The 72089-nt window shown below is 41.8% G+C and overlaps 1 protein-coding gene and 1 non-coding gene across 2 annotated transcripts; both read right to left on the bottom strand.

Moving 5' to 3' along the window:
* Positions 1 to 1763: 1763 nt before the first annotated feature.
* On the bottom strand, positions 1764 to 1867 carry LOC119860850. Its single transcript, XR_005294666.1, has one exon. It is a non-coding gene; the product is annotated as a U6 spliceosomal RNA (small nuclear RNA).
* A 32442-nt stretch (positions 1868 to 34309) lies between these two features.
* Positions 34310 to 56761, bottom strand: LOC122455510. The gene is made up of 5 exons (XM_043490768.1): positions 56686 to 56761; positions 55586 to 55909; positions 54823 to 54874; positions 35491 to 35613; positions 34310 to 34397 (listed from the first exon to the last, which is right to left on the bottom strand). The coding sequence occupies exons 1-5, from the start codon at positions 56759 to 56761 to the stop codon at positions 34310 to 34312; spliced, it is 663 nt and encodes a 220-aa protein (XP_043346703.1).
* Positions 56762 to 72089: the final 15328 nt, after the last annotated feature.

The following is a 72089-nucleotide window of genomic DNA, read 5'->3' as shown; positions in this document are numbered from 1 at the left end:
ACAAGCATAGACAAGATCTAAGTCTAACTTTGTTATCCTGGATTTGTTATTTGAATTACTGTAGCACCTAGGAGCCCAAATCCTGAACAAAGACCCCATTGTGCTAGGTGCTGTATAAACTCAGAACAAAAAAGACAGTCTCTACCTCAGAGAGCTTACAATTTAAGTACTGACAGAACAGAAATGGTCTAAAGCAGGGATCAGCAACCTTTGGCATGCGGCCCACCAGGATAAGCCCCCTGGTGGGCTGGGCCAGTGTGTTTACTTGCCGCGTCCACAGGTTCAACTGATTGCAGCTCCCACTGGCCGCGGTTCGCCGCTCCAGGCCAATGGGGGCTGCGGGAAGCGGTGGCCAGCACATCCAAACCTGCAGACGCAGCAAGTAAACAAACTGGCCCGCCAAAGGTTGTCGATCCCTCATCTAAAGCCTCTGAATTCAACTCCTCTGAAATGATCTGCACACACATCCACGAGAACGATGATAATAAAGCTAGTTTTACTTCATTCTTACATCATCATCATTTTTAGATCACAGTTTAACTCTCACCAAGCTTCTTTGTTATGACAGTTACCTTAGGATCTAAACACACCAGGGATGTCCATACATTAAATAACTGATAGTTTTCCTGCTCTAACGTTTTCCATTAGTAGACACAGATTTTAATGGATTTAAGATATAGAATAGGTCATTCTTTTTCCCTTTTAACTGCTACTGTACTTCACTGCAGATCATTTAAACAGATGCCTATATGGAAAACTATTACATTTTGCATGTGTTAGCCCTTTTCTTCTTCATAAGATTTATTGCAAATATATGACAACTTATTTGAGGAATTCCAGACGTGGATAAGCTACAAAAGGTCTCAAATCTTCAGAGTGAGGTAAATAGTAAGTCATAATATGTTTAGCAAATGACAATATAAAACGCAGGAAAACAGAGAAAGGAAAAATGTTCCCTGGCTGCAAAGTTATTAATATTGAAAATCAGGGAACAGTTCTGAAAGTATACTTTTTTAGCTTTCCCAGTTACAAATAAATCAGAACTACACATATATAGTGTATGACACTCCTGGGGGAATTCTGCACCAAAAGAATCCAAAATTCTGCAATTTTTTTTTGTCTTTTTTTTGTCAAGTAGTGCAATACAATCGCACCAGTTTCATTTATTTTGATAATTAATTTAAACTACCATACTGGGGAGGAAAATCACAATAACTTTCATATGTTTAGGAAATGCTGAAGTTAAATTACAAATACTTGGTAACAAATAACTCTGCATTCCAGTTATAATCCTGGATTTTTGTTTAAATTACATTACTTTTGTGTTTGTGTTTGGTGTTCTGTAAAGTAGAATGTCGCTTTAAATTGCTCAGAGTTTCACACATGAAAGTCGTACAGTTTTGCTAATCATTGTCCTGCATTTTTTTTTTTAAATGGATAAGTAAAATAGATCCTGGGCTGTAATCTTACCCCATTGTGCCTCTCTGGCACAAGAAAAAAAGTGAGAAAAGCCCATATAGACCTTCCTAGCTGAGGATTCTGTTACTGTCATTTACAATAAGGCTCCTTTACACCACTCTTGCAAAGTAAAGGATCCATAATTGACTAAGAATGGGAACAATTAACTAACAATGGAAACATTAGCAGCCTGCCTGCTTAGTTGTTACATTTCTGCCCTGCCTCAGGGACACAGCCTGCTTCACAAGGCCCTACAACTTCAAGCCCTGGACACAGCCACAAGGTGAGTCTTTCTCACTTTTTTTTTTTCCCCGGAACACTTCATGAATTTGCGTGTCATCCTTGCACAGGGACCATTCTAATCTTCTCTGTATCATTCCAATTTTAGTATATTGTTAGCAGGCAGGCACCCAGCCCCACCCCCTTAACATCTTTCCATGGACACAGGCACGCATGCCCCCTCCCCCCCACCCCCCCGATCTGCTTTCTGAAGCCGGCTGCTAGGGAAGGGGTGTATGCCCCACAGATTTCTTGGCTCTCCCATTTTTCTGCAGGGTAGCCAAGAAATCTGTGGAAGGTATGAACTGAGGCACAGAATTCTCCAGTAGTAGGATTCTATCTAGCAAGTTTCTTTCCTAAAGGCATTCCCCTTGGCATCCATCCCATCCCCTCAGCCTACATTTTAAGACAATTTGTTTTTGGACATGGAGACTCCTACATGCCTGTTAGGAATTACAGCCTGTTTGGGGGCTCTCAGCCTCCAAACAGTTACAACCACAAATATCCTTATTACACTCAGTAGGACTACTTTGTGCATGAAGTTACTCACACAGAAGAGTGTTTTCAGGATCAGGACCTTAGCAATGAAATGGAACAAAGAAATTCCACAGAAGGAAAAAATCCAGTTATTACACTGAGGACTGAGAAAACCTACCCTTGTTTTTGGGGTAGAACCAGGGACTTGCATAGCCCTATCCTTAAAAATATCTGTTCCTTCCCTTCCCATTTATATATAGGAGTGAGAGGTAGACTCAGAGAGGCACTTTGCCCAGAACACACCTGAGCCTGCTTGTGCTTGTAGAGTTGTTATAAAAGATCAGTTAGCAAAAAAACATTATTGTTCTTTGTGTGTTATGTTTATTTCAGTGCAGTTGATGTAATGGAGTTGAAAATGATGCTTTGCAAAGAAAGATTGGGCTTAATTGAGACCTCCTGAGAAAACAGAATGTGGCAGGATAGGCTGACTGAATAAATACCGAGCGCCACATTTTAAAATCTGAGAGTCATAAGTATACCTGCAAAAATACATATGTCCCTGTTAAAAAGAAAAGGAGTAATTGTGGCACGTTAGAGACTAACAAATTTATTTGAGCATAAGCTTTTGCGAGCTACAGCTCACTTCATTGGATGCATGCATCCGATGAAGTGAGCTGTAGCTCACAAAAGCTTATGCTCAAATAAATTTGTTAGTCTCTAAGGTGCCACAATTACTCCTTTTCTTTATTCCAAGTAATGAATGTTGTACATTTTTGCAAAACAAAGAAGGGTGTTGTATATGTCTGAGTGTGACAGAAAGCTACTGAGTCAATCATTATTAAAAAAATAAAAGCAATAAAAATGTTCATAAACCTAATTTTTGCAACTGTCAGGTCATTAAACCAGGTATTCATCTTTTATTCATAATCAAATAGATATTACAACAATTTACTATTCACCATGAATAATACATAAATGAGATACGTAACTATTCAAACTGTATTAAAAATTGCCCAATGTTTATGCTATAATATATTTTGAATACTGTGTCGTGCTTTTTAAAGGTCATAAGATTGACTACTTTTGTCATTAAATATAAATCCCATTCATTCTGTACATTATGTGCAATACACTGTCAGAAATATCATTGTCAATATGCAAAATTATTATTTGTTCCACAGTTGCAATCCTGCTCTTACTGTGTGTTCTTCTAATCACAGGCACCCAGTCTTGCACAGACTTATGTACTTGAGTTACTTTACCAACATGCAGATGCCCATTGATTTCAGTTGGCCTACGCTAATGAGGGAAACTAAGCATGCATTTGGTGGCTTGGAAACTTGATTGGTTTTAAAACCCTGGCAATTTAAAATAATGCTTTTTTTTAAAGTCACCTGGTCAGTCTCCCTGGTAATGCAGGATTGTTCTTTACTGTGCTTTGTCCGGTTTACTTTTCAATATGCTAAATCATGAATTTCTACCACTTCCAGGGGAGCAGAAAGGTAATACATCACTATTGATGCATCTTTTGTAGGTATTCAGAAGTTCCCCATCACCATAGTATCTGAAAGTTTTATATATATATGTATATATAAAGAGAGATTATTATTTTTCATTCTCTTTTTTCTGTACCCTGTAGGAGAAATAGAGTTATTGATTTATAATGTTTTGTTTGTTGGGGGGGTTGTTCATTTGTTTATATGCGAGTGTGTGTGTTGTGTGTGTGTGTGTGTGTGTGTGTGTGTGTGTGTGAAGAATTCACTGAGGGAACACTAATTCTTTTGTGCCTTAAATGGCTCTGAAATATTCTTATTTGGTTCTTTCCCCTTTTCATTGTTTTTATTTTTATTTTTATTTCCAGGAAATATGTTTGAGGGTGGTTTTTTGTTTTCTTTTTAAACTTGGATCTCTAAGCAGGAATAATCACATTTGGCCATTTCTTGTTCCTTACATTCTTAATTTCAAAGGAATCATTGCAGAATTTCAGAACCTGGGGAGAAATACAGACCGGATAGAATCTTGAAGTCAGGAGGCTTTGGATAATAACTTGAGTATTGGGACAGAATTTGTACCTTTCCTATCCTTAATACCCCCATGCTAAAGCTCTAAACCCTATCCCTTTTAGTTTTCATAGTAATTCAACAGGAAGTTGGTTTCATGAAGATATCTTCCCTGAAAAACCTGCAGTGTGATCTTGCAGAGAACTTGTTTCATTCTAATATACACAGGGCTGATGTCTGGATGCCATTCAGCTATGTTAGTCTGGTTGCTATGGCCATGTTTCCTATAATCTTATATTGAAGTACTAACAGTCAAGAAGTGTTGGGTTATTTTGGTATATGAAAGTGACATACTGAATGTATTGATTAGAGAGAGGTTTAATATATGCAGATGCTATACAAGTTTTCCCCCAAAGGAATATAAGCAGACTAGGCCTGAACACGTGTGCTACTAATTTGGTCACCTCTACAGCTCTGCCAAAAGCAATTCTCTGCTGATTTTCAAACCTTGACCCTCCCCACCATTACTCCACTCCTGTCTCCCCACCCACACAACTCAGCCAATATATCTGAAGTTAATCAGCACCTATAGTACGTCCTGCTACCTCCATTGTCAGCCTCTCTCACACCAGAGATGAACAATGCTGATTAATTGTGAGGTGATTTATGCAACAAGCAAATGGCCATTGCCGGTGCAAATCCAGGTCATCGGAAGTGGAAAATTCGTGTATTTAACCTACCCAGGCCCTTTCAGTATTTTCACATTAAACACCAAAGTTCTTATATTTAAAGCTAATAAAGGTATCAAACAGTGTGAGAAATCATGGCAAACGTTTTGACTTTCAAGCACTATAATAATCAGAAGCACAGCGATTGGATTTGCAAATTTAGAGAGTCAATGAAAAATCATGAACTTCAGTGACATTACGCTTACATGAGATTTCTCCTAATGTTTAAAAAATAAACATCTTAGCTCTTATCTTTGATAAGCCATTGGAGAGTCCTCAAAGTGCACATGCATTATCACCCCCATATCATGCATGGGGAAACAGCCACGAGAAGGTGAGATTTGTCCCAAGGACACCAAACAGGTGCTAGAATTAGAGGCCAGTTCTCACAGTCCACGCTCTTATTCCCTGGTCACACTGCCTCCTCCTCACTTCAGGCTGTGATGCGTCTGTCTTTGGGTAGAAGCAATGAAACAGCTTCAACTGGAGAGACTGAGGGAGGCCCCCACCAGAATATCCCATAGCTCAGTGGTAAGAGCACTCTCTACTAGGCTAAAAGTTATAAGGTGGGCCGAACTGCAACCACCACCTCCTCTGGCAAGATTTTGAACGGGACCTGATCTGGCAGACATGCTCAGAAGCTACCTACCACATTGGGCCCTGCACACATCTTAGGCAGAGGAATGCCTGTCTTTTTTTCTCTCCTGCTGATAATAGCTCACCTTACCTGATCACTATCATTACAGTGTGTATAGTAACACCCATTGTTTCATGTTCTCTGCGTATATAAAATCGCCCTACTGTATTTTCCACTGCATGCATCCGATGAAGTGAGCTGTAGCTCACGAAAGCTTATGCTCAGATAAATTTGTTAGTCTCTAAGGTGCCACAAGTCCTCCTTTTCTTTTTATCTTCCCCCAGTTTGTAAATCACTCTGAGGCTTCAATGGGAGATAGGCGCCTGGATGCTTACCGGGAGACAGCCATGTGCATGCCCAGAGGCAGAAACTTAGGCACTGAAGGAACTTCAATGCTGATAACTTAGGCATGGAGTGAATGTAAGTACCTACAGGGTTCAGTGGGAGTTTTGTGGATGGCAGTGAAGTCTAGACCTGAGACTTGGGTCCAAAGTACCTTTATGGATCCCACTCTATATATTCATTGTTGTTGCAAAGGTTTCCCCATTCTTTTCACTACTCCCAGCCTTTATTTTAACACACCAAGTAACTCTTCCCTGCATATGGACCATCTCTTCAGTGACCAGACTTGTGTTGTGCACCTGTGTGTATTTCCTGGTAGAAATGAGCTTCAAAGCAGGCAATGCAGTGAAGAGCCTGACAAACAGACACAGAGGAGAACAGACACTTTCAGAACTTGGGGAGTATGTGCACAGCTAAGGAAATCCTATAGCCCCACTTAAAACCCTGGACTAGAGCCATCACTGCATTTAAAATAGCTGAAATAAAGAACATGATTACTTACAGGCTCACTACCATGTGCTTTGGTACCATCCCTGCCCCATTGCCAGTCTCAGGTCTTGTGCTTTCTTCATTCAAATTGGCCTGGGGTGTTAGCGTTATCACAGGGAGTCAAAACGAGCTGAAAAAGTATTAGCGGACAGCATGCACAAATATCTAGGTGAATATGGAGACTTTTTTGTCGTCATTGTTTTCCCCCCTTCTTCTAAATCATCCTATATCATCACTGCCGAAGACAATACTGTTAAGAGCTAACACGAAACTATTTATAGTGCATAATAAACCCTTATTGAACCTACAGACACAGGAACCGTACAACAGACATTTTTATATTAGCGAGACAAGGTGGATCTTTCATTGGACCAGCTTCTGAGTGGCACAGAGCTCTTCCTCAGGTCCGGGAAAGCAAAATACAAGGTGGAACAGATAATTTAGCATAAGTAGTTAGCTCATATTCTAAAGGACCATTCAAGGTGAAGTGACCCATTAACACCCCTGTAGGGGAGGTCTACACTAGCAGAGTTACAGTGCCAGCAGTTACAGAGAGCGCTGAAGGGAAACCGCTGTTGTGTGTTCACACTGACAGCTGCCTGTGCAATAGTGTGTTCACACTTGCGGCACTTGCAGCTGTATTCGGAGCAGTGCACTCTGGACAGCAATCCCACAGAGCATCTCTTCCTCTTTGGCACCATCTTTCAACGGTTTGTATACTGCACGCTCTGCTGCTTCGGGCTGAAGGAATGGATCCCGCACTGTTGACCAATATGCTGCTCACTCTCACTAACACTTCATGAGTGGCAATGGAGTTATTCCTTAAACTACAAAGGCAAGAGCAGTTCGACATTGATCTCACCACGCATAGTAGCTATGACAAAGGATTGTTTCTGGCATTCCCGGAGGTGCTGACCACAGCGGAACGCCGCTTTTGGGCTCAGGAAAAAAGCACTGAGTGGTGGGATCACATCATCATGCACATCTGGATGACAAGCAGTGGCTGCAGAACTTTTGGATGAGGAAAGCCACATTTATGGGACTGTGTGATGAGCTCACCCCAGTCCTGTGGTGCAAGGACACGAGAATGAGAGCTGCCCTATCTTTGGAGAAGTGCGTGGTGATTGCACTGTGGAAGCTGGCTACTCTATACTGCTACTGATTGGTCACTAACCAGTTCAGAATGGGAAAGTCAACCATTGGACTCATGTTGACGGAAGTGTGCAGGGCCATTAATCGCATCCTGCTCTGAAAGACCATGACTCTGGGCAACATGCATGACATTGTGGATGGTTTTACATAAGTGGGCTTCCCTAATGGCAGAGGGGCGATAGATGGCACGCATATTCCAATTCTGGCACCAGACCACCTAGCCACTGAGTACATTAATCTGAAGGGGTATTTCTCTATGGTTCTCCAGGTGTGACAGATTTTTGTTACCAATCTGCCTGGGGCCCCAGTTGATCAGGCTGGGGCCACAGGATCTTTTTGGGGAGGAGATGATGAGGCATACCAAGTGTCTAAATTTTAAAGCTTTATTAATAAAATAACAGCAGAAAGTGTTGGGAATGCTCCCATGTCACTCAGGGAAGAAAGAAAGCATTGCTCCAGCTCTCAGAAGGGTTTTAAGTCCTGGGCTCCTTTGGGGGGCAGGTATTCCGCTCAGGGACCTCTGCTTCTGGTGCTCTTTGTGCCAGTCCAAACCGGCTTGTGGCCTCCTCAGTTTTGGCTTCAGAGACTTTGTTTTCTCTTCTATTGGCCTTCGCTGTCACCAGCTCATTTGCTTTCACTGTTCTCGCTGCTATCTTTGCAGCTCTGCTCAACTTAGTTCTCCTCTTCTCATGGCTGGGCAGCTACTGATTTCTCGTCAAGCTCATGACCTTGGGCCGGGGCCAGTGTCTTATCTTCACATGGAGCTAACTGAAGTGTTGAGTTAACCCGTTCTCTGCTCTTCTTCTTCCCCCTCCGCCCCCGACCTCTTGTATTCTGCAAAGGAAACTTCCACTCTCCACTCACACATCTTTGACCCTCCCCTGAATGCTTTGCGATGCTTGCAACAGTGTTAGCTGCACACAGTGCTGATCTGCCTTCCCTGGAGATTCCCTGAGGGGGGAGGCATTGGGGTGCAACATAGGCGCTTGTGGATCACCATGGGCATTTCACAGACATTAACGCAGGCTGGTCCAGAAAGGTGCATGACACACGCATCTTTTGGAACACTGGCCTATTTAGGAAGCTGCAAGTGGGAACTTTCTTCCCGGACCAGAAGATCACTGTAGGGGAATTGGAAATGCCCATTGTGATCCTGGGAAATCCTGCCTACCCCTTAATGCCGTGGCTTATGAAGCTATACACAGGGCACCTTGACTGTAGCAAAGAGTGGTTCAACAACAGGCTGAGCAAGTGCAAAATGACAGTTGAGTGTGCTTTTGGCCATTTAAAGGCCCGCTGGTGCTGCCTATATGGGAGGCTGGACCTAACCGATGACAATATTCCTATGCTTATAGCCCCATGCTGTATGCTCCATGATATTTGTGAAGGGAAGGGTGAAAGCTTCACCCAGGGCTGGACCGCTGAAGATCAGCACCTGGAGGCTGAATTTGAACAACCAGAGACCAGGGCTATTAGAAGGGTGCAGTGCAGGGCCATAAGGATCAGGGATGCCTTGAGGCAGCAAAATGAAGCTGAAAGCCACTAATATTGGTTGCTGTGCTTGGAGTGCAGTGCTTCCAATGCTAGGAGGTGATTGTGATTCCTGCAGACGATGAAATATGAAGGTGTGAGAAAATTGCCTGTTGCTTTGCAGGGCTCTGTTTGCTTTCAATTAATGGAATAAAGATTGCTTTCAAACCAAAACAATTCTTTTATTAAAAACCAACAACTGGAGGAGAGAGACAAACAGAAAAACACATCAGCACTGAGGCGGATGGGGGAAAGGAGGGTCCTAGGAGGAGGTGGGGTCCTGGGACGGTTAATGGATTTATGTATGTCCAGGTATCATATCCAACCTTCTCCTTTGGAGTACAGTGCAGCGCACAAAGTTACAATGCAGAAAGCTGCTTTACTGTGCATAAACTTTCTAGTGTAGACAAGGCCTAGGTGATCTCATATGGGATAATAATTCCTACATTCTCCTACCATTCCTAAAGAGGATTCTGGTCTCTTTAAGTCTGCTTCAATATGAAAATATTTTTCTCCTGGAATGTTCAACATAATGTGTATTAAAGCTGGTTGAGGACATTGTCTGATTTATAGAATGCAGTCAGGTCACTTAAGCCTGAAGCATACAATTCTCCCCTCATGAGGAGCTGCTCCTTTTTTGCTTAATGAATGAAACATTTACATGTACGCTATTGTCATTCAAAGCCTCATCATGAACATTTTAAACAACATAACTCCAAATGAAGCAAGGAAATAGGTTTGGCCCTGCACTCTGCATTCCAGAAGCCTTTGCTAATACTTTTTAATATATATCTGGCAGTATGTCAGTTCTTGGCATGACATCTAAACATAAGGAGTTGAAAGAAAAAATAATTCCCAGATATTGGAAAGTTAGTAGATTATGAAATCTCCACCTGATGCATCTGAATGACTAGGAGATGTACCACTACCCCATCAGATGGATGACCTTAATAATAAATGGTTAATGGTAGGCTTTTGGGTAACAAAGTCTGTATGCACAAAACGCAGCATTTATGCATTAAAGGCTCTGTCAGTCTCTAGTAGAAGAAAAAAGACATGTCACAGACACGCACGCACACACACACAAAAGAGGAGGGGGATAATGATATCTGGCAAAAATTCCTCTCCCCCCCATGTAAGAAATGTTGGACTGATTTTAATAGCTGCTACTTCTGCCTACGCAATAACTGCACTCATTTAACTACTATACTTTGTTATCCTGAGCATGATAAAGGTTCTATATGCTCTCAAACCAAAATCTTTTCTGCTCTATAAAAAGCAGGAATTCAGTGAGGGCACTGCCTGTATATGATAGCTCTGTCTATTTTCAACTGAGTTTCCACACCTTCTTTCTTGAGGAATAACATTTCTGTGCTACTTCTGGCCATAATTAATATGCTATACAAGAACTGACTCGAAGGTAGCAGCTTTAAAAAAAAAATGCAGTGAATCCTTAAAGTTAGCTTTCAGAGAAAACCATCATCAAGATGCTTTTCATAATTTTAAATATTTGTTTTCACTCTTAATAATAGCTCTTCAGTTGCTTGAAACCAAAATCTATTTAAATTCAGTTGAATACTGGTTTGTTAGGAGTACTCAGGAGTCTTAAGCTGGGTACGCTGTTTGCTTTAATTATGAAGTGGTTTTGCGTGCTGATTTGCAACTGCCGGGTTGCCCAGGAGAACTGGGCTACTGCCACTGACTTTATTAATTATTATTATTTTTTAGAATAAAACATTAGAACTTCAGAAGAGATCAGATAGGCCAGAACTAAACAGGCAGTGCATTGGTTTGGAATGTCTGTCTGCAAACCCTACCACCTACAGTTGGTGAGTTTCATTTTAAACCATTCACTCTTTTTGAGCCAAATCCTGCCAGATGCTGAGCACCTTCAACTTCCACTAAAGTTAATAAGACGTCAGGGTTTAACATCTTATGAAAAGCAGATAGCACTTTGCATGATCAGGCACTTATTTTTACATACAGCATTTCAAGGACTCTGAATTGAGACCCTAGTGATGACTAAGGATGCCAATTTTACTTGGATATATTCCTGGAGGTTTCATCACAGGACATAATCTTCAAATTAAATATTAATCTTTAATTCCTGGAGACCCCAGGACAATCCTGGAGGGTTGTCAACCCTACTGATTACATGGCCTCTTTTGGCTTGCAGGTTCTCTAATCTATTCATTCTCAGCATATCCAGCATTCTGTTGGGCTCTGTTACCCCTGTAATGTTGCTAGTCAGGAGACTGTGTGCTTAACCCTGACTTCTGTTTCTTGCATTTCTTTCCATCCCTGACCTCACATTACACTTCCCCTTTGATTCTGGTACCAGGTACATCTAAAGATAAATCAGAATATGCAACACACATCTCCTTCAATGGCTGCATGTCTAGTTGGCAGCTGGTATCAAGCGGAGTGCCCCAAGGGTCAGTCCTGGGGCTAGTTTTGTTCAATATCTTCATTAATGATCTAGAGGATGGTGTGGACTGCACCCTCAGCAAGTTTGCAGATGACACTAAACTGGGAGGAGTGTTAGATACACTGGAGGGTAGGGATAGGATAAAGAGGGCCCTAGACAACTTCAAGGATTGGGCCAAAAGAAATCTGATGAGGTTCAACAAGCACAAGTGCAGAGTCCTGCACTTAGGATGGAAGAATCCCATGCACCATTACAGACTAGGGACCGAATGGCTAGCCAGCAGATTGAGGGACGTGATCATTCCCCTCTATTTGACATTGGTGAGGCCTCATCTGGAGTACTATGTCCAGTTTTGGGCCCCACACTACAGGAAGGATGTGGAAAAATTGGAAAGCATCCAGCAGAGGGCAACTAAAATGATTAGGGGACTGGAACACATGACTTACAAGGAGAGGCTGAGGGAACTAAACTGATTGTTTAGTCTGCAGAAGAGAAGAATGAGGGGGATTTGATAGCTGCTTTCAACTACCTGAAAGGGGGTTCCAAAGAGGATGGATCTAGACTGTTCAGTGGTAGCAGATAACAGACCAAGGAGTAATGTTCTCAAGTTGCAGTAGGGAAGGTTTAGGTTGGATATTAGGGAAAACTTTTTCACTAGGAGGGTGGTGAAGCTAGAATGCATTACCTAGGCAGGTGGTGGAATCTCCTTCCTTTGAGGCTTTTAAAGTCAGGCTTGACACAGCCCTGGCTGGGATGATTTAGTTGGGGATTGGTCCTGCTTTGAGCCGGGAGTTGAACTACATGACCTCCTGAGGTCCCTTCCAACCCTGAGATTCTATGATAGCATTAGGCCTACGATCTCCTACATACTCCAAACACTCAAGAACAAACTCATGAAAATAGGTTTTCTATATGATAAAATGTATTATGTCATTATGGTAACAAGAGTTCTAAATATAGGGCAAAGAATAAGAGACACCACTTAAAGATGTACGTCAAATTATGACAACTGAAATTTTAAAAGTAAATCAATTATGGATTTTTTTTACCTTTCCTTTGAAGAGCACTTTGTAAAATATTATTTGAAACTCATTTTTGTAATTTCCCTGTCACCCTCATATATCCACACTCCATAACAAGTCAGACATTTGACGTCCAATGACTATCAGAATATCTTCAGGCATATCTTCAGAATTTTAATCTCCTGACCAGTTTGAACTGGTACACCGATACCATGGTGATGGTTGTCATATGAGAGAACCTAGATAAATAGAGAAACCGCAACAACACAAATGTTTGATTAGAATTTTCATCTTTTGGATGCACTGTGCACCTCTAAATAAAATCAAGTAAAGAAAATTATAAATGAAGATCAGTGGTCATCAGGAGGAGAGAATTTGCCAGGAGAAGCAGCTGGAGCTCCATAATGGGGATCATTTAAAATCTGGATGGACAAAAGAACTAAAATTATACCGTAGGGTACTGTCAGAGCATGGACTATTGGTAGTAGTTGTTGTATTATGGTAGTAGCTAGTAAACCCAGTCAAGGATCATGACCCTATTGTACTAGCTTCTGTACAGACAAATAGTAAACCCCCTTCCCCTCAAAACTCCCCCCCCCCCATTTTATAATCTAGGTAATGGGCATGAGGACTTAACAGGTCTTTTCCATCAAATTTTTAGAATTGCGTGTGCTGTGGCTAGCCAGAAATGACTGCCTTACCTATTGTGTGCAGAGAGACAGAGAGAGAAACTAGCTATTTTACTTAATTGTATTTTTCTCTCTCTCTTTTGCTAGTTCTCCTCTAGAAAAAGAATGTGCCTGAAATGGTGTTTTTGTTTTGTTTTTTTTTGTTTTGTTTTTTAAAGAAGAAAGTTGTTGTGGAGGTTGAGGACACAGAATTTAGCAACAGTATGCTGCAAATCTTAGAGTTGTGCTGAATCACAAATACTGAATTACAACTAACCAGCTGTACTACTTACCACTAGGTGCTGCTTTTGAACTTAAGTCAGATGCATGAAATACTATCAACTCAAAACTTGAAACGATCAAAAAAAAAAGTCTTGTCAAAATCCCAGTTGCAGCTGCTGTCCTATTATTCTTCATAATTAAACTGCCCTGGATGTGAAGTCTTACACATAAATGTGCTAGCGAGGCAAGACAAATCAATTCCCTTCAGCTGTACTGATCTGACCTAGCAGTAACGATCACTGAAGATGATAGGCTGCAGCAAGGATATCATTCAGTGGACTAATAAATTAGCAAAACCTTGAAAAGATTGTTTGTTTCCACCCTTATCTAACCAGATTATGATGTGAAGTGATCCTGCTGGGAAACTGCATAGCAAACGCTCTCCGCACTCCAATTGGTGAGAATTATAGCAGTGCTTTAGGGCTTGGTCCTACAAGGTGCTCATCATTTTGTCCCTGATCCAGCAAAACACTTAAGTATCTGTTTAACTTTGAGCACTTGGTAGTCCCATTGACTTCAATAGGACTTCACACATGCATGAAGTTAAGCACATACTTAAGTGCATTGCTGGACAGAGCAATCAGCACCTTGCAGAATCAAGCTGCTAATAATCTTGCTAGAGAATGAGGACAAGCAAGTGATGTTCTTGAATGGTCTAATGAGGACTATTTAACAATAACATCCAAGTGGAGACTAACACCATTAATATTTGTAAGAGTATTTGTTTTTGTTAAAAATCAGCTTCCATACAGGAGGCTGTGTCACCAAGGCTGTTGTACAAACTCTATTGTGCTGGGTTATATAAAGATTCTGCCATTCAACAACCCCTATGCTTCTCTGTCTCCTGACACTGCATTAGAACTCAAGGTCACAGCTACCCTTGCTCACCATTGGTTTTCCAAGAAAAGTTCCCTTTTGTGCTACTTCTAAAAGTGCCCTTTATTTCAGTGTTCCTAGTAGCTTGAAAAATGTCAGTATTAATGGATTAAAGTGGGAGGAGGGGCAGTATTCATGAGCAGCACACATATGTCTTTATAAATTGGACTCTCTCTCTCTGTACAGGCAGGTCACAGTAATAAATTGATGAATAGAAAAATGAATCTCACTATTGCCTGCTTCCACATGAAGTTGTTGTTCTTGCATTTTATTTTCTTCAATGTCAAAGTGACCGACGTGGAACACTGTTAAGTTTGAGAAGCTCTCCTTCCTTCTATCCTACATCTATCAGTCTCTCTCACACCTTTCCCCCCACCCCCACCCCCTTTCAGTGGGAATTTACCACTCTCCTCTTTGTCTTGTCCCCAATCCTGAGTCACTAAATTGGACTACCTGGTACCACAGGACTGGGAGAAGAGAGTGTACAACAAGGAGTGGGAGGGGAAAACAGACTCATAGCACTGGTGATATCCAGTACTTTAGTCAAAAGCCAGAAAGTTGTACAGGATAGATATTTAGAATACCCTGACAATTTAGTGGTCCTATTTTTGGTTACCCAGTGAACTTGATTATTATCACTTTAAGAATTTTGTTTCCTCAACTTTTGCACATGATTTTTTGTGTCCAAGGGAGAAAGCTATTAGAAAGTAGTCGGAATTGAAACAGTTTCCAGATTGTGCCCTCCATAAAGAATCCAAATTCTGTTGCATTATCCTACAGGCAATTTGATGTTGAGATTACAGCTGGGTTGGTTCACAGTCTGTATGAATTCCTCTCCCCCCCCCCCCCATTTTCATTCCATTTAGTTTGGTGTCTCAGTGAAACTTCCAGTAGACTCCATTATAATCCTTTTGCTGGAGTTTGTTGGTTTCTAGTGAGGAAAGTTGGTTTAATGTGAGGAACCCTTAGATACAATTTATTGCTCATGTCCAAAACCTAGCTGATCACCTGGAACCAGCAGGAATCGGTTGGAACTTTTCAATTAGAATTTCTACTAAGAACCCTGCTAAGTTTCACTCTGAATTCCTGTCCTGAGTAAAACTTGGATCTCAAAGTAAAACTCACCTAAAACCATTGCATTTTGCCTGGTTTCATACACATGTGAAACAGCATACTTAAGCATGGTTTCCACTCAAACTGGAAAAACAGATAGTATCTCATAATAGGGTGATAACACTCTTTCCATTCCACTAGTATCTCTAGAGGATGTTAAACATAAGCTACTACAGTTAGACATTTTTAAATCAGCAGGTCTTGATAACTTGCATCCAAGTGTTTTAAAAGAGCTGACTAAGGAGCTTGCTGGACCATTAATGTTGATTTTTAATAACTCTTGGAGCACTGGGGAAGTTTCAGGAGACTGGAAGAAAGTGAATGTTGTGCCAGTTTTAAAGGATGACACTGCAGAGGCACTTAATGATCTAAAGGAACAAATTTAGCGATTGTATTGCGAAGATTGTATTTTGATTGTGAATCATCATGCTACATCACCATGATACAACCATCAGAATGACATGTTATTCCTCCCACTTTGTTGGTCTTTTCTAGAAAGACTGTAAGCTCCTTGGGGCAGGGACTATGTGTTTGGCCAGTCCCTAGCACAAAGGCACCTTGTTCCTGGTTAGGATCTATATGCACTGGTGTAATACAATAATAATTATAACTTTACTTCAGGCAGGGATGCTGGAATGTGGCGGGGGAGGACATGGCCCCCCATTTTTTACCAAGTCTAAGGGTGAGTGATGGGGGGAGAAGGTGGAGAGAAGCAAGCAGGCAGTGAGGTCTTGGGGGCAGGGAAGAGGCAGCACGGGAGCAGGGCCTCTGTGGAAGAGGTGACGCAGCGGGTAGGCCACTGTTCGGATGCCTGTGGCCTCCACACTTTTAGGGCACTTCCACTGCTCCTGACTTCAGGCCAAATCCTGCATTCTTTACTCTGGCAAAGCCAACCTTGAATAAAATGGCCATTTTGTTTCAGTAAAGGCTGTAACTTGTCCTCTGTGACTATTTTGAAAACATGGCAAAGGAACCTTAAACTAAACAAACAAAATCTTATGTGGCTGCAATACGTTTCTGTAAATACCTGGATTGGGATACATACTTTAGTGGGTTCTATAGGGGAAAGATATGCATCTTATTTAAAAATGCAATTTTTTTCAGTCTAAAAGGTCAAAATTCCAGGTGTTTGAGGAAGATTCTGTACTTTTACCAGTATTAATCACAATAAGATGAAAATACAACTGGGACTAGAAAAGCATTACATCAGCATTTATAATCAATCATGTCTTATTATCTAGGCTGCCCTAGTATATGTTGTAGCAAACTGTGCATCTATAAAAAATGCAGTGTATTCACTGAAATATATTAAGAACCCTTTGCTAAGTTTTGCTTCATTTCATTTGCATGTCATCCTCAACTTGAGGTCCATTGCTAGATGCTTTTCCCATGAAATGTTACAACAAATAAAATCATTAGAGCATCCCCAAAGCAAAATGAACAGAGATTCAAAGTTCACCCACAAATCTCTCCAAGGAAATAAGAAAAAACAAACTTTGTAATCTATTCTTGGTGCCTAGGAAACTCAGATGTTTCGGAGAAATTGAAGTGTTTAATCTCTCAAGCTTTACCTTCTAGCTAGAGGCCTTCCTAAAAGAGAAAATGGTAAATTAAGGCCCTGGACATCCATAACAGGAAGGTACGTGAACACACAATTTGATTCCACAATGGAGAAAAGGACAGGTGAGTCAAATTATGTGAACATGACTACCTGGTCAAATTATGATGACCTACATTATTGAGCATTTTTTATCCCAAAGGACACACACAAGAATCATTTCATCCAGCCCCAAATTGAAGTCATCTCTAGGGAGAGGCACAGAAATTGTTTAACAGTGCACAGCAATATAAAACACAGAACTTAGGATAGAAAGCTAGGACAAATACCATTGACTAAATGAGACAATCAGAGGAACTTCAGATAGGCAAAGGAAAAAAGGTCATGTCATGGTACCCGAGAAGCTCTACAACCCAGACAGAAGAGGCATCTCTAAGGAAAGGAAGTGGGGAAATGTTATGAACCACATCACTAATCTCCTAGACAGCCAGTAAATAAGGCCTTAAGGCCCAATTTAATTGATTTCATGGCTGGGTCATGTCTGATAGAAAAAAGTTTGATGTAGATAAATCTTGGTTGACAGCAGCCATTATCAACTTTTTCAAGGCAAATGTGAATACAAGCGGAATTAGATAGGACAATAGCAGAGACAAACATCCTGTGAATGTGTTCTCTGACTAAGCAGAATTATCAAAGTTACACATTCAGATAGGAAAGAAATTATCATTGCCCAAGTTTTATGGAAAAAAGTATTTGTGAGCATTAAGATTGATTGTTCCAGCCAAGTTAGAGAAAGCAATACACTCATCCAATGTATGTCCAATAAAAATTTAGAGGACTATGGCCTCTTATATTGATTTTTTTTCCTCACCTTGAAGAACCCCAAAGAATTTAAAATAATCTGTATAAAAGAACTGTTTGCCTACCACACAAATAGGGAGGAATATGAGAGTTTTTAAACACTACATAACAGTTTGGGACAGAAAGTGAAGAACCACGCTGTATAAAATCTAGGGGGAATTTAAAGAGGCAGAATTCAGTTACCTAACTTTGAATTTGACACAGGAAATAACTTTTCTTATGAGAAAAGACATGGGGATTTCAATTACCAAATTTTTTTTTACCATTAATTACCTTTCTAGCTTATCGGTAAGTAAGCAACATCCACAGCACAGTGCTTCTTAGCAGCATGCTTAAAGCACTGCTTACTGAATCCAACCCATTCCCGGCCGCACCTTCAGCCTGATTTGAAGGACTCCCATGCAAATACTAACCACACTGAGCTTGTGAGAGCTGATAAGAGCTCAAGCCAAGGTGAAGCAGTACAGCATTGCTGTAACACTTGGCAATACTGCAGAAGCCATGTTCTTTTTTGAACAGAGAGCTGTGTAACCATCCACTAATCCAGCGGCAGAGAGCCAAATTTACCAAGTCCTCCACTAATATTATATGTCTACAGAATTCATGGATGTGTCCTATCTCAGACTTGGTCAAGCTCCCTCTTGGTGGGCACTCACCAGGTTGCTGTGTTTGGACCCAGATGCTGGATCTGTGTGCTTTCTAGCTCCCAGGGTACATTCTAGGCACTCTCTCTTTGTCCAGGGAGTAAGCCTACAGGCTGAAGAAAGACTTCTGTCTGGTCCCCCTTCTCAAAGGTGACCCCAAGACCAGTGCTGAACCCCCTCTCCTCCCCAGACTCTAACAGCTTAAACATACCCATGTAGGTGGCCAGGTGCCCGGTTTTCGACTGGAAAGTCCAGTCAAAAAGGGGACCTCACAGTGTCTGGTCAGATTTATTGACTGGATACACAAAGTCCAGTTACTGCAGGTTGGGGAGGTGCCAAGTCATTATCTGCACCAGCCCCTATTTAACCATGGCTTCCTCCTACCTGTGTTGGGCAACTGCAGCTCCCTGCCCCGGCTCCACAGGCAAGTCCCCTCAACACGGGCAGAGGTGGGGAAGAGCAGCCAGTGACGGCAGGAGGGGGAAAGAGGAGCAAATCGGGGTGGGTCCTTGGGGAACAGACAGGGCAGAAACGGGGCCTGTGGGGGAAGAGGCAGGACAGATGAGGTTCCAGCACTCCTGCTGGAGTGTCTGGTTTTTAAATATTACAAAATTGGCAACTCTATGCCAATCCCCGAGGTGGAACACTGGGGAGCTTTGGTTTATTATTTAACCTTTCAGGGACACATGATAGCTGAGGGCATAAGACAGACTTTGCAGAGGAATTTCTAAAACCAATCACTCTTAACTTTTGACAGCACAAGATATACAGGTCCTGGCAATATAAGAAACATCTGTAAGCAATACCCCTGCTTCAGTTTCCTCACCAGCCTTGAGCATTCTTTTGGGGTTGGTCAAGATCCTTTCAGAGTTCCAAATTTCCTCTTCTTGAGCTCACTCCTCTAGCTCAGGCTTCTCTTCCAGATCATGGAGTTCCCTCTCACTCTAGCTTGGTCTACACTACATACTTACTTTGGTATAACTACATCCCTCAGGGGTGTGAAAAATCCACATCCCTGAGCTCTCCTGCCAACATAGCTACTGCCACTTGAAGAGGTGGAGTTAAGTCGACGGCGAGCTTTCTCCAGTCAATTTGAAGCGTCTTCACCAGACACGCTACAGTGGTGCAGCTGCGCACTGTAGACCTGCCCTCAGACTCCTGTGCCTCAAACTCCCTTCATGTTTCTAATCATCCGGTCTGTGTTTTTAAAAACTAGGACTAACACCAACTGGTTCTCCTATTCCCCTGCCCTCACTCTCCATTCCTCTGCAGAGAAGCTGGAGAGAATTGGTTTTACCTAAATTGCAGGCACTCCATTGTTCCTCTAGGGCAAGGCTTTCATGTTGTTGGTGGTCCTTAATGACTGTCCCATTCAGGGTACAGCTACACTGTGATAAGAGACCCATGGCACAACCCTGGCTAGCCTGGGTCAGCAGACATGGACTCATGGGGCTCAAGCTGTGGGGCTATAAAATTACAATGTACCTTCGGGCTCAGGTTGGAGCTCAGATTCTGGGACCTTCCCCCTCACAGGGTCTCCAGCCCAAACATGTACACTGTTATTTTATAGCCCCACAGCCTGATCCCCATGAGTCTGAGTCATCGGACCCAAGTCAGCCACAGTCTATTGCCGTGTAGACCCACCCTCAGAGGCAGCCACCCAGGCACGGTTCCCTACTCCTTGCCACGAAAAATATGATGTAAGAATGCCATAGAGACCATTGCAAGGGCACATATATACAGGTAGTTCATAATATCAAACAGTCATAAGTTGTACTTAAACAGGTTCCCCAAACTGTCACATCCATTTGCATGCATATTCTGCATTTGTGCGCACAGACATGCAAATATAGGGTTTTGTAGTTATACTCACTTTTTCTCACAAATTATGTCAGAGGAATAAACGTAACATCAAAAAAAAAGGGGGGGAGTTGAATAAATTATTCTTTACCTTTGCTATCTTTTCCTCTTGTTAAAATATAAAAACAAAGTAAATTGCAACATTTTATGAAAATCACAATGTACTGTAGTTGAGCTTTGCTTGGCTTGGGGAATGAATGCACTTTATTTGAACTCTCCAGTCCTTCTACACAAATGTTAATTAATGTTCCTTTCCCTTTATTTCACTATGGGAAACCCTATATTAGCTGTTTTCCTCAATTTTAAAACAGTGTTTCTTGGTGTATGAGGTTCTCTAGATGCAAATTCCATGGGGATTGTCTTTCCATTAAACAAGGTCTCATGAACATCTGCTCCACTGCTTTTGTGGCATGGATACATTTTGCTTTCACTGCATATTCCCCCCAAAAAAACAAATAAGTGGTATCTGATTGGAAACATTTAATAAATAATAAAAATTAAAGGTCATAAAAGACTTCTACATAAACAGCCATGAGAGAAAAAGCATTAGCCATTCTATTTACCAAGTTAGAGTAAACTTGATTAAGACCAGCCAATATTTATATTAAAAATACACAATTTGAAGCCTGGGGGAAACCATTCCTAATGGTGCCTTGCTTTACTTGCTATTAAAATGACTAAAACTTGACTGACTAATTCCTTATATCAACCATCCATACCTGAAGTCAATGGAAACTGTAGGCAGTCAGCCCGACTCACAGTCTGACCATTCATTTCTTTTGTAGTTTATTAGTGAACATTTTCCTGTGGCTGACCTTGACTTTTTCTAAATTGTTATATTTTGGGGGCATGTCACGTATTTCTGACCAGCCATTTCTTTGTTCTGGAGAACTGAAATTGCCTGTTTAACTGGAGATTTGTAAAAAGCTTGTAACTGTGTCATAACAAATCAGAATGATTTTTAAACATTGTGGAAACATTTTTATAAAAAATAACTGGACTGTACCTTGCTCACTATCACAAAAAACACACTAAAGCTATTTAAGTGGTTAAGTATCACTACATTATCTTTAGTGGTGATGTAACTGTTCCCTTTAGAGCTATCAGAAATCCTTACTTTTGGGTAGAATGGGACTACAGTTCCGTGTGAAGTGTAAGAATCAAGACAGATAAACCTTCTAGAACCTAGATAAACAACAATGCAGACCAAGCCAGTCCTATCACTTTTACTAGCACAAGTGAGGTGCTGGATTGGTTGCCAAAACTTTTTTTTCTTAACCTGGACTGAGCATAACAGTGACCAGCTTCAATTAAATCTATCTCCTTGTAAAAATCAGTATGAATATTTAATTTCTGCTATAGGATTTCCAGAAATGAAGGCTAGCACAGGCATGAAATGGCCAGATATATGGCATTCTTCACTGAAATGCCAGACTGTCAGCAATTCAAAATCCCTCCTTTGTTAAGGTAATACGCAGATGAATGAGCCAAATAAGGTTTCAAGGAACAACAAAACAGGCAGAATGGAGAATTGATTAAACTTGAAACTGGTATCCTGCTAAACTCGATTGAGGTCTAGAACTGGTCTTGTAAATGTGGTAATGCCAAGGTTGTTCAGAGACGGACACCTTAAAGGATTAAATAAAGGAAATGGCTTTAGAGTAGTAGTACAGTTAAACCACACCCAAAAGTAGCACAAGTTTCAGATGGCTAAGCCAATGATACTCAACGTATCATGACAATTCATGTGTTGAATATATTCCAGTACTTTGAGCATTTAGAGGTAGAGGTCAAAAGAGAAGCGGATATCACTGTGACCATGAAAAGGTCAGGCAAGCTGGTTAGATTAAAGATAACTTGCAGAGTGGAAAGACGTGGGCTCATTGGAGAAAGGGTAAAATAAATTAGTAACTGACTGATCGTGAGCTACAAGGGTTTGAATTAATATTAGCTAAGCTATACTGATATCAGCAAGAGGTAGTAAAATGGGATGTAGCTTTTAAAGGTCTCATGGGCCAGTCATTCCAATGAACTGCTGTGGATTGGACTGATGCTTTTCATAGCTATAATGTACAGTCAGGACTGGGAGTTGGGGATGTGTGGTAGAGGCAGGAACTGAATGCACATTTCCAGCAGTTGAAATCCACCAGTATCTCATTCTCTCCCTTAACACCTTCCAAAATTAGGAATTGGCCTGAGTAAGGACCTCAGGATTTGGTCCTAAATCTGTTATTAAACTCTGGGAACCTAGATTATATCACCTGTGCACCATGCTCATGATTGTAAAGGTCAATATTGTGTGCAAAGACATGTCATCTATATGACAGATGTAACACTGCTGCTGCTTTTCTTCATGAGTGCGATGTTGGAGTGCTGCACTGTGCATGACCAGTTCCCCGGTCACACACAGCCTCGAAAGAGAAGGCAGGGTCAGAGGAAACTAGGACACCATGGAATGAATTGAAACGACACCTTTGTAATCCCCCTCACCATGAATACTTAGAAATGGCAGGAAAATGTAAATTAAAGCTGACAGAAACAACTTCAAACAGAGCAATAGAAAAGTAAATCCAGCTAAAATTGTAGTTAATAAAGTAATTATCAAGGGCCTGAACTTGTGTTTTTCAAAATGCAGTTTAACTGAATTGTCAAAGGTCAAAGAGCTGACAGTGTTATTCATTAGAAGCATATATGTCTTTCATTATTCTTCAGCAAAGCAATTTGGAGTGATTAAAGCTTCTCTTTTAATAATCACCTTCTTATCCATAGGAATCCACATTTTTGAGTTAACTAATCCCTGATGCCTACTTGATTACTGTGCTATTAAAGACAAAAAGCTAAGACTGTCTAATAAACACATATACAATTTATTTTTCATTTGGCTGTGCAATGTTTAGCACACCTGGTCTCTGTGTAAAGTTACATCCAGGGCTATGTGTTCTTTTTGGTTCAGTGCTTACCCTAGGTAACAGGTGCTTTGCTTTCCAACTAATCTTCCAGTTCCATTATCCAGTCCAGTCAATTCCCCAGAGAGCTGCTCCACATATACTAGTTCTTGACAAAGATTTAGTTTTAGTTTTCTTTTTATTGGCAACATTTATTTGTTGCCACCTGGGTTTTAATGTCAGTCCATCATAACACCAGCCCACTACAAGCTTTGACATTATAATGCACTGTACCAACCTAAGAAACAAAAATGAAAGCCACATGTTCTAGTTGTTTATGTCCTAGTCCCAAGATGCGACATTCAGTGGGAAATTTCATAGAGTTTAAGGCCACTGGACCCCCCCACTCACCACTGGTGGGCAGGCGGCTGGCAAGCAGGAATCCTGCCAGCAGCAGGACCTGCCAGTACGAATGGGGATGGGGGGAGGGAGACAGAAAATGTGGGACAATTTGCCTATTTTTAAGAAAAAAATACAGGACCGTCCCTTTAAAAATGGGACATCTGGTCACTCTATGGTTAATAACACAGGTAAGAACACCTGTGACCATCTATAGTAGGGCTCCAACTGTTGCTAGCACTATAGCAATTTGTCCTAAAATTGCCAGTGCAGATATAGTTATTTTTGCATCATTCTAGTGCAGTTTTTGTATTTCTTGCTTCCCATTTAATTTTGCTGGCTAGTTGATTACTCTGATGCAGTATTACAATTGAAACATCTCTTCTGGTGACTTGAGTACTTTCTTATATGGTGGTATCTCCCAAATGTTGCTATACAAAGTGATGCCCGAAGACCTGCAGGACATATTCAAATACTAAAACACCAATAAGAAAAGCTGCCTAGGGCTCAATCCTGCAAGGTGTTGAGTCTTTTCATTGGTTTCCATGGGATTTAACCACCCTGGGTAAAATTTTCAAAAGTGACCTGGGCAGTAGACTAGGTGCCAGATTTTTAAGAATATTTAGATGTCTAGGGAGATTTTCAAAAGCATTTGTGTTTAGTCACATTGATTTCAATGTGACAAGTGAGACTTAGGCACCCAGGCATTTTTGAAAAATCCCACTAGCTGCATCTGCATCTTTAGGCTCCTAAATACCTTTTAAAAATCTGGCCTTGTGTATTAAGTTTCATTAGAAGTTGATGGGACTTAGCACTTTTGAAAAACTTACCCCTTAAGCAGGAGCTTAAGTACTCTGCTGTAATCCGCCCACTTGATTCAGGATTCAGAGATATCACTGCTAGAGAAACCATGCTGAGGTAACGTTACAGGCTATGGTCGTTGTTACAGCCCTGTCAGAGTCCTAGTAGCAGACAGTTATCAGTCTTCCATATTGGACCCTATCTTTGGATTCCATGTGCTGCTAATCTTCCTGGGTCTGGGAAGTGACTAATCACTATTTCTAGCTCAGGGAGGAGTCAGAAGGATGGGAGAGTGGCAAGAGTTCTAGCCCTTCCTCCTCTATTCACCTGCCAAAGTAGCTGGCCAGTCATGTGGTGGGAAATAGGATGCTTCATGAAATAACTTACTTACTCCTTCCACAAGTGTTCTGAGACAATTTCATTTCCTTGTTTGCTTCTGGGGTGGTGAGATGAGCGCTGGGCATCATTCAGGGCAGACTTAAAATTACAATGCACTCTACAATTAGTGCTAAATTTTATGACTGTGACCAGAGTTTACACTTAAATAGTGGTTTGAAATAAAATGGTTGACAATTATTCACATCTTTGAACATACAACAGGTTAAATATTTGGCTTTTCACATGTGAAGCAAACTATTTTCAAAAACTGGTAAAGTGCTTACAGGGGATCTTTGTATTGATGAGATTTATTATACGAATAAAGAGTAAGTCACTGGCAAAAGCAGATCCTCCTATTCGCGTGCAAAGCAATTGATTAATTAGATAGAAAAAATGATGGGTCCAATGGAACAAACATACAGAATTGATATGCAAATACTTTCTCAAGTATTGTATCTATTGGATTGATATGGGCATATACAGACTGAGGAAATCATTGGCATCTGTGGTACTTGAAAGTTTGCACATGTAAAACTGTGATGCTGTGCACGTTCATGAAACAAGCTTCATATGCACACATGATTATTCAAAGCTCCCCAGCATGTTCATTTTTCTACTTCTGCCTCTTAAGCTAAAATCCTACAAACATTTGAGTACAGCAGTCCCAAAAGAGGATACTTGCATGCTAAAGTTATTTATGTATACAAATATTTGCAAGGTCAGGGCCTTAAGACCCAGTCCTGAAAACATGCTTAACTTTATTCATGTGCATAAGTCCATTCAGCGTCTCGACAATCATGTGTAAAGTTACTCAGATGTAAGCATCTACAGGATCAAGGGTCTAGACTGTAAGCTTTGGGGCACTGAATGCCTTTTACTTCATGTTTTGTAGAACACTGAGCACATTCTGGGTGCCTGAATAATAATCCATATGAAGTTTTCTTGAAGAGTCTTATTAAACCAAGGGTTTGTAGATACAAAGATTTCAAAACTCGCTCTAGTTAAAAATAAAAAAATACATTTCCAGTGAGGTTTTAGATTCACCATTGACTGTTGAAGCTTTAAGATCAAAGCCCATTAAAAAAAGACAATTAAATATTTCCATTACTGAAGGGAAATGATTAATTTGTGATATGGGAAAAATAGTTATTTCAAAGCCCTTGGAAATAGGTTTACAGCCTTTCTGCTGCACTGTAATGGGACTCTACTTAATTTTTTCTTTTGCTGCTAGGAAACTAGAAATAACCAAAAGCTCTAGAACTTGAAGGCTTTTTTCCTGTTTTCTCCACTGACCTCACGCAATGAGCAGAGTTAATCAATCCTATTATCTTTTATCTTTTGGGGTGTGTGATCAGGGATCTCCCACCTAGTGGCTACAGTCTGCAGGGCAGGAATCCTATCTAGTGGCTATGGTGCAGTGGTAGAAGAACCCAGGGCCTCCCATTCCACTGGGTTCTAACCCAGGGCCTTGGAAGCTGATTTGGCAGCTCACCCATATGCATCTGGTGTCAGCCTCAAGCCAGCTTCCCTGGCTCACTTCCTACCTCTGTCTGCAATCCGAGCCAGTCACTGTCCCTCCCTGGGGAATATCACCTTCTGGGCTTCCAACCCTAGTCTCAGTTGCTGGGTGCTGTGGCTCCTTTGATCAGTGTGGGCTCTGCTCCACTCCTCCTCCCTGGCTTGCCAGTTTATGACTTTATGACTTGCCCGGCAGCTGACAGGCTTTTAAACCCTGCCTCCAACCCAAGCATGCTCTGTAAGGGCAGAAGGGCGGATCCTCCTTAGCCTAGAGCTGCTCCTCAACCCACTCCTGTCCAGCAAGGGGTTTATACACGTTGTCACAGGGTGAATTGCTGGTCATCTGGAGTTAAGGGGCATGACATGTTAATGTATGTTTTTAGCATAATTCAATTCTCTCAACCTCTCTAACCATTAATGATGTAAGTCCTAAAGCATTGCAGGTTGCTAGTGTTGTGCAGCAGTGAACGTTTTAGGAGAAGGTCATGCTTTTATTGTCTGCCTGGTACATATTGGTAGTTGGATTTATAGTTGTATGTTAAGATCTAGCATAAGTAGTTGCAACTAGTTTCCAGATATCACAATGATTACAAAAGACAGATAGAAAAGAAAGCAAGAGTGACTGTTTCTGTAGACCTGCATTTGTTTAAATTAGGCCTGAATTTGGCCCACTCTCTTGAATAATGTTGGACAAGAAAGTTTCATGTTCTCTATAGGATTGGATTTAAAATTGCAACTGAGAATAATTCATACTGGGGGTAGGAAAATAAATGAACCTTTATCTTACTGAAATTGGCTTATGATATTCTTTAATGTATTCATTCAAATGTATTCACTGGCTATAGTCTACAGATTCTTGCTCTGATTCACAATCCAGTCCATCCCATGTATTTTATTAGAAATTTGTGCTGTATTGGTTAGGTTGAACTGAACACATCACATGGTAGTGTTTCTGTTCTATGATTGGATGGGTGTCTTAGACTCAGTAGGTGGTATGAAAGGTGGTGTTCAACAATCACTTTCACAAACAGTCTCTAATATTAGCTTAATGTGCAGTTTTCTTAGGTGTTTCTGCCAACAAATAGTATTCCTCACAATACTAATAGAAAATTAATATGAAAGAGACACAAACAGCTGAAGAAAACTAATCTCTTTTTAAACACTATTTTTGTCACTAACATATCAACAGAAAATATAATCACTTAAATTATAGATCGTCACAGTTCCAGTGATAACGGCACCTCTAGCAAGCTTCAAACCAAAGTGAGGTATCGTCCAGTCATCACCTTTCTCAGGGTAGGATCTGGCAATCCACTCCTTACAGAGAAGGCCATAAGCTGCAGACTCTTCCTACTCATTGTAATGATATTAGCTGGTCTGACTCTAGTTAAGCACCTACTGTCCTGTTCTCTCAGGAGCAATGACAGGATTATTTGATACCGTGCCACATGGGGAATTATTAGTTAAATTGGAGAAGATGGGGATCAATATGAACATCGAAAGGTGGATAAGGAATTGGTTAAAGGGGAGACTGCAACAGGTCCTACCGAAAGGCGAACTGTCAGGTTGGAGGGAGGTTACCAGTGGAGTTCCTCAGGGATCGGTTTTGGGACCAATCTTATTTCATCTTTTTATTACTGACCTTGGCACAAAAAGTGGGAGTGTGCTAATAAAGTTTGCAGATGATACAAAGCTGGGAGGTATTGCCAATTCGGAGAAGGATCGGGATATTATACAGGAGGATCTGGATGACCTTGTAAACTGGAGTAATAGTAATAGGATGAAATTTAATAGTGAGAAGTGTAAGGTTATGCATTTAGGGATTAATAACAAGAATTTTAGTTATAAGTTGGGGACGCATCAATTAGAAGTAACGGAAGAGGAGAAGGACCTTGGAGTATTGGTTGATCATAGGATGACTATGAGCTGCCAATGTGATATGGCTGTGAAAAAAGCTAATGCGGTTTTGGGATGCATCAGGAGAGGCATTTCCAGTAGGGATAAGGAGGTTTTAGTACTGTTATACAAGGCACTGGTGAGACCTCACCTAGAATACTGTGTGCAGTTCTGGTGTCCCATGTTTAAAAAGGATGAATTCAAACTGGAGCAGGTACAGAGAAGGGCTACTAGGATGATGCGAGGAATGGAAAACTTGTCTTATGAAAGGAGACTTAAGGAGCTTGGCTTGTTTAGCCTAACTAAAAGAAGGTTGAGGGGAGATATGATTGCTCTCTATAAATATATCAGAGGGATAAATATAGGAGTGGGAGAGGAATTATTTAAGCTCAGCACCAATGTGGACACAAGAACAAATGGGTATAAACTGGCCACCAGGAAGTTTAGACTTGAAATCAGACGAAGGTTTTTAACCATCAGAGGAGTGAAGTTTTGGAATAACCTTCCCAGGGAAGCAGTGGGGGCAAAAGATCTATCTGGTTTTAAGATTCTACTCGATAAGTTTATGGAGGAGATGGTGTGATGGGATAATGGGATTTTGGTAAGTAATTGATCTTTAAATATTCAGGGTAAATAGGCCAAATCCCCTGAGATGGGATATTAGATGGATGGGATCTGAGTTACTATAGAAAATTCTTTCCTGGGTATCTGGCTGGTGAATCTTGCCCATATGCTCAGGGTTTAGTTGATTGCCATATTTGGGGTCGGGAAGGAATTTTCCTCCAGGGCAGATTGGAGAGGCCCTGGAGGTTTTTCGCCTTCCTCTGTAACACGGGGCATGGTTGACTTGAGGGAGGCTTCTCTGCTCCTTGAAGTCTTTGAACCATGATTTAAGGACTTCAATAGCTCAGACATGGGTGAGGTTTTTCATAGGAGTGGGTGGGTGAGATTCTGTGGCCTGCGCTGTGCAGGAGGTCGGACTAGATGATCAGAATGGTCCCTTCTGACCTTAGTATCTATGAATCTATGAATCTATGATTAACTAGTGATGGGGTTGCCAGGTGTCCAGTCTTCAACCAGAACACCCAGTTGAAAAGAACCCTGGTGACTCTGGCCAGCACCACTGACTGCACTGCTAAAAGTCCAGTTGGCACGGGGCTGGGAGGCTTCCTACCTGTCTCCGGGTGGCTCCCTGCAAGCATGACATGTCCCATGGCTCCTAGGCAGAGGAATGTCTACAGGGGCTCCATGCGCTGCCCCGGCCTCACACCGGCTCCACAGCTTTCATTGGCTGGGAACCATGTCCAATGGGGCTATGGGGGCAGTACTTGCAGGCAGAGGCAGTGCACAGAGCCCCGTGGCCGCACCTCTACCTAGGAGCGGAGGGCCATGTCACCACTTGCAGGGAGCCACCCAAGGTAAGTGCCACCCAGAGCCTGCACCTCAAACTCCCTCCCATGCCGCAACCCCCTGCCCCAGCCCTGAGTCCCCTCCTGCACCCAAACTCCCTCCTGGAGCCTGCACCCCAAACTTCCTCCTCCCAAATCCCTCAGTCCCAGCTCAGAGTCCCCTCCTGTACCCCTAAGTCCTCATCCCCAGCCCCACCGCAGACCCCACACTCCCAGCCAGAGCCCTCACCTCCTGCAATCCAGCCTCCTGCCCCAGCCTGGATCCTCCTTCTGCATGTGAACCCCTCATTTCTTGCCACACACCATAGCCCTCATCCCAGAGCCCCCTCCCACACTCCAAATGGCTTGGCCCCACCCTACAGCCCTCAGGTCCCACCCTGCACACCAAACCCCTCATCCACGGCCCTATCCCCAGCCAAAGCCCTCACCCCTCCAGCACCCCAATCCTCTGCCCCAGCCAGGTGAAAATGACTGAGTGTGGATGAGGGAGAGCGAGAGAGCAACAGAGGGAGGGGTTGTGGTGGGGATGGGCCTCAGAGAAGGGGTGGGGCGAGGGCGGGGCCAGGGTGTTTGGTTTCGTGCAATTAGAAAGTTGGCAACCCTAACTAGTAACCAGCCACGTTTCATAAAGCAAAATGCTACTTATTCAGAACAAAATCATTACAGATGACAACATCATAAAATCAATAAGCAGCTTATTTGCAGGTATAGATTACAAAGCAGTCATCCATCTTCCACATGGGACCCCTGGTAGGATACAAATACCTTTAGGCCCTTCCTGCAGGCCCTGCCTCTCATAGTACTACTTTCATGTCAGCTCTTGAGTGAGGGCAAGTGACCCTTCACCTAAGTCTGGGCTGTAACTTTTACAGTTGGCAGTTTTGTTTGCCAGACCTCTTGAAGCCAGGCGAATCATTCTATGCTATTTTCCCGCAACTTGGGGTGAAACGTCCACACGCTTATCTTCGTTACGGATTTGTATTATTTTTCCCTCTTCTCCTCTTCCCCCCCATGCCATCGCTCATACAGAGGAAACATCTTTTAGCTTTCCCATTGAACTGGGAATAGAATCACTATCCAGCTCATAAAGATACAATTGTTTTTGACTATTCCATGTGTCCAAAGAATTGCGTTTGTCACACAGATGTTTATCCTTAACTTGAATTCACTTTTCCACATAAGTATAATAAATCGTATCCATAACTGTAAAACAATTTCCATATGGTGCTTACTAATACTACCTCATTTGACCTTCAATGAACCAAAAGGATTTCAGGCCTCTTTAAAAAAAAAAATAATAATTAGGAGGTCTAGAATATTAATAGAAAAGCTTAAACATTGGAAAAGGGGGTAGGGAGGGTCAGCTGAATTTTGAGTAGGTAAATGTCTGTTTCTTTCAAGGGCTTTTCTGACCAAGTTAATAATCTTGACAGTTTACCTATATAAAATTGTGCCAACTTAATTTCCTAAATTAACAGAAGAGGACTGGAGGTGGACACTCCTTGAGAACCTGTTTCAGTCTTCAGTTTAGAGGGTGGAATCCATGAAGAGACTTAAGGGGTGCAACACTACCATCACAGCACCTAACTTTTACGTGCCCAGAATATCACAAGAACAACACTACAGTCCACAAAGCTGTGTAAGGCTCCCTATACAGTGAATGGATACAGAACGGCACCTTAGCATGTGATCCACAAAAGCCTGAGCGCCTTACCTAAACTAGTCAATGAGAGATGCTGATGTGCTAAGTCTTGCCCCTTTCTCAGTGATAGGCACCTAGCTCTGCTATGATCCACCACACAGGAACCCCTCTACATAGGTGCTTAAGCTGGAAGATTCATGCGGGAATGAGTTAGACACCTGCCTCACTCCACACAAGAGGAGGAGGAGCAGGCACTCACTTTCACTCTATCACTTTAAGCCCTGTGGTTAGGGCACTCACCTAGGCTGTGAGAGATACAGGTTCAATTCCTCCCTCCCTGGTAGAGGCAGAGAAAGGATTTGAACTGGGGTCTCCCACCTCTCAGGAAAGAGTGCTCTAACATTAAAGCTGTGCCATTACTTTGCCTGCCTCTACAACCATGTGCTTCCTCTCTGTATATTCTTCCTTAAAACATTTCCTTTGACAAGTCTTACTTTACCATAAGAAGCATTCTTTCTCTCTCTCTTTAAACAACACTCTGTACCCCTCTACAATATACCAGCCTGTATCTTTTGTCTGTGTATTAAGCCCACTGAGGGCAAAACCATTGTCTTCTGTGTTCAGTAATATGCCAGGTTTCAGAGTAGCAGCCGTGTTAGTCTGTATTCGCAAAAAGAAAAGGAGTACTTGTGGCACCTTAGAGACTAACAAATTTATTAGAGCATAAGCTTTCGTGAGCTACAGCTCACAATGTTAAGGCTATGCCATGGCAAACTGTCAGAATGCTGGCCGATACCATGGTCTAAGTTTATTAGAAATAGACAGGAGTACATTTTGTACATGTGCAGTCTGTTGATTGAGTAATCTTCCAACTAAACACACTTACCTGAATTTTCATAGTCACTTAGAAGGCAGTCAAATTTCCTGAGCTCAACTAGTCAACTGAGGCAGTGGCTTGGTATATATTCAAAAGAGAAATGGTCAGACAGGAAAGGATTTTAGAAATTGAGAAGTAGTTGGTTGCAAGATCTGAGGAAAAGGAATTGGTATACTTTGGAAGGATAGAAGAATGGGGGATGGCTCTGTATGTATAGTGGGCTCCTAGGAAGCTAAGAGAGAATTTAAAAAATCAGTCTATTGCCTCTCAAATGCTATCTTTGACTAAAACAATGGGCTAAAATCTGCCTTCAGTTAGTTTTCTACAACCAATATTTGTTCCACTTGTCTAAGGTTTATGGATTAGTGAGTGGGAAAACCCACTTACCTTATTTTAATTCCTCACATGTCTAAATCACATGTCTAAAAATCTTGGGAAAAGGCTGCAAATTTTTGGAGCTGACAAACACAGCCACATCAACAGTTGTCTGAATGGGTGAAATGCTTGCCTAAGAATTAAAGTGATAAATTTTGCCTCCCATTACCCTACTAAACTCATACTGTGTAACTAAGGGCAATTTGGCCCAAGGTCAATAGCAAGGACAGTTAGAAATGAGGCTCAGTAACCTATGCTGCCTGGCAGCTGCTGCAAGTGATAATAAAACATCACGGTTGAGACAAAACTAGTTAATGGCCTCCCTCCCCTCCCAACTCCCCGAGGGTTTATCAGGCAACAGATAGTTCTGGGATGCAACAGAATCCCAATGTCACCCCAGATAATCCTCTTAAAGTTTTCAGGCTTTCTCTGAAAGCTGTCTGCCAGTGTTAGCTCTTAAAGCAGAGAGTAAATTCTAATTCAGCAAGAGGTATTTTAAATAAGAAATGCAGGGGTCTCTATGGTGATTTTAAGTTAACAAATGTAAGGCCTAGTCAGGATGAATTTGTTTAAAAAAAGAACTAAAAGTACTTTTAAAAGGAATGGGGGGGGAGGGGAAGAGAATAAAAAAGAGAATTCTGATCATTTCTTAGCAGGGATTTATTATCTTTTAGTTATAAAAGAATAAAACAAACCCATCCAGACAGTCACCAGGGGGAAAATGCTGCTGTTTATAAATGGAGAGATGGAATGTCCAAATGAAGTCAACAGCCAGCCTGACTGAAGGTCACCAACTGGCCAAGCACCTGACATGCTGAGCATCTGCCATGCAATCTGTAATTGGCTTTGAGTCAAATCCTGTAAGATACTGTGCAGCTAACAACTCCAATGTGTGCTTAGCACCTCTCAGGATCTGAACCATGGTCTTTGAGGGCCCAATCCTGTAAAGTGACAAGCATTCCCCGTTGACTGTCTGCAATGAGAGTGGCATGCAGGATTGGGCTCTGAATGGTGCAATAACCGAGGGTGAAGTTTAACAGACCAAACTGTGTAAAACCTGAAAGATGTCTATTTAAGTCCATATAAATCCAGCATAGAATCTCAGGGTTGGAAGGGACCTCAGGAAGTCCAACCCCCTGCTCAAAGCAGGACCAATCCCCAATTTTTTCCCCAGATCCCTAAATGGCCCCCAACCCTGGGTTTAGCAGGCCAATGCTCAAACCACAAAGCTATCCCTCCCCCGCAACCTAAATGGCCCTCCGAAGGATTGAACTCACAACCCTGGGTTTAGCAGGCCAATGCTCAAACCACTGAACTATCCCTCCCCCAATAAAGAATGAGAACATCCAATCTCCATCTACCTATAAGTTGTAACCATAAGCTGATGACTTCCTCCTTAATACAATATGAGAAACAGTTAAATTATCATTTGGTTTTGTTTCTAGCTGAGGAATGACTTCAATGATGCAAGCATTAGCCTGATAAGTCTTACATGCACCATAAATATAATCCAGAAGGAGGTGTCATCCTAAAATAGCTGCAGACAGTTGCTTAATCCCCCAAATCTCAGGAACTCAATCAACTCAGGACTAATGTAGGTATATTATGCAAGGATTTGCATAGGTTATGAAGGGTGCAATGTTCATATGGGCACCATATGTACTCTGGCCAACTAGAGAAGGACAAATTCTCAGTATGGCTGCACTGAATAATACCGCACTGTGCTCATTCTCCTGTCCAGGGTAGTTGTATATCTCCCAGGCAGAAGTTATGGAGGCCTAGCATTTCAATCTGTGAGATCTTTGCAGTAGACCTGCAACAGCAAAAATACTTCAGTTCATACACTCATTATGGGAAGCTAAGCAAGCTTATTGTGTTTTAACAGTTGACCGGTTTTCTCAATAAATCAACTTCAAGAGAAGATATAATTCAAGCACCACAACCTCCTGTTGATTGCACAAGATGTCTATGGAAAGGGTATGAGTTGCTGAATATGATTATGCTATTTGTATGCATGTATCATTTTTGTATTTGAAGTTATGAGTGTTGGCTTTATACCCAGAGGTGAAAGTAAGCCAGTCCAGTCCAGTCCGGCGTACCAGCAAAAGCTGGTACACAGCTGACTATGTTGGCAGGGGGGCAGCTTCCCCAGGCCAGCAATTTAAAAGGGCCCTGGGCTCCTGGCAGCAGCCAAAGGCCCTGACCCTTTAAATCGCCACCAGAGGCCTGCTGCCAGAGCCCTGGGGTAGCGGCAACGGCCAGGAGCCCTGGGGCACCATCGGCGATTTAAAGGGCCCTGGGGATTTAAAGGTCCCGCCCCTTCTGCCTGAGGCCCCACCTCTCTTGCTCAGGACCCTGGCCTTGCGTACCAGTAAGTTACTTTCACTCCTGTCTATACCTGTATTTCAAATGTTTGCTCCTGAGGTAATGCCCACAAGGTATTTAGCCTGCATATCTTGAAGGAACTATTCAAGTAGAATGTCCCATTAAAGGACACTTAACTTACAGTGGAAGACACCTATCTACTCTCAATGGACTTTCCTGCTATGACTAGACAAAATCATGCATGACTTGTCCATGTGACTCCAGACACCATCTTGTTACTGTAATTTTCCACAGTAAGAACAATGGGATTCCCTCCACATGGCAGAAGGGATGATAAAGCCCTGGAAACATCTCCATTTTGCCTCTGTCTTGCTCAAGCCTCTTTCCTGCTCAAACCTCTGGACTATGGACTTATACTAAATGGGAGTATTCTAACCAAGGGACTGAGGTCCTTCCAATGATTTGGAAGCAACCACAGGCTTCTCAAGCCAGCAGTTTATTCCATCACTGCTACAAGCCTGAACCAATAACTTTGCAATTGTTGTATGTATTTGATTCCTTTAACCAATTTTAACTCTCACCTTTCTTTCTTTTCACTTTCCAATGAAATCTCAGTGGTTTGGCAGCCTTCAGCTAGTGGAACCATGATGGCGCTGCTGCTTTTGGGACCTTGTGCATCCAACAAAGGATGGAAGAACTGGCCCCTTGTTGATAAAATTCAAGGGTAAAATCTTGGAGAATACATATCACCTTAGTGCTACAGGAAGCCTCTTCCATTTGTTTGTATGAGACATGTGCATGTTTATGAGAACTGTCTTATTTCAAGTCAGCTAGTTATCTTATTTGTAATTTTCCCTGTCTAATATGTAAGCAAAAATATGGTACAGTATGACCCCCAAATCCACATTTTCTACATTTGGTCTCTGCTTCTCATGGAAATGCAAAGAATAAAAGCTGAGGCAGGGGCAATCAATCGGCAGACAGAGGCCAAATCCGGACTACCAGATACTTTTGAATGACTGCAAAATCTTTTTATTATTGTTGGGTTTGTATTTTCTCTGGAGTCCGGACTTTGACCAAGAAATTTGGACCTTGATAAAAAACTGATCCCCTGACTGAGCATGTGTTTGAAGTCCACATGTTGACCTATTTTCAGCTGCTGTACTGTGCTATATAATACCTACCAAGATGCCTGCATATCCCATATATGCCAAACTCCAGTTGACAATCTTGCATTCATACGGAGGGAAAATACAGATAGCTAAATGTCGGGGGGGAGGGGATTAGTAATGGTCTGTTTATTCAAACTTAGTACACAAGGAAAAAGAAGCATAAAGTACAAATAATCTTCCTAGCCCTAGAGTTGAAAACAGATGGAAAGTATCATAATATTTTTGCATTGGATTATGAATGCACTGAACAATTTACAAGGAGGATAATCGGCATTGACAGAGTTATTTGTGAAGTCACTGTAGTGGATAGGACACTGGAGTAGGAACCTACCAGAAGACTTTGATTTCATTGCCAAGTCTTTCACTTACTTGATGCATGACCCTGGGGTAATTCACTTCCCCACTGTGATTCGTTCCCCTCCAAGCCTTTGTTTTGTTTTTGATAGTCTCTGCTCCAACAAGTTTACAATCTCATGTTTGGCTAGTGTCTACAGCAATAGGCCCCTGAACTCAGAAATTCTGGTTATAAAAAACATAATCCTTCAACTCATATCTGCTTGAGTAATATTTACTCACATGACTAGACCCTCTGACTTCAACAGGGCTATTCATGTGACTGTGGTTTGCTGGGTCAGTGCTCTTGTCTGGATTCTGGGTCTTGGAGCAAACAATGCAGTGTTGATAACTAGATAATTAATCTAATTCCATGTTAAGTGTGATTGTCTGGGCTACTGGAGGAGCAGGAGATTGCTCTTAAAAGTAGGATTAAAGGGAATTTTTTTTTAAATAATCCAGTTCTTGCCAAATAATTTAAAGGGGTATTGAAGAATTAACCATTGAAGGCATGCACTCAGCATTGCCCAGATCCTATTAAAAATAAATAAATAAACCGATGAGCTGCATAAACAGTCACTGGGTACATTGGCCCTAAACACAAAATGATGGGCCAGCACATGCCCCAGTACATGCATGGAGCTCTCGCCCTTCCTGCCTGAAAAGATCTTGGATACCCCAGTGATAGCACACTCTCACCTTTTCTAGTGCCCTGCAAAGGTGTCTCCGGTGTTGGGATCTGTAATGCAGGGGTGAGGATTGGATGTCAGCACACTGAGTAGGGATGGAGTATGGGCACATCTGCATCAAGTGGAGGGTTATTTGAGGAGCCAGGCCTTACAGATTTGAAAAATATTTAGGCACCTAAACTCTTATACTGAATAATCAGCTCTAAAAATCACAGTTAAGATACTTTTGAATACATAAATTTATTGGCAGCAATTTGAATTTCTACTCATTAGTAACTGATTACTCTAGTAAATAATAATAAAACTTTGCACTTATCACTTTGCATCCAAGCACCTCAGAGTACTTGAAAAATATTAAGCATCATAACTTCCTCTGAGGAAGGTAAATATTATTACACTGATTTTCTTTTTCTTTTTCTTTACAGCTGGGTAATTTGGAGCATAAGAAAAGGACTGTATTTTCAAACTATATTTACAATGTTCATCCAAAATTTTGACAAAATTTAGCTTTTAATGGGAGCCAGGCAAGTTCATTGTAAGGACAGATTTTAACCAGAGAGACCTGATTTTCCTGTCTTCACCATGTGTAATCACTTGTACCTGTATAAATGGAATGTAAAATGATACATCATGTCACACCATTGATTTGTACTTTTCACACATTTTGCATAGGAGTAAATGATAGCACAAGGTACAAGGCAAGGAAGAACCATGTCCTAAGTGATTAGAAGAAAAGGCAATTGAGCAATCATCTAAACCCATCATGAAGGAGTTGACTTGCCCTCACTAGAGGTGTTCAAAAATAAAATTTTAGAAGGATGAGTCTGAAGAAGATGCTACTCAGTGCAGTGAAGTGGCTGGGAAGATTCCAGGAAAGTTTTCCAACTATACCCTCTGTGAGAAAGCTAGTATCAAAGGTGCTACCATCTTGTTCGTACGGGAAGTCCAAAGGGAGTGTAGAAAGGAAAGGAAGGCCGGCCCCTTGAATATTTTTTCAGTTTGAAATTCCTGTTTGTTTGTGTGAAGAAAATCTTTGTGTTTGATCACACTTTCTTTGTTTGTTTATTCTCATGGTTTCCTTTATCACTGTGCAGGCATCTATAGCATTTAACAATATGTGTTTTGTTTAGCTGTGGGAGAAAAATATATTCTCACTTAATGGAAACAAGGCTATTAGCAATAATACTTTGATTCCAGTTGTATACCCAAATGATTACTTGGTGTACATAACACAGATTTGCAAAGGGACAAATGGGAGGTAGGCACCCAACTGCCATTTGCCCCTTTGAAAAAATTGTGTTATGTACACCAACTGATTGTTTGGGTGTGTGACTCCCATTTGTTCCTTTGAAAAGCTACCCCCATGTGCCAATAAGCAATATTAAAATTCAGGAAGAATGTGGGCTCCAGGACCCAGACCACCAAAGCTGTTCAGGCACCTAACTCCCATTGACTTCAGGACTTGAATGTGCCTAAAGACTTTTGGTCTGGGAGCTCTTGAGCTACTGAGTGACCAATTCCCATTGAGGTCAGCAGAAACTGAGGGCTCAGTATCTCCACAGGATTGTGACTAATCTCCTTAGTCACCAACACAATTAAACTGGTACTTAAATCCTTTGAATTGAAGGGACTTAAGTACTTGCTTAACTTTTAACCACGTTTGGTGTTTTATTGAACTGAGATAGCCTAAGGGACATATTTAAGTGCTTTGCTGAATTGTGACTTAAATGATTAGTTTTGTATAATTCGGTACCAAAGTTCTTTTCTGAAATTAAGGGGAAATCCACATTCCAATCCTTAAATTATTTTGACCTAAAGAGATTGTCAAGTCCATATATACTATTATGCTTGAGTAAAATTGAATGTATAGGTGGTAATAGAACATGGTTTTGACTGAAGATTTAATAGTTACATTAAAATGTGTTTGCTCTACTGCTCCCTCTCTGTGGTGATTTTATAATCTAGTAAGGCAATTCCATCCTCCATATGAGCTGGAAAGCCAAGGTCACATCTGACCACCTCTGATGTCATCCACACATCTATGGAAGTTAGAGTCATGGCATTTTTCAACAGACTCTTTTGTCCCTGTGTCCAGGACAAACGCTTAATCAATTATAGGATGACTTTTGTCACAAAACTCAGAAGTTCTAACGGAGTGAAACTTTCTTATAGAATTTCTTGTGGTGCCACAGAAGTATTACCTGTCACAATGAGGAGAATTCTGAGTCACCTCCATATGATGATGTTTATTTCAGAGCTCTCTCAGCACTTTAAACAATTGGAGGGGGAGAACTCACAACTCTAATATGTGAGTTAACTAGCAGAGAGCAAGCTTGGCTCAGCTTTAGGATGGACTTGAGACTGAAAATGCTAGAATTTCATTCCCCCTTCCTCCCTCCCCGCCACTTTTGTCATTTGATACTAGGTAACCCACACTCTACACCTTCAGTGCCTAAGTCACTTTTGAAAATGAGACCTAGTAAACAGCTAGGCTTTGCCAGGCTGAGCAGAGCAATGCCTAAATACCCTGAAATATCTGGGCCTTAGTCTCTGTTACTCAGTTTCCCATCTGTAAAATAGGGATAATACTGCTGTTCTCCCATCCTTCATCTCTCTTGCTATTGTAAATCCTGTGGCCTGAAGCACTGGAGGGTAAGATCTATCTGCTTCCATCTGTTGGTGAACGGGGGAAAATATAGCTTCAGAGCTTCTTTTGCATATCCTTTCTACCCTTCTGTGAAATTTTGGGAGTCATCATAACTGTACACAACTCAGAACTGGCTGGGTAGTGGAACTGACCTGTGAGGAGGGGAGGAAGGCTACTTTGTAGTAAGGATGAAGACCTCTTAGGGCTAGTCTACACTGGCAATGTTAAAGTGCTGCCGCGGCAGTGCTTTAACGTGGCTTGTGTAGTCATGGCATAGCTCTGGGAGAGAGCTCTCCCAGCGCTCTAAAAAACCCCACCTCCAAGAGGGGCATAGCTCCCAGCACTGGTGCACTGTCTACACTGGCGCTTTACAGCGCTGAAACTTGCTGCGCTCAGGAGGGTGTTTTTTCACACCCCTGAGTGAGAAAGTTGCAGCACTGTAAATTGTCAGTGTAGACAAGTCCTTAGTTAGATGACAGCAGCAGAACTGAATGAACTCCAGTGAGGCCTCTTCTACAAGGTTGCTAAACAAAGCTGAAAGAAAAGGAGTACTTGTGGCACCTTAGAGACTAACAAATTTATTAGAGCATAAGCTTTCGTGAGCTACAGCTCACTTCATCGGATGCATTTGGTGGAAAAAACAGAGGAGAGATTTATATACACACACACAGAGAACATGAAACAATGGGTTTATCATACACACTGTAAGGAGAGTGATCACTTAAGATAAGCCATCACCAGCAGCAGGGGGGAGAAAGGAGGAAAACCTTCCATGGTGACAAGCAGGTAGGCTAATTCCAGCAGTTAACAAGAATATCAGAGGAACAGTGGGGGGTGGGGTGGGAGGGAGAAATACCATGGGGAAATAGTTTTACTTTGTGTAATGACTCATCCATTCCCAGTCTCTATTCAAGCCTAAGTTAATTGTATCCAGTTTGCAAATTAATTCCAATTCAGCAGTCTCTCGTTGGAGTCTGTTTTTGAAGCTTTTTTGTTGAAGTATAGCCACTCTTAGGTCTGTGATTGAGTGACCAGAGAGATTGAAGTGTTTTCCAACTGGTTTTTGAATGTTATAATTCTTGACGTCTGATTTGTGTCCATTCATTCTTTTACGTAGAGACTGTCCAGTTTGGCCAATGTACATGGCAGAGGGGCATTGCTGGCACATGATGGCATATATCACATTGGTAGATGCGCAGGTGAACGAGCCTCTGATAGTGTGGCTGATGTGATTAGGCCCTATGATGGTATCCCCTGAATAGATATGTGGACAGAGTTGGCAACGGGCTTTGTTGCAAGGATAGGTTCCTGGGTTAGTGGTTCTGTTGTGTGGTGTGTGGTTGCTGGTGAGTATTTGCTTCAGATTGGGGGGCTGTCTGTAAGCAAGGACTGGTCTGTCTCCCAAGATCTGAGAGAGCGATGGCTCGTCCTTCAGGATAGGTTGTAGATCCTTGATGATGCGTTGGAGGGGTTTTAGTTGGGGGCTGAAGGTGATGGCTAGTGGCGTTCTGTTGTTTTCTTTGTTGGGCCTGTCCTGTAGTAGGTGACTTCTGGGTACTCTTCTGGCTCTGTCAATCTGTTTCTTCACTTCAGCAGGTGGGTACTGTAGTTGTAGGAATGCATGATAGAGATCTTGTAGGTGTTTGTCTCTGTCTGAGGGGTTGGAGCAAATGCGGTTATATCGTAGCGCTTGGCTGTAGACAATGGATCGAGTGGTATGATCTGGATGAAAGCTAGAGGCATGTAGGTAGGAATAGCGGTCAGTAGGTTTCCGATATAGGGTGGTGTCACTCAATCACAGACCTAAGAGTGGCTATACTTCAACAAAAAAGCTTCAAAAACAGACTCCAACGAGAGACTGCTGAATTGGAATTAATTTGCAAACTGGATACAATTAACTTAGGCTTGAATAGAGACTGGGAATGGATGAGTCATTACACAAAGTAAAACTATTTCCCCATGGTATTTCTCCCTCCCACCCCACCCCCCACTGTTCCTCTGATATTCTTGTTAACTGCTGGAATTAGCCTACCTGCTTGTCACCATGGAAGGTTTTCCTCCTTTCTCCCCCCTGCTGCTGGTGATGGCTTATCTTAAGTGATCACTCTCCTTACAGTGTGTATGATAAACCCATTGTTTCATGTTCTCTGTGTGTGTGTATATAAATCTCTCCTCTGTTTTTTTCCACCAAATGCATCCGATGAAGTGAGCTGTAGCTCACGAAAGCTTATGCTCTAATAAATTTGTTAGTCTCTAAGGTGCCACAAGTACTCCTTTTCTTTTTGCGAATACAGACTAACACGGCTGCTACTCTGAAACCTGTGATTAAACAAAGCTGGAATCAGATAGTGAAGACTCAGGACAGGACCAGGCAGCCCTTCTCAAAAGGCTGAAGATGGGTTCTCAGGATTCTGGGACGGCATTACCCAATTACACCAAACTCTGAGTGGGTTTTAATTGACCCGGAAGAGGACATGATTTAGTAAAGAAACATTTGCTTATTGGATGTTCACACTGGGGCAGGGGTGGAGGAGGCAGAACCACAGTAACAAACCCCTGCCAAATTTACTGTGGGACAATGTTTTGTTTATGATCTGTATAGATAGACTGCTGCTATATTTCCTTTTCCAATAATAGTTCTCCTTGTTTCATAAAGACCCAGTGCTTATGAGTAGGGAAGCCTTTTCTATTAAGGTCACCTACAGAAGGTATTTAGTAATCCCACAAATTCTCTGTGGCAGCCCATGGTAGTGGTGTGCGCTAGTTTTTTAAGATGGACCCCTAGCAATTTGAACCTATCCCTCATTGCTGCCAACAACACAGTGCAACCTTCGACCAGTTGGGTAGGTATGGTGCCTAACACAACAGGGGCCTGATCTCAGAAGGCTGTATTGCCTAGTGGATAAAGGACTAGCCTGATAGTCAGATCTGCATTCTGTTCTCTGCTCTGCTCCTACCCTGCTGGGTGACCTTGGGCAAGCAAATTCACCTCTCTGCCTCAGTTTCCCCATATGTAAAATGGGGATATCTCCTTTGCAAAGTGCTTTCATATCTACTTATAAGTGCTATAAGAATTAGGTATTATGTAATTGTAAACTATAGTGGTTCTACCTTTCAACATATTAATACAACTCTTCTGAGTGCTTACCAAATAAGCAGCTATGAGACTTTTCTCAGCATGATTTGTTGTTACATGAGAAGAACTGCCAGTTTAGTAACTAAATAGTATGATTTTGCAGGACTCTGATCATACTGATTGTATGAAGGATCAACTGGATATGCTTCTGGAAGCTACTACTATGGAGGCTTTCTATCCATTAATATATTTAAAATAATTCTTTGTCTATATGAGAAGGTAAATTACAGCTATTACAACATGCTGCCACTGAGAAAATAAGAAAATAACTATTTGCTTTCAAAAGGTGGCACTGTTGGAAAACTATATGGAGGGGGGGAAATAGAAACCAAAACAAACTTTACCTGACCCTCCTAGACTAATGCATTAAAATGTATACTCAGCAAAAAATAAAAATGTAAATTTCCAAGCTCATACTTGGAAAGTTTTAGTGAGGATTAAGATAAAATTTCAGGATGATAGCATTAAATATGAAGGTGGATGCGTGGTGATATCTCATATTTTTATTTTGTATCTAATATCTTGGGACCACCTGCCTTAATAGTTCAAAGTTGAAGCATGTTACTAGAATAAAAAACTTATAACAGATTGTGTGGTAAATGGATCATAAGCTTTGGTAAGTTCATGCAAAACACAGTTTCATGCAGATAGAGCACAGTACTGCACAGGACCAATGCATATAGCACTGTTGCCATGTTCTTTATGTGCTGTATGCTTAATAGTTATGTCACTACATAGCTAGCTAGTCTATGTAAGGGGAAAAGCTAATTAAGTATATGTTCTGATAAGATGGATACATTTACTTGACTGCAATAATGCAGGGTTTCTTACTGATGTTAGTTTAATGTAATTAGACTATTAGCTCTTTATGACTAGTATATGGACCTGATTCTGATCGCATTTGAAATGGATTTTGTGCCAATGTGGTACCATCAATTTAAACTTTGTCTTCATTTACACTGATGCAAGTGAGAGCAGCATTGGCTCCCTTCTTCTTTGAATGGTCAGTGAAATGCTATGTATATTTATGGCAGCATATAAACAAGATAGTTATAACAAATATATGCCAGTTACTGATTTTTATTTATTCTAGTTTATTATGGTGATGAGTACAGTATAAAATGGTAGCTAGTCAGATTTTGAATTGGTTGTCCTTTGTATAAGGAAGGGGTTACAGCAGATTATTGACATTAGTACTGGATTTTACTCTCCTTCTGTCAAACTATAAAAGTCACTAAAAGTACCTCATGCATGCGACATCCACTGACACAACAGCATCAAAGGAAAGGAAGAACCATAGAGGTCTAAGAAAGTGAAACTTGTTCACCATTCATTGTGAGGTGTCTTCTTCGGTGAACATTTAAGAGTATAATAGTACATTTGATACACAAGGATTTTCTATACGTATAAAGAGAAGGAAAGATAGAATGGAATCTTACAGGTAACTAATCTAAGTGCTTTTCAATACACAAGTTTGTACCAGTTGTAGCTATACCAATATAGTTAAAGTGGTATAGTACCCCTCTCTAATGCGTTAGAAAGGTGCTTTATTCTAGTACAGCTATTTCAATATGTAAAGGGAAATAAACTATACTGGTATCAGGCATTTTAATACTCATTTAACTCCCTACATTGGGGTAGTACTAGTATAACTGTTGTGGTTTGAAAAAATCTCACTCCTAACCAAAATAGTTGTATTGTACCAGTAAAGAAACTTGTTTCTACACCAGGCCTGAGAGTAAAAATATACGTTGGTGAGTATAAACCAGGCTCAATAAAAAAGAGTGAAGTTTCAGAATGAGATCTAGAGTCTGATTCTGATCTCAAATCAATTTAACACTGGTACAACTCCATTGACTTCAGAGCCCTTGATTTAGGTCCCCACCCTGCAAAGCACATAACTTGTGGATTTTTGTGTGTGTATTTTTTAAGCATGTTGGTGGCTTCAGTGCACTATTTATATTACTCTGATACTTTGAGCAAAACACTTAAACATGTAATTAAATTAATCAGTTGGGATCAAAATGATCTTGCATGGACAGAGATGAAGAAGATAACCTAGTAAGTCTTTTCCATCTCTAACTTCTATGATTCTTTGCCCTGACAGCTATGGTCACTTCCATCTTTTGGAGGAAAATTTAAAGTTGAAGTTCTGACCAGTTGTGGCCACTTAAGATCCCATGGCATTTTCCCCCGCTGTAGGTTTGTGGCCTAAGCCAAATTCTACTTTGGGCATATTAAATTCTGTTTACCTAAAATTGCTCCTGAAGTCACAATTGGATATTATATTTATCTATGTTTCTTGCTCTTCTTTTTTTTTTCTAAATTGATTTCAAGATAGAATGCATAGGGACAGGTGTCTAAAGTCTGACTGGCTGCAAGTATTCCAATTTTGTATTCTTGATCACCAGGGCAATATTAAAAATGGCTTACTTGGGATTTTCTATTTCTGACTTAATTATCCTGTAATCAAAACCCCTGGCAATTTGTATAAGCTATGGGAAGGACAGAGCCACAGCACAACTGAAGGTTCTGATGTCATTGACAAAGCTAGTTCCAAGAATAAACGCAATTTAAAAATGTATAATCCCTGATTTATTTCTGCCATGAAGAATTAGGAAATAACTAGACAGCCACTTTCACTTCTCCTAGATTATGAAATAGATGCAAGAACTCACTTGCAAAGTATAGTGTTTCACGATCAAGAATAGACTGCTTTCTGGTATGCAGCTGAGATGATCACAGTTTAATTTAGGCGTATTGGAAATCCTGAACCGTGACTCTTCACCAAGATAGTCGGCTCCCTCTGAGCCATACTTTTCTCTATGGAAATCTATGTGTGTCCAACTCAGAAAAAAAGAATGACAAATCCTGATACAAAGAAGTCTTCAATTAAATGAAGCTGACTTCTCTGGAGACACTCTGATGTCAGTGCAAATCTGACAGTAAGTGTCCTAATGGACTAACTATAGATCTCTTTCCCAAACTGAAAAAGGATAAACAAAACACTTAGACTTTAATCTATGTTAATCTATGTTTATAGAATTTGATATTTGCCTTACAAAATATCAAATGGTTGAAATTCTCTTTCAGTCTAATTTCCTTTGGGAATAATGTGCAAGGACATTAGCAAGTAAAACTTCCATACAACTATTGTTAGACAAAATAATAACCAGGGGCATATATCTGGACTCACTTACAGTGGTTTTACATCTGCATATCCCCATTGGCCCCGATTCTCCCATCTTGTATAGCCATCTTACATCTGTGCCAAGTGAGTATGAAGTGCTACCCATTCTGTTTTGATAGTGTTTTCTGCCTACCCTGCAAAGGGGTGACTTCCTCCTGCTTTATATAGATCTGAGAAGAATTCAGCCTCTTATGAAATATGTTTTTACTACGAGTAAAACTTCCTATTTTTGGACCATGCTGAATATTTCAAACATCATTTCTCTCAAAAGCCAAAAATCTTATTTACACTAGTTCTATCCTTTTCCTAGCACTAAACTCTCTTCTGTTTCCTAAGAATAAGAAATAGGGTGAACTCCTCTTGGCTACACCAGATAAACCCAGAGTAACCACATTGAACTCAGAGGGATTACTCCAGATTTACATGCATACCTGACTGCAGCATTTTCTTTCTTTGTTCTCTGAAAAAGCTAACTTCTGACGAGGTGCACATTTTGTCCGTACCTATAACAGCATACTTGACTATGCCTACTGGTATGTTGCTATGCTACAAACGTACTATCTACTTATTGCATGCAAGTAGAAAGCTATCAGATATTAATCCTATATGAAACTGATAATTTAAAAATCTAAAGAGGGCCCCAAAAAAGCTTTCGACAGACAGATCACTTGCCTTTCCTAATTTAAGAAAAATAGTCTTTTTTTTCAGATGATAAAGAGCACTCAGTGTTCCCCAAGCAATGTTAATAGCGCAAAACACTGTATAGTAGATTCAAATTTGCTTTCATAAGCCTTCCTACACAGTACATATTCCCATGCGCTTCAAGGAAGAAAACGTCACCATTTGACAAACATGAATCATCTCGTGTGAACACCACTACATTTATTATAAAAGGAAAAAAGTCCTCATGCACTTTTGCTCATATTTAAAGCAATCTCTGATTATAAACAATGTGTAAACAGCTGGTACCAGTGAGCTACCATTAGCTACTAACATTAGAGGGAGCACTTACACCTCTGGAGAGACATATACTCAATTGTATTAAGACAGATGAGTACTATTATTTTAGAAGTTTAGATTCTGTTTTTACCCTGTTGCAGTACATTGCATTAGAGTATGTAATGAAAAGCCTTACTTATGTTATGTTAACTTACGTTAGTATGCCAAGTGTGTGTATTGGGTGACATTTGGCTATGTAATGATGGTGTCATAATATAATGCAAACACTGTAGCACTGACCCCCCACTTGGTAAGGCAACTCCCATCTTTTCATGTACTGTGTATATATACCTGCCTACTGTATTTTCCACTCCATGCATCTGATGAAGTGGATTTTAGCCCACGAAGCTTAAATAAATTTGTTCATCTCTAAGGTGCCACATGTACTCGTCGTTGTTTTTGCTGATATAGACTAACACAGCTACCACTCTGAAACCTGTAGTCTGTGTGTGGCAATAAAAACAATGATTTGGTAACTTATCCAGTTAGAAATCCTGGCCTTGAAACATGTAGGTGTATCTACTGATCGCGCCACTGTGGTACAACACAACACCAAATATATTTCGCTGTTTGTTACTGCTTCCTGGTTCTGCTGTCTCAGCAGAGAAAATCTATTCTCTTCTAAATGCAGCACCTGAATCAAGGGTAATGTGTTGCACCTTCTGGTTGTAGAAAAACAGCTTGCAGATTACAAACAAAGACACTTGGTTGATATTCATTAAAGATCCCACGGACTTAAAGTCATCAGGCCCTAAAAAGTTGTTGTGACAGGGTTTCTTTAGCACGTTCTTATTTAAATTATCACATATTTGAGAAGTTTTTAACTTGCTTTGCTTTGTGGAAATTTAAAAGGGATGTTTTTCCAGGCTTGAACAATAAATGTTGCTGTGCAGTTTAAAAAAATAAAAAGAAAGTGTGAGACTTCCACCCAGGATAGCTAGACGAGAGTCTGGCAGTTCTCCTCATGTGGGCTAGGGTGGATGCTAATTGTGAGTTGGTTGGCTGTCACTCAGGAAGTGCTTTCAGTCTGAGTGATCCACTCCGAGCCACTGATTCAGAAAGAGGAGTGCAACTCAGCTTCCCCTAAAGCAGTGCAATTAGGGGCTGCCATTGCTTTGCCACAGGCACAGCTAATATTCATTCTTATCCAAGTCCAAGTACGTTGCATGACTTGGAAAGCTGTGTGGTCTTGTTAAACATTAGATAATCTGTTCCCCACCCCTTCTGCCCAAAGCTGGCCTTGGTAATGGCTACAGAAGGATTGTGTGCCAGGTGGGTATCTTTCTGGAAGAGCCGTAACTGTGAACTGGCCCCATTAACTTATATTAGGGGTGGATGTATATTTTTATTTCCTTGTAATAGAAGTACTAAGCACCAAATTCATAAAGAATTGTAGCTAAGTTATTTCAAAAAAACACCCAGGCTTATTGAAACATCCCAACAACAAACTCAAGCATGGCTTATAGAGGAGGAATGGTCCAGTGGTTAGGGCACTAGTGTAGATCTCAGGAGACCTTGGTTCAATTCTCTCTAGTGCATGCTACAATTTCCCTGTGCGAGTTTGGGCAAGTCAGCCTCTGTGTCTCTGTTCCCTATCTGTAAAATGGTGGGACAGTACTTCACAGCATCCCATGAGACAGTCAGGTTCCCTATTCCCCCATGCCAGTGCAGGAATGTATGCAAAGGTCTGAAATCCTTGGTCTTTCTGCTCCAAGTTCTAACAGTGGTACCAGTTAGTGCCAAATCAGCTACCCATCCACAAGAGACTAGATCTGAGTATGTGCTTAATAAAGGCCAGGCTTCAAAGATCCATCATTGTTTCAGCTTCTTTCACTGAAGACACTTCACACCATCTCAAGTCAACTCCCCTCACCCCCGACACACACACACACTTCCTCTTGTGTGCATGCCCCCAAATAATTATGTTTTACATAGGGGATTTTTCTTGTGCTTCTTGGAGGAATTTTGGATCAAAGTTTGGGGAAACCCAACTTTAGATGGATGCCTTCTGATACGGAAAGGAACCTTCCTCCCCAAAGCTTGCTGCTCACCTATTAGATTGTAATCTAGCAGCGTTTTGCTGTTAATGGGCATCTGTGTGGGATCAATAAGGTTCCTTCGTGTCTTACACTCTGTCAGTTATGTCTCACTCATTTTTAACTTTATTTTTTATTGCTTAGTACTTTGCTCACTCCTGTGTTACGATCCTAGATGATGAAAGGTTTGAAGCCATAAGACTCAATTTAGACAAAGATTGACAGCCATGTTATTGGTGAAGAAAACAGTAGTTTTTCTCTGCAGCTCCCCATGAAGAGCAACTGTTAAAATCCCTTTGTGTGTAATCAGCATGTCAGGCGGAATCCTGACTAGTTATGGGCCAACTTTAAAAGCGCTAAGGCATGGGTCAGATGCTTAGCCAAACCTCCCTGAACTACCCTTAACTTCCCGAGTCTTCAAAACTGGTCCATGACTGGGTAGAATGTAATTAATTTTTTCTTGCTAATGTCCCTTTATTTTGGTTTATCCTTGTGTTTTCAAAGAAGCGCCACATGGAAAGTATATAATGTTGCGGCAGAAAAATGAGTCTGCTTTGAACTTAAAATGGGCACATTTTCATTTTTCTTACAAAACTTCTGGGGGCCTGATCCCCATGGAAAGGGGCGATGTCTCCTAGCATGTTCCCCAGCCCTGACACAATGGAAGTCCCTTCCATGGAGTAGCAGCTACAGGAAATGTGGCAAGATTGGACTCCTCTGGATTCTCTGCTCCCCAAATCAGTGATAATCATGGAAAGATAATTCAACCTGAGGCTGTATTGTCTACTACTGACTTGTCCCTCATTCTGTAGAACTGTCCCCTATTGAGCAACCAGGGGCAGCTGCAGCCATTGGATCCCTGGTGCCATGGATCTAATAGAGATGCTGTGATCTGTCTCATTGTACCCAGGACTGTGAGTTGGCCTGGTAACGACCTGCCTCCAGCATGCAGAAATCTTGGCTATGGTGGCTGAGGGTCAGCTCCCTCACACCAGCCTGTCAGCCCCTCAAAGCTCTATCCTCTGGGCTATGCCAGCCCCGATTTTGCCTTGCTGGTTAACAATAGGTGCATCCCAGCCCCCAAGTCCCTTTGAATTGTTCCCCTGAGGTATCCAGCCCCTGACACTGGCTAATCCCAGAAATCCCAGATCCTCTGCCCCCCAAGGTGCAGTATAGCCCATTTTACCTTAAATCATCACTCCTGTATAGCACACACTACTTGTAAGAAAACAAAATAAGGCTTATTTATGAAAGGATAGACATTCCACTAGAAATGAGAGGGGAAAATGGTTGAACCAAATTGTTGCAGTGCAAAATAAAATCATAACACACAACCCTAATAAGAAATGTAACTATTAATAAAGGGTATTATCTAATAAAGAAACTCCCCCCACTCTTCCCTAACATTCAGGTTGTTGCAAAGCTGGCTGGCTTCACAGCAATCATGAACTACTGGACCCTGAGAACACCCCTGCTTCCCAGAGAAAGGATAATGCTTTTTCCCCACTATAAGTGTGATACTTAAACAATCTTTTGTTTCTGTTTATACAGAAAGGGCAAACCCTTGTCTTGTTCTAATGTTTCTTTTTTACCTTCAGAGTTTTGATTGTTTGCACTTGCCTCTCATGGTTTTTCATTGAAAGTTTTGGGGCTAAACAACTGAGCCTTCCATGGCATCACTGGCTAAGCAGGGCAGGGGGGACAACTCCATCCTGTTTGAATGGACCATCACTGAGCCATATTATCCCCTGCTGACTAACTTTTACCCTAAGTCCCTAAAACATGCTTTCAGCATAAATAAATTAATTCCTTAAATATTACCCAAACATACATCTCACAATAATTATGAATTTTGCCAGGTTATGAGCTTTCTGCAGATACCTTGTATGTTACTCTTTATGGATAAATATGCTGTGAGACATGTGTTTGGTGTAATGAGTTTGTCAAGTCTGAGACGAGTTCTTTGCAAAGAACAGGGGACTATTTTGCCAAGGAGCCTCTGTCACAGATGCACTGCCCAGGAAATTCAGTGAGAGAAAGAGCAGCTCAGCCCCCAGTGTGAGTAAGAATAAGAAGAGAGCTTCTCCAGGTTATGCTCTGGCTGCCTATGGCACCCTATGCTCTATGGCAGGAGGTGGGCAAACTATGGCTCCAGGCGGCGCTTACCTCCAGCAGCTCCCAGAAGCAGTTGCATGTCCCCCCTCTGGCTCCTAGGCATAGGGGCAGCCAAGAGTCTCCACATGCTGCCACCGCCCCAAGCGCTGCCCCCACAGTTCCCATTGGCCAGGAACCACAGCCAATGGGAGTTGCAGGGGCGGCACCGGCGGATAGGGCAGCACACAGAGCTGCCTGACCATGCCGCAGCGTAGGAGCCAGAGGGAGGACATGCCACTGCTTCTGGGAGCTGCTGGAGGTAAACGCCGCCTGGAGCCTGCACCCCGACCCCCCTCCTGCCCTCCAAACCCCTCAGTCCCACTCTAAAGCACCCTCCTGCACCTCCAACCCCTCATCCCCAGCCCCACCCCAGAGCCTGCACCCCCAGCTGGAGCCCTCATTCCCACCTCCCGCCCCAGCCCGGAGCACCCTTCTGCACTTTGAACTCCTCATTTCTGGCCCCACCCCAGAGCCCGCACCCCCAGCCAGAGTTCTCACCCCTCCGACACCCCAGCCCCCAATTTTGTGAGCATTCATGGCCCGCCATACAATTTCCATACCCAGATGTGGCTCTTGAGTCAAAAAGTTTGCCCACCCCTGGTCTATGGGAAGCAGGATGCTGCTGAACTCTGGTTATTCTCTGTCCCGTTCTCTCAATGTAGCCCCTGTGCTGATATCTAGAAGAGGTCAGTGCAGAATCACTGAGGCAACCCTGCCTGAACCAGGCAGGAGACGTTCCCTAAATTCAGGTTATTTCCCAAGGGCTGTTTCGTTCTGACCCTCTTATATTGCTGGAGAGATATAAAGAGGCAGGAGTGCAGTGGAGAACTAGCCCTCCTGCCTTTATTACATTTTTAAAAAGCTAATAACAGTTTTTGGATCTCCTTCTCCTCTCCCTTACATTGTTAAACCAATGGTATAATCCCCTTGACCTTTCATTTACACAAATGAAGAGAAATGAGAATGACCTCTTTCTATCTATGTTCATAAACTATTTTTCTGGGTCACCATAAGTCTCAATTATGCAGAGGTAATTATAGAGTGGTGGCACCCTACTGATCTGCTGAAATGTCAGATTAATCACTCATATTTGCCATTTCCTAATATGTAAGAGGGCAGTGGAAATCCTAGTTGTGTGGTTTCTTTACCAATGACTTAAATACATTTCTGTGCATTATCCAACTATTAAACCACAGTGATTGGTATCTTAGGGTATGTCTACACTGCCAGAGTTACAGGACCACTCAGAGAGCGCTGAAGAGAAACCACTGTTGTGTGTTCACACTGTCAACTGCCTTTGCAATAGCGTGTTCGCTCTTGCAGTGGTCTTCGGAGAAGTGCACTCTGGGCAGCTATCTCACAGAGCATCTCTTCCTCTTCTGCCGCTAAGAGTTGTGGGAAGGCGGAGGGGGTCGTGGTGCATCCTAGGTCCTATCCCAATGCCCTGTAATGCATTGCTTCACATCCCAGCAATCCCCGTGCTTCCATCTACATTTGGCGTCGTCTTTCAATGGTTTGTGTACTGCATGCTCTGCTCTGCCTCTTTGGTCTGCAGGAATGGATTCCGCACTGTTGACCAATATGCTGCTTGCTCTCACTAAGACGTCACGAGTGACAGTGGAGTTATTCCTTAAACTACAAAGGCAAGAGCAGTTCAACATTGATCTTGCCACACATACTAGCTACAACACGAGATTGCTTGTGGCATTCATGGAGGTGCTGACCACAGTGGAACGCCATTTTTGGGCTCAAGAAACAAGCACTGAGTGGTGGGATCACATCGTCATGCACGTCTGGGATGATGAACAGTGGCTACAGAACTTTTGGATGAGGAAAGCCACATTCATGGGATTGTATGATGAGCTAGCCCCAGCACTATGGTGCAAGGACACGAGAATGAGAGTTGCCCTGTTGTTGGAGAAGCACATGGCAACTGCACTGTGGAAAACTGGCTACTCCAGACTGCTACTGATAGGTCAACCAGTTCGGAGTGGGAAAGTTGACCTTTGGACTCATGTTGACAGAAGTGTGGACGGCCATTAACCACATCCTGCTCCTAAAGTCCATGACTCTGGACAGCGTGCGTGACATTGTGGAAGGCTTTGCACTAATGGATTTCCCTAACTGTGGAGGGGCGATATATGGCACACACATTCCAATTCTGGCACCAGACCACCTAGCCACTGAGTACATTAATCAAAAGGGGTATTTCTCAATGGTTCTCCTGGTGCTTGTGGATCACCGTGGGCATTTCACAGACATTAACGCAAGCTGGTCCAGAAAGGTGTATGACGTACACATGTTTCGGAACACTGGCCTGTTCAGGAAGCTGCAAGCTGGGACTTTCTTCTGGACCAGAAGATCACGTTAGGGAAAGTCAAATTGCCCATTGTGATACTCGGAGACCCTGCCTACCTCTTAATGCCATGGCTCTTGAAGCCATACACGGGGCAAGTTGACAGCAGCAAGGAGCAGTTCAACAACAGGTTGAGCAAGTACAGAAGGACTGTTGAGTGTGCTTTTGGCCATTTAAAGGCCCACTGGTGCTGCCTATATAGGAGGCTGGCCCTGGCTGATGACAATATTCCTATGCTTATAGCTGCATGCTGTACGTTCCATATTTGCGAAGGGAAGGGTGAAAGCTTCACTCAGGGTTGGACCACTGAGGCTCAGCACCTGGAGGCTGAATTTGAACAGCCAGAGACTAGGGCTATTAGAGGGGCGCAGTGCGGGGCCATAAGGATCAGGGATGACTTGAGGCAGCAATTTGAAGCTGAAAGCCACTAATATTGGTTGCTATGCTCAGGAGTGCAGTGCTTCCAATGCTAGGAGGTGATTGTGATTGCTGCAGATGATGTACTATGAAGGTTTAAGAAAATTGCCTGTTGCTTTACAGGGCTCTGTTTGCTTTCAATTAATGGAATAAAGATTGCTTTCAAACCAAAACAATTCTTTTTATTAAAAACCAACAAGTGGAGGAGAGAGACAAACAGAAAAACACATCAGCACTGAGGCGGATGGGGGAAGGGAGGGTCCCAGGAGGAGGTGGGGTCCCGGGACAGTTAAAGATTTGTGTATGTCCAGGTATCATATCCAACCTTCTCCTTTGGAGTATGGTGCAGTGAGTACTGTACTTCAGCAGGGCTAAATTGCAGGGACAGGTGCTGAGTGCAGTGGGTACGCAGGGCTGGACTGTGACCGGGGAGCAGTTGAATGCAGTGGGTATAGACTGGAGCTAGGAGGTTGATAAGAGTGTGTTGGCGGTGTCTGGGGGGTGCATGGGAAAGAGTTTTGCCAGGGCAGCTGTAGGGGAGGGCGGGCGCAGAGCTGCTAGGTTTGCAGTGCTAGTAGCGCCTGGAGCATGTCCGCTTGGTGCTCCATAACATTTAAGAGCCACTCCGTGGCTTCATTCATTCTTGCGCACCGTGCTCTCCTTTCAGTCCCACTTCTCGCTGTACCATCACTCCTTCAATTCTTGTTTTTTGGCTGCTGAGTGCCTCTTGACATCACGCAGAAAGTCCTCTTTAGTTCTTCATGGCTGCTTTCTAATTCTGCACAGATATTCAGCCAGCGATAACAAAGAGGGAGGCTGGGCTCCAAAGGTCATATCTGTGAAGCCAAAATGTAACATTTTACAGAAGCAGTATTGTTTGCATCACACAGACCACTGATTGAGTGATTTCAAACACAGCCACTATTCACATACCTATCACTAACTGGCTGACCCCAGGCAAGAACACATGAGCCACAAGACCCTCAAAATGGTGAATATCTGCGGGGACAGGGGAAATCGGTGTTCCAAGACTATACTGTACACTTGGCACATGGCTCTTGGGGAGAGCCAGCATTATAGTGGGGGCCTTATAATCATAATCATTATAACCATTTTCCACAGACACTGTTCATTATGGAAGATCTCTCGCTGCTGAGGGTAAGCAGGGAATCAAGGGAGGGTCTTCTCTGAGACTGCGGCTTCTGCCCTGGGCCTTATGTGGTTTGCCTGTGTGCACCAATGATCCCCTCCCCACCCACGCCCCCATGACGGCAGAGTGGCACGGGAAAGTTGTCCTTAATGGGGCAAGAAATATAGCAGCTCTGCCAAAGAACCTGTGGCAATGGATTGCCCAGTATCTCCATGAAAGTTTCCTGGAGATCTCTGAGGCAAATTCCTGCGAAATGAGGGAGTCAATCAACACCCCGTTCTGCTGCTCAGATTAGGCATGTCGTGGTACGCGCATCATACAGACACAAGCCTGCTTTCTGCAACCCTCCTGCCCCCAACATCTCGCTTCAGCGATTCCCAAAATCAAAGCCACTTACCAGGGGCCTCCTCTCCTGTTTGTGCTTCACCAAGCTCTGACAGCTGTGTGTGGCTAGTCTCCTCCGGGGCATAGAAGAGCTCCTGGCTGCATGCATCTCTGACCTCCAAGTCATCCTCTGCCTCTGGATCCCCCTCCCCCTCCACATCCTCATCCAAGATTTCCTCCTCCTGGCTCTGTCCACTCTCAACTGGCACACAAGCCACCAAAGTATCCACAGTGGCCTTCACAGTGGAGGTGGGATCGCCACCGAGTATCGCGTCCAGTTCTTTGTAGAACCAGCAGCTTGTGGACGCAGCACTTGATGGTGGTTTGCCTCCCACGCCTTGTGGTAGGTGTTCCGCAGCTCCTTCATTTTGACCCTGCACTGCAATGTGTCCCGATCATGCCCCCTTTGTGTCATGCATCATGAAATCTGTCTGTAGGTATCATAATTCCTACAGCTAGAGTGCACCTGGGACTGGACAGACTCCTCTCCCCAAATGCTGATGAGGTCCAGCAGCTTGGCATTGCTCCAAGCGCGGGATCGCCTGGTGCGTGGAGCAGGCAAGGTCAGCTGGAAAGATGCTCTGAGACCACTGCACACATCACCAAGCAAACAGGAAGGGGACTTTCAAAATTCCCAAGGAATTTAAGGTGTGGGGCTCACGGTTGATCACCTGAGGGCAGGGCAGTAGAGTTCAAACCGGTGACCAGAGAGGTGAGAACAGACATTATGGGACATCTCCTGGAGGCCAATTGCCACACAGTAATAGACTGGGGTGTCTACACTGGCACCGCAGAGTTGTAGCCCCGGCGCAGAAAGCAGTACGCTGCTCGTCGGGGTGGTTTTTTTACAGCACTGCAACGGCGCAGTTTCTGTGCAGTAGGTGGCTTGGCAGCGTGTGCACCTCGGGAGTTACAGCGCAGAAAGCTGCTTCACTGCGCAGAAACTTGCCAGTGTGGACAAGGCCTTAGTAACTGTTATTACTGAAGTTATTTGCAAACATGTCACAGTATTCTTTACATGGAGTTGAGGGTTCACACGCACTTTACTTTTGTTTGAAGACATTTTAAAGAAACAGAGTAACAAAATGATGGCACATCAAAGAATAAATGTACCTTTGTACGGCTGTTCAGTTTGATTTGTTTTTCCATCTAAAGCTGACATTGATTGTGATGTGATCAATTTGTACATGGTGTGTACTTGAAGAAACCATACAAAAATAAACTAGGTTAATAACCACCAAAAACATGTCTGTATTATGCTCGGAAGTAGAAGTAGCATAAATATGTTTTATGATTTGATAGTAAACATAATTGCAAATAACTACTATTTGAAGAGCACTGAGGTTTGTAGATGAACTGAGATGATACAATTAAAATATCAGTTCTGAAGAAGTTCTTGAATTATTCTCTTCTGACAAATAAATAAAAATCTGCTCCCCTAGTTCCACTTTGTATTTGCTTTAACATTTGGTAAGCTCTTTAATTATAAATATCTAATTCCGTATTCAGCATTCAGATTTCTAAATGAAATAAATGATCTATTTACATGCATCAGTAGACCATCTGGTTCCATATGAGAATTCAACAAAGAATCTATTAATTGTCAGCCATGTTTATTCATCATTCTTAATTCATAATTCCTATAAATAATTTAATCATAGGACCTTTAGCAAATAAACAAGCTCCAGCTTCCATAGTTCATGTAAATACACAGAAAAATAAAATACTCATTTCATGGATACATCCACCACTATAATTTTTCAACAACTAGATAAGCTACATTTGTCCTGTGTTTAATGACAGAGCGATTACAACCACTACCCAGCACTAGAGATGGAGAGGCCAACAAAAAAGGGTTAGCTAGTTAAACTTATGTAGAGTCTAAAAAAGTACTGAATATTTAACTTTACTGGGTGACTTTAGGCATCTCTCCCTCAATATGAATTATTATATTAATCTATTGTTTTATAGGTAATTAAAAGGGTGTGTGCATGCCAGGTGCCTCCCAAAAAAGAAGTTTGCAAGATAATATCAGACATGACATAAGGGGATAATGACATTGTGAAATGGGGCAGAGAGGACAACAGTAAGATAAACTGTGGCTCAATGAAGGTTACTGCATAGCCTGAAGGAGCATTTTTCAGAGTAAACAGATGCCTTTACTACTTAAGATATGTCTTAAGGAGTGATTTGAATGAAGAGAGGGTGATGCCCTTGTGAATCATCTCAGGAAGATCATAGCATGCATAGGGAATAGTGTAGAAGGAAGCACAAAGATGGTTGTGGGAGAAGCATGCAATTGGCATATCAAGGCTGATAGTAGTAGTGGATTAGAGGGGACAGTGGGGTGACATCTCAGCATGGAGGGTCAAGTTATGGAGGAAGTTGGAGGTGAAGACAAGATGGAAATAAGTTTGAACTTGAGGTGCTGCAGCAAGAGCAGGCACTAAAGTGATTCAAAGTGATGTGTCTGGTCCAACCAATGAGCAAAAAATATTATTTTAGCTGGTGCATTCTGAATGGGCTGAAGGAAGCAATGTCTGAAGTCAGGCAGTGAGAAGTTACACTAATCAAGATAATGATAGTGGTGAAAGAGCTTTGAAGGAAAGATGCAGAGCTTATTGTTTTTTGGCCATATGAAGTTGGAGGCTAACTTTGAAACATCCAGGTGGAGATGAGTTGAGCTATGGGATTAGATGGAAGGATATAAGTTAGGAGTTTAGTTGTAGCCTTGAGTTTTCAACATAGCAATAGTAGCTGACATTGTATAAGTGGAGGAGACTAGCACAAGAGAGGCTGTATCATGAAAGGTACAGGATGACAAGAAGTTAAGGACTTTCATGACTGAGAGGGCCAAACACTGCAGAGAGATCAAGGAATTTTGAGCATGGGACAGAGGTCCTGTGACTGGGTTAGGACGAGATTGTTAGAAACTTTGCTAATAGTAGTGGCTTCAGTGGAATGGAGAGGGCAGAAGTTTGATGGTGGGTGGACCAAAGATGGAATTGGGAAGCAGCTAGGGGGCCACTAGGCTGCTCATGAGCGAGACCACAGCCTATCATGCTGATCAATATTGTCTCATTATTTCCTTTAACTTCCCCATTGGTCTGTGTTTATCCATCTGTCTTTTCTGACACTTTGACCATAAGATCTTTCGGGGCAGGTGCTCTCTCTTTGTTCTGTTTGTGCAGCACCTAGCACAATGGGGTCCTGGTCCATGATTGGGGCTCCTTGGAGCTATGATAACATAAATAACAATACACGGCGAAGAGCTGGATAGAGAATTCTTCAAAGAAGGAGGAGTGGGAGGGAGTGAAGAGAGAGAGGCCTGACATGGCAGGAGTTGGAGAGGAGAATATTGAATTGTTCTTTGAGGATGGTTTCAGGTGTGCGTGCCTGAAAAGGAGACCACCACCACCCTCACAGAGAGCAGCTGCATAGGCAGTATCTGTGGGATATGCAACTTTTTGTGAGTACAAGATGATGGCGGAAGTGGGAGATGAAGAGTATGTGGATAGTTGTGATCATCTTAGTGAACACTTGAGGACACTGGAAACAGTATTTGCGTATCTCTGAATCCAGCAGCCCTGGGTCAGAGGTGATATTTTTAGGTCCTCACCACACACAGCATATCACTTGCACTAGTACTTTCAGTGTGAGTACCTCCAGGCTGGAAAATGGGATTAATTGGAGCTATGCTGTAATTTCCAGAGTGATCTTCTCTCTCTGCTTATCTTCTGCAAAAATATACTTTGACATGTTAGCAGGTAAAAAGATTGGACACCCACTGCCAGTTGTGGGTGATAAGTGTCTTATTACTTTCACATCTCTGATTTTTAACAATATGCCCATTACCTGAGATACTACAGTCATTACATTTTCAAGGACAGAGTTCTTTAAAGTATGGGGAGCTTCAGATCCAGCATTAGATTGCACAAATGTACCTAATCTTCAATATAGATGCATGCAGGTCCCTTGGAAATGACACAGCTATCTTAATAACATACTAGTTATTTCCCTCAAATAACAGCATGCTGTTATCTTTCTAAATTCACAACTCAGTGACTAATAGTATGGCAAACCAATGTCTCCTAGTAAAGTGTTGTCTAGTTGGTGAGTAAGCTCATCTCTAGCACAGAAGACAGTAGCGAATTGGTAATAGGCTATAACCTTTCACCTCTAATTCACCAATTCAAATTTAGTCCAGTTTAGCAGTGACTGAAAATTGTTCCCACTTGATGATGATTCAAAGTAACCTCTGGGAAAATAGAGGCAGCATTGCTTAGTGGGATAGAGCACTGAACTGGGACTCAGGAGACCTAGGTTCTATTCTTGGCTCTGCCACAGACCTTCTGTGTGACCTTGGGCAAATCACTTTGCCTCACTTTCCCCCTCTCTAATGTGAGGGCAAGGATACCACTGTCCTTTTGTGGAGAACATTGAGATTAGCTGACAAAAAGAGCTATATAAGAAGAAGGTATTATCAGACTGAAATTTTTAAAAGAGCTTTAAAGAATTAAGCACCCAAATCCCTTCACATTTAACAATGACAACACCCTCCACTAATGCAGAATAAGAATGACCAAATGGGGAGCGGGTGCAGAATAGCTATGCCACACTACCTATTCCATGCTATTTCCCCATGTGGGCAAGCAAGAGAGAATCGCTTCATAAGAGAACAGATTTTTAGTCTGAAAATACCTAATATTTCTGAGGTTCATGGGTTCTAAGAAATCCAAGGCTACCTATATGCAGAATCTCAGATGCCATCTAAACCATATGCATGTGTTATCAGAGATACTATCTAGGACCTTCACTTGCAAATCACCAGATATAAATGAGGATGAACTTTAGCTGTCATTAGTGGTAGGACTTTTATTTTCTGAAGGCATTCATACTAGCTGGTTACAAGTATGCCACAGTGAAAGCAAGCAACAAACTGCTGTGCACGTTCCATCAGTCATTATAATGCCCTGCTGCAGAATTTACCTGCTGCCGTACATGTTAGTCTGACATCTCAGAGTGGTGGTGTAGATGGGCCTAAGATACGGAATTAAGGTCTGGGTTTGTATTTTCAATTCCTCAAAGATGGGATGTTCAAACCTGGGTTTTGATTAGGCCTATGTATAAAGCTAGGAAACATCTGCAACATTCAAATCTGGTTCTTAATTCAGGTTTCAAATGTCACCAAAATTCAGAGTTAATCAGATCTGGGGCCCCATCTTCACAAGTGGACAAACTGATGTTTGTAATGTCTTTTTATGGAAGTCACCCCTGTCGACTGTATACAAATCAGACTAATAGCACACATTGCCCAAGTACATTACATTGGGGCTTGTGGGGCTAGGTCAAAGCTTTGTAGCACAGTAGAACTCTGGGTGCTACCATAATACAATTAATAATAATAATAATAATAATAATAATAACAACACAGCATATGACTGCAGATCATTCCATCCTTACAGAGGAAGGTAGAAACAAGTATTAGGACAACGAAGGAATTTTTAAAAAATTTCTTGAGGGATCATTTTTACTTGGAATCCAGCAGAGGCTGTTGTTTGTTTTATACTATGGGCTGGTAGTAGGGTAGCTGCCCCACTCTGGGGTGGAAGGGCTTAAAGCAAGCCAGAGCGTCTGCGCCGAGTACCAGCCAATCCTGGAAGGGCTTTTTGGGAGCCAACCAAGTGGAGGCTTGAAAGCAGCCAATCAGGGCCAGGCTGGGCCCTATAAGAAGGCTACATGCAGTAAGGACCACAGTCCCTCCCTGGAGGGCAAAAGGAGAAGAATTGGTTCTTAGAGAAAGAAGCAGGCCAGGCCAGGCCAGGCCAGGCCAGGCCAAGGCTGGGAGAGCTCTAGGCTGACAACTGCCAGACTGGGGCCTTGCACACGGGGGCAGAGAAGATGCTGGGTATACGGGGAAGTGGCCCAGGGAAGTAGGCAGTAGAGGAAAGTTGGAGGAGGGCAATAAGTGGCTGCTGCTAGAAGGTCCCTAAGTCGGGGCCCTCTCTCTTCCCTCCCCCCCTTGCCCATGATGAGAGGGGCTAAGTCAGACTGCAGTTTGCCTTTGGAGGAAGGGGCTAGACTGAGGACTGCAGTGAGCCGCTGAGGCAAGTAATGGAACAGAAGCTGCTGGTCCCCCAGAGGCAGGGGAGAGCCAGCGGAGTGGGTACAGCCGGAGGGCAGTGTCCAGAGGTGGATACCATGGTCTGGAAGTGATGGGGGTCTGACGGTGAGGACAGTGGATACCGAGAAAGTAACGGCGGGCGAGACGCCACTAGCGAAGGTGTGCTGCTGAAAGAGCTAATTCTCTAACCAACCACCAGGAGGCACCACTGTGGTGAGTCTGGCACTGTTACAGGACTAAATGTTCAAAGCCGGGTACTTATGTACATTTCTGAAAATGTATCCAGGAGCTACAAAATCTTTTGCACTTGTCCATGCAAAATGGGTACATGAAGATGCAAACAGATATTGAATATGTTTCTTTTTCACATGCAAATGTGTATTTGCTCATGCCAAAGATTTTATAAACCCTTTTGTGAGTACACCTGTTTCGCCCTGCTTTGAATAAGTTGTCCTTGTGCAATTTATTAACACTTCTAGTATTCCAGAGATCTCAAAATATAATAATTCAATTGTGGGTCAAGTGTCAGTGGAATAGAATGGCAAATTCTTCTGCAATGTAAAATACCAACATGGATGTTCTAAGATGTGGGTATTTGTTTTCTCCTTTAATGTCTTATACTCAGACTATCCAATGCCACAACCAACTTCAAGCTCTGTTTGACAATCATGGAGCTGAGGCATTATGACAAGAAGAAAAACTAGGAGCCAAATCTTTAACTTGGCTAAATTGGCATAACTCCATTGACTGCAACAGAGGTTCACCAGCTGATGTCCAGGGTTAAGGCATAAGCTCAGCACAACTTGTATATGTGTAATATTTACACTGGTACATTAGGTGTAAATGTGTCTGATGTAAGATGTATGGATATGGTTTCAATAGTAGCTACATTAGGGAATATAGATTCCCATGGGGCGGGGGGTGACGTGCTCTTTCATGTCTTGTATGCATGATTAAAATATTCTGCCATTCCCACTCCTCCCTAGCCCCTTTACCAAGAATTTGTGGGAGGCACTTCTTGCTCTCATTAAAAGCGCTCGCTGTGTGAAAGCCATGATCTTTTTTTTTTCTGTGCCTCAAGGAAAAGATGCTAGTTTTGTGTGTGAGACATTAGGCTTTGATGAAACCTGGAGCAGGGTTTATAGCCCACAAGAAGGTTCATGCAGCTCCCTGAGACAAGTATGCACACGTTTGTAATTACTGTTCATCCATAAATTTGCTGTAATCTAACTCTGTCACCTGAATGGTACCTCTAAACTACTATGCAACAGCCTCATTCATATGTCAAATGAGGAATCAATGCAATCAGACCACAAAAGTACATATTCTGTATAGATCAGGCCATAAGATATTAACAGCTGAAATGTTACCATATATTTCATCCAGCTAACAGAAGTAATGGAAAATATTGATTTCAAATGCTACTGCTAAAAAAAGGAGAATATTTTTAAACCCTTTCTCCTCTTATTTGTGCTAGGGGAGATAAAACACCAATCTAAAACTTTGCAAAGATGTGCATAATAACTGCCATAACATTAATATTTCCCCTCTTGGGCACCTCAATATTATACAAAGTTCTTCTGACTACAAATAAAAGAAAAATAGGCAATGCCAGTGTGGTGCCAATACTGATGAAAAGGTGCATAGTTGATGTTGGCAGCAGAGGAACTAATATAAAACAGAAATTCTACTGCTCCAGGATGGTGGGTGTTGCTTAGTGATTGCTTTATTCAGTGAAGCTTTTCTAGAGGAATATCTGCTTTATTATGTTGTATCTCAGTAAATAGCATTAATACTGTACACAGATGTTATACATGAATGATTGTTTTAGCATTGTTTATATTATTCACTCTGTTAACATGGGTAACAGAAATATATGCCAAAGTGTCCAATACACTTTCCTAAAAGCTAAGCAAATGAAGCATTAATAGCAACCTGCATCTTATTTGTAGTTGCACTGTTGATGTCATTCGATGCAAAATTCCTATCCTCTCAGTGTGTTATGCATAGGGCTGGTTGGAAAAACTTGGACAGAAGAATTTTCCATTAGAAAATTCAGTTCCATCAAAATTGAAATGCTTTACAACATCACTTCAATTTTGCAAAATTTCATGTGTGATGGGGAGGGGCAAAGGAAGTTCTGGCAGTGAAAGTCCCATTTTGACATTTTTGGAACATTTCCTGGCACGTCTCCTATGTTCAGCCTTGAGCAATTGACTTTTTTGCATCCTCCATGCATAACTCTTCTTTGTGCATTTGTCACTAAAGAAATGGTACCAAAATCTCATGAGCTCTTTTCACAAATGTTTGGTTGTATGTGAGCCAGAATTGGAAAACAGGCCTGGTTTTGAATATGACACAGAACTAAAACAGGAGGGAGAAGATGGGTTCAGATATGAGAGTTCATACCAAAATCTGTGTATATGCACCTTGGATCAAATGAGGAACTGGTTAAGACTTGTATTTGGTTATCTTGCTTCTAAGCATCTTGGTTTTATTAGGATGAATGAACCCATTTGGATAGTCTAAGGAAAGGCTCCAACCTTTACTCATCCTGAAACTTTTTTGGAATATGAAACCCCATTGTCTCATGTTCTTTCAACTCTACCTCATATTTTAGTTCTCTTACATCCCTAGACTTTTCAGTTCCAGCCCAGATCAAAGACGGATTTAACATTCCCATGATATTTTTGGCAGAAGCTGGAAATACTTAAGATATAACGAGACATTCCTGTGAGATTTCCAGTCCAACATGCAGAATGAAGAGAGATAGATAACTTGAAGATTGAAATAAGCACCCAAATATTTGAATATTTTTACCAAAGTGGGTTTTTTATTTCTCCCCCCTCACACACACACACTATAAAAATGTTGCATTGACTAGAGTTTGGCAAGGATGTCTGCTTAGTTTGTATACACAAACTATGGTATGGGGCTTATATGCATGAATGTAAGGATGTCATGTTAGCGGGTGCTGTTCTGCAGGTATTACTGTTCGTGACTCCTTTCTGGTACTCATGGAGACCAGTGAAACAAAACATCTTTCTAATCTGGATTTGTTTGATTCAATCTGATGCCTAAAACAAGCCCCCTATAGAAGCCTAGATATTGCTCATCACTGTTTGTTTGTGTTGGGCCCCATCACTGTTTGCAGTTAATACTTCCTTCAAGAACACATTTAAAAACACTGAGTCCCCACCCATTCTCCCCTTACAACCAAGATCATAATCTGAAAAGTTGCCCAACCCAATTCAGCACATCTTTCAGATTAATGAATGCACATATCTACCACTTATAGCAACATGGAACAGATTCTCACCTCCCCAGAGGAAGAGCAAAGCATGTATGCATTTGTTAACAGAGCCAAATATATCAATGTTTTCAAATGATTAGAGAAGGATATAATGTATGCTCTTGCATCTGTGACTCATGTTCAGTCTGTACTAACCAACTCCCTTTGGTGAATAAATTAACCAGATCTTGTTTTTCAGCATTTACATGTCCATCAGATATGAGATGTGAATCTTTTTTTTCTCTTTAGTTATTAAATTAAAATTTACCATGATGCACTTAGAACACTAACTTCAAACATATATAAACTTAAACCTTTTAAAAAGGGATTTGTATTAAAAATGTCTAATACAATAAATATAGTGATATTTAATCCTAATAAAATACTGATAAAAGTAATCTAGTCTGCTCGTATGAAAGGAAGACAAATTAATAGTTGGTTCTTGTGAGCCAACAGTATTAAGATTTAAAGTAATATAAGTGCTGGAGTCTTAGGGCAGTTTAATAAATAAAGAGTAACATTCTGCATTGAAGGAAAAAAGAGCTTATTGGCTGAAAAGTGTTTCAGGTTATATTTTTGAAGTGGCCTAATTTAGTCTCTCAATTTACACCCACAGCTTTTTGCACATTCAAATATCTGCAAAACTCCGGATTTTGGTTCATAGACACGTACAATTGGACAATACCATGTAATATTATGGATACACATTTGAGGCCATATTCTGCAGCACATAGTCCTATGGATTTCAAATTTGACTTCTGAGGTCTGGCACACAGGGGTGCTATTAAGAAATTGAATGTTTATTTCCTGGTCCTACTCTCATGACAAGGCTTCAAAGGTTAATCCCCTACCACATTACCGGGGGTACACTCTTGGCTATTGTTACATGGCCTCCACAGAACATGTTTGAAAATGTCCCTTTTTGTGATTTAGGGAGCATGTATCAGACTGTAGTTCTGGGGCCAATTTCTGTACTAATTTCAGGAATACCTTGTATACTATCATTAACTTCAGTGTGGTGGTATAAGCTGCAAGTGAATGAAGAATTTGGCTTCCTTGATTCAATTCTGTCCCGGCTACTCACTGTCTAGGCAACTTTGGGCAAGTCCCCTTATATCTCTGTCTTTCCATATGCATCAAGAAATAGTGAGAACTACCTTACAAGGGTACTCTGGGACTTAATTAATTGATATCTGTAAAGTGCTTTAAGATCCTTTGATGCTAGCCTTTATCAAAGGGGGAGTGTTTTTAGTAATAGCAAAATTCATTAAAACCATTTTAATTCTCAAATGCACATAATCTGTTTTTAAAATTGAAGTAGGGTGTTCTTACATAAATCTGAGCAGCCTACATATTGCAACTATAACACAAAGTAACAATAGATACATTGTGTCCTGCAGACATCCTGAGAGCTGGGACTTCCCACTGTTAAGCTTGCAAAATTTCTCCTTCCCAGACTATTGTATAGGCAGCCTTGAGAGGGCAGGTGCAAGTTTGTGTAACATTTCCAATTTGTTGTTGCAAGCTGCAGACTTCCTTCTAAAGTTTTAACAAACACTAGGCAAAGCAGATCTCTGCTCCACTTTTGATTGGTTTCTTGACAAGCATCTTGTAACTTTCTCCTTGACAGAATGTTCTGCTGTAAATGAATGCTCTAAACATCTGTTCATGGCATTTTCACTCAGAAACAGGACTATTGACCTTGTATGGGGGAGGACCCAACAACACTGAAGTGTAACTGACATGGCTCAGCGTAAGGAATTTGTGGAGACACCATGGGCCACATGTATGAAAGAATACATCAGAAATAAGTGTCTAATTGCTGAGCAGTGTTCTCTTCTCCTAGCCTGTTAAGGGGAAGGTGGGAAATGGACTATGGTCAACTACTGAATAGTTTAGCTTCCTGTAATATTGCCTGTTGCATTCAGATTGAGTCATTCCAATATCATGTGGGTGTCTTATTCACACATTTTTGGAAAGTTATCTTCCTGTCCAGGCCTGGAATATTTTATCTGAAAATCTTCTCATTGCAAATAGTTTAAGGTAACTTTTAAATATGCTGTTAAAGCAAGTTCTCTTTGTGCAATTCTGGATCCAAGAATAATAATTTTAAAGTCTTATAAACACATTCTAAAAGCCATGTAAACATTCTGTACAGCTTTGTATAGGTTAGGATTGTGATCATATGGAACTCCACATTCTGCCTTATCTTTACATGTGGTTCCAAGTACAGTCTTTCATTACATTACAGCAGGCTGTTTCAAATATCTCCTCCAAGATTATGACAATCCAGGGATTTCAAATAATACATTTGCATATTATTATTATTATTATTATTATTATTATTATTATTATTATTATTATTATTAAACTGTATTTTGAAATGTGCTATACCGCAGGGAAAGGAGTCAGAATGTGTATTATGACAGGTTTCAGAGTAGCAGCCGTGTTAGTCTGTATTCACAAAAAGAAAAGGAGTACTTGGGGCATCCGATGAAGTGAGCTGTAGCTCACGAAAGCTTATGCTCTAATAAATTTGTTAGTCTCTAAGATGCCACAAGTACTCCTTTTCTTTTTGAGAATATGTATTAGTTTCACTGCTTTTACTATACCTCAGAAGAACTGTTTTCTAATGAACTAGTGGCATGTGATTACTGCAAACTGAAGCCTTTTCAACAGGATTTTTAAAAATATAACATGCAGCCTTGAGTCCACAATAAGGACGATGAAAGGGCACCCAAAGGAAGGAGATTGATGACCTACCCTTCAGAGGGGCAGGGCTTTAGCTCCACTGCACACTTTTGTTGGCAACATGCCAAAGACTGAATGCATATGTATATTTAGTATTGGTGATTCCTGTTGCTGTAGCACCTAAAGACCCCATCTGAGATTGAAACCCAGTTGCACCAGGCACTATACAAACACATGGGAAAAGACAGTCCTGGTGGAAACAGTCCCTTATACATGATGTGTCTGTTTAGGCGCGGAAAGATGAGAGGATAAACAGACGGGTGCCAGGACGTGCCCATGGTCATGCAGCAGGCCAGGGGCAAGGCTGGGACTAGCACCCAGGAATCCTGATTCCCAGTGCAGCAACCGATCCAGAGACTGAAACACCTTCACACAGCTAGGAGATGACCCATTTGTTCAGTAGATAACTAGAGGGCTTCAGTCTCCCGTTTTCTCAGTCTAACACCTTTCATGCTCAATTTAAATTAACTTTTAGAAAAATAATAAATGTAATGGCCTAGCTAATTAATGCAGTGGAAAGCCTATAGAAGTCCTTCTGCCATCTACATTGATACCAAGTGACTTCATTATGATTAATGTTGTTAAAATAAATGTCACAGGAATGAATAATGGTTAGGTCATTATTTTAAAGTGTTGTCACTAGATCTATAAAAGCTAATGAGTCAATTCAAAGAAAGCAATTCCACATGTGCAAGTATTAAAACCTGTGGAGAATCCAAACTACTCTGAGGAAAAATAGCCTGGAAGGGAACATAAAAAGATGTTTGATTGTGACTATCTAAATGTGATAGGATCTGTAGGAAGGATGCTTAATTACCCAGCTCTGAGAATTCAGAAAGTTCAGTTATAAAGGAACTTGGGTTGAGAAACTGGTTGACCTGGAGAACTTTTTTACAGCCTCAGAGAATGTGAGACTTGTCAATGCTGATTTACACCACAGCCAACTGCTCTGTAGATGTGGTACTCGGGTTTTACACAGTGCTGCCTGGATAACTTTCTGTGAATTCTGACCAGGGATGGTAGTATTCCTTCTTGGTTTATCTTGTACATTGTGTATCAAAGTGCTTGCAGAATTACAGCCAACAGGTGTTAGGATCACCTCCTCCACCACTAAAAATCAAGCCATTTCTAATGTAGAATGCAGCAATCAATATCACAGTACCAGAAAAAGTGCACAACAGTTATATAGGACAGGGAATTTATACCTTATTCACTGACAGCAACAGAAAGACAGAATGCAATTGCACAAATTGAAAGTTTGTTAGGTCACAGGAGTTAATGTGGGATAATTAATGGCCACAACAGGTCAGGGTCTTAGCTTTGAAATGTAACATAAAAACCGGCATATACCTTCTTCTTGTCTTAACTCTTTGGGAGCTGCATTGATTTTTTTTTCCAGTGGGGGAGGGTAGGAGAGAGATCAATGAATCATTTGTTTGGAAATTTCATATCTGTCTAATAAATTTCAGGGACTTTGCAACATTGATTTCAGACAAAAAATATGAGAGGAAGTGGTCTTACAAGCCTCCTCAGTGTCCCTTTTAACTGAGTCCCTTTATCTGGCAGAAAGGTTACACTAACATATCACCAGCTTTTCAGGTGATACTCTGCGAGGGAGAAGGGTCTCAGAGCTGGAGTGGAATGTGTACATGGTATTTTTAGCCCTGCAGCCTCAGCTGGACTCTGAGACTCAGTGTTGCACTTCTTTGCAGTGTAGACATATCCTCAATCTCTGGCCTGGGGGGAGGAAGGCACGAGTTCCTGTCCCAAGAAAGGTGACTGCTAGAGGCAGCAAGGCTCCCTCTGGAGCCAAGTTGGTCCCCACTCTTGCCTGCCACTTATTTCCCTTCTAGTGGGGCTCATGTGAATACAGCTGTAATTTGCAATAGAATGGAAAGTCTTCTTAATACAGAGGAGTTCAGTAGAGAAAGCATTTCATTCCTGGCTCTGCAACTCATCCCTGGACTGGCCCAACCAGACCCCTGGACCGAAATCTTGGCTCCACTGAAGTCAATGGGAGCTTTTCCATTTAATTAAATGGAGCCAGGATTTCACCATGGAGTCCAATCATGCTGAATTGGCATAGAGTTAACTTCCATTGGGCCCACAGAAATACACATTACGTCAGAGATAGTGGTGAAGTATGCTACATTAACTTTTCTTCCTTACTCTATTGCAGGGCCTGTACTCTGGCAGAGTTCCCAGCTCCATAAAAATCTCACATTCTTTGTGCACACAAACCCCCTCCCCTTTTTATTGTTCTGTGGGTTCAATTGGATTGGCAAAAACAGCCATTAAAAATCATTTTTACTGAGCCCCAGGCTTGGTTACTTCTAGGTCTCCTTTCCCATAGCCCCATATTTTCCACAGCCACCTCCCCAGGACTACCTCCCTCTTTCTTCTGTGCAGAGTGGATTCTAATGAGCTGCACCTGCCACACCAAGTCATCAGTAACTAACCTGCAGTTCCCAGCAGGATTCCAACACCACCTAACAGAGTAGGGCAATATCCTGGCACCCTGTCACAGGTCCTGCTTTCCTCCTTTGTGTCTGCCTTTTTTGTGTGTGCTCTAGCTTATCAAAGGGCTGCTCTTGCTTAGATTCTATCACCTTGACCCTCCCATGTTGAGAGAGCAGAAAGGAGTCGTCACTGGAAGCCTGTTTATGAAAACAGGTAATGCAGTAGCATCTCCTTTAGTGCAGAGCCGAGGTGATGCTATCTTTAAAATATGCAATAAAGGACAAATGGAATATGAGGTTCTGATCAATATTTTATTTTGAGTGTTGCCAAATAATACAATGAAGTTTCAGAGGAAAACTTGACCATGGAGTGAAAATCACTGAAGGTGTAGAAAATGTAATAAGGGCTTAAAGTGTTATATATAAATTTTTAGCAAGCACATTTGGCTGGCCATGAAACTTTTTTAGCTGTAGTGAGGTAAGGTCTCACTAACCAAATGACATTGGGAGTAGCGGGACAAATCTGCACAGTGTGCATTTTGCTGATGATAACATACTTGCACTACAGTATGCCAGCGCTAATTTAACAGCAAATTTTAACCCTGAAAATGCTGGCATTTTGTAGTCTGCCAGCCAAATGAGTGCTCAGAGGTTCAATAGGATATAGGCTAATGTTTGTGGTATCGCTGAAGTTTATGGCAGAAAAGACTTGGGTCATCTTGTCCAGTAAAGTATAGCACAGTCAGAAACTGTTTCCATGACTGTATGATCGAGGCCTGGATTTAAGAAGACCTCACCTGGTGACTCTTGGCGGTGTTAGCCTAGGGTTGAGAGAACCACAGGGTCTTGTCTGTTTCTAGCACTCTCAGTAAAGAATCCCCTTTATATTTATTGCAGACAAGTCCATCTCTTCCCTGCCAGGAATGACACTGTAGTCTGAAGTTTCTCTGAAGGCCCCATACCAGCTGATACCAAGAGAAACAATGCCAAAATACTTGCATCCCAACCAGAAGAAGGAATTTTATTCTAGAAATCTGGCAAAAAACCAAAACCAATACTATCTTGAAATTTTCAACACATTTTTTTTGCAAGCCAGATGTTTGGACACTTTGAAAGCTTTTCAGAAGCCATCTAACTTTTGGTTTCTTATCTGAGCCAAATCCAAACTCAGAAGGTCTGACTTCAGGCTGTAGGCTAGTATGTATTTTCTTGCATACAAATACACAATTACTTTGCCTGTACAATTCCAGATGTGCACTGTTCAAGAGTTTCACTCACATGTCTAGATAGACCTTTATTTAGCTATGTGCACACAGATATGAATATTAACCTTCAAGCAGCTGGCAATGCATATGCTCACCTAGGTCCAGAACCTGCAATACTGAAGTTAATGGGAGCCTTGCCATTGACGCTAATGTGCGCAGGATCAAGCCCCTACCAAGCATCAGAAAATCAGGAAACAAATGCTTTGAGGAAGATATTTCATTGTTGTTCATTTCATGTGCAACAACTTTGTGCTTAGCACTGTATAGATAGAGTCAATGGGGAGATGTGGTTTGCACTCAAGACATACGGAATCCAAGGCCCCAGCCCTGCTTCCTTTGAAGTCAATGGGAGTGTTGCAGTCGGCTTCACTTGGAATAGGATTAGGACACTGTTTAAATGAATTTAAGAAAGGTGGACTTTAAACCTAACCCGAGATTAGAGAGGTACTTTAAGTAGTGTGGCAGGTGCAAATTCTGAACATTTTTTCTTGCAGGATGGATTTTCTATCTATCTATCTATCGTCTATCTATCTATCTATCTCACACACCAAATATGTATAGCTGTAAATTATAACTATTGACTATAATTTCACCTGTGTGTTTTGGTATTTCATTGAATATTAGAA

The sequence above is a fragment of the Dermochelys coriacea genome, chromosome 8 (genome assembly GCF_009764565.3).
Source record: "Dermochelys coriacea isolate rDerCor1 chromosome 8, rDerCor1.pri.v4, whole genome shotgun sequence".
Taxonomy (NCBI): domain Eukaryota; kingdom Metazoa; phylum Chordata; order Testudines; family Dermochelyidae; genus Dermochelys; species Dermochelys coriacea.
This window is presented reverse-complemented; position numbering and strand designations above follow the sequence as displayed.

Bases quoted from the DNA above. Each gene is read 5' to 3' on its own strand.
- LOC122455510 (XM_043490768.1), bottom strand. From the start codon at position 56,761: ATGTACAAATTGATCACATCACAATCAATGTCAGCTTTAGATGGAAAA. The intron at 54,875-55,585 runs GTAAGTGGCTTT...TTGGCTTCACAG, and splicing joins AACAGGAGAGGAGGCCCCTG to ATATGACCTTTGGAGCCCAG. The intron at 35,614-54,822 runs GTGCAGAATTAG...TTTATCAACAAG, and splicing joins TTATCGCTGGCTGAATATCT to GGGCCAGTTCTTCCATCCTT.